The sequence below is a fragment of the Epargyreus clarus genome, unplaced genomic scaffold (assembly GCF_041222505.1).
Source record: "Epargyreus clarus isolate Ecla_fem2 unplaced genomic scaffold, WU_Ecla_fem_2.2 ptg000017l, whole genome shotgun sequence".
NCBI lineage: Eukaryota > Metazoa > Arthropoda > Insecta > Lepidoptera > Hesperiidae > Epargyreus > Epargyreus clarus.
The window spans coordinates 8610029-8682117 of record NW_027332225.1 but is presented as its reverse complement, the minus strand read 5'-3'; the positions used below and the strand labels follow the sequence as shown (position 1 = coordinate 8682117).

At 34.0% G+C, this 72089-nt stretch overlaps 4 protein-coding genes across 5 annotated transcripts; 1 reads left to right on the top strand and 3 right to left on the bottom strand.

Annotated features, from left to right (window-relative positions):
- Positions 1 to 18032: 18032 nt before the first annotated feature.
- Dsor1 (mitogen-activated protein kinase kinase 1) lies at positions 18033 to 24929 on the bottom strand. Its single transcript, XM_073082363.1, has 8 exons — positions 24626 to 24929; positions 23574 to 23743; positions 21910 to 22185; positions 21322 to 21515; positions 20583 to 20747; positions 19859 to 20026; positions 19031 to 19186; positions 18033 to 18592 (listed from the first exon to the last, which is right to left on the bottom strand). Exons 1-7 carry the CDS (start codon positions 24742 to 24744, stop codon positions 19067 to 19069), a joined length of 1212 nt encoding a protein of 403 aa, XP_072938464.1. The 5' UTR covers positions 24745 to 24929; the 3' UTR covers positions 18033 to 18592; positions 19031 to 19066.
- Positions 24930 to 25612: 683 nt separating this feature from the next.
- Positions 25613 to 32306, bottom strand: LOC140748923 (uncharacterized). The gene is made up of 6 exons (XM_073081883.1): positions 31229 to 32306; positions 28940 to 29180; positions 28003 to 28470; positions 27340 to 27518; positions 26831 to 26992; positions 25613 to 26565 (listed from the first exon to the last, which is right to left on the bottom strand). Exons 1-6 carry the CDS (start codon positions 32132 to 32134, stop codon positions 26104 to 26106), a joined length of 2418 nt encoding a protein of 805 aa, XP_072937984.1. The 5' UTR covers positions 32135 to 32306; the 3' UTR covers positions 25613 to 26103.
- Positions 32307 to 32770: 464 nt separating this feature from the next.
- On the top strand, positions 32771 to 57918 carry LOC140749023 (uncharacterized). 2 transcript variants are annotated; one of them, XM_073082023.1, is made up of 3 exons: positions 32771 to 33158; positions 41808 to 41829; positions 55145 to 57918. In XM_073082023.1, exons 1-3 carry the CDS (start codon positions 32856 to 32858, stop codon positions 55276 to 55278), a joined length of 459 nt encoding a protein of 152 aa, XP_072938124.1. In that variant the 5' UTR covers positions 32771 to 32855; the 3' UTR covers positions 55279 to 57918. The 2 variants fall into 2 exon arrangements, with proteins under 2 accessions (XP_072938124.1, XP_072938125.1); XM_073082024.1 differs by lacking the exon at positions 32771 to 33158 and adding an exon at positions 37358 to 37804.
- Positions 57919 to 60643: 2725 nt separating this feature from the next.
- Positions 60644 to 65468, bottom strand: LOC140748983 (G-patch domain and KOW motifs-containing protein). The gene is made up of 7 exons (XM_073081979.1): positions 65377 to 65468; positions 65027 to 65239; positions 64054 to 64336; positions 62714 to 62802; positions 62138 to 62312; positions 61420 to 61552; positions 60644 to 61265 (listed from the first exon to the last, which is right to left on the bottom strand). The coding sequence occupies exons 2-7, from the start codon at positions 65143 to 65145 to the stop codon at positions 60736 to 60738; spliced, it is 1329 nt and encodes a 442-aa protein (XP_072938080.1). The 5' UTR covers positions 65146 to 65239; positions 65377 to 65468; the 3' UTR covers positions 60644 to 60735.
- Between the last annotated feature and the right edge of the window lie 6621 nt (positions 65469 to 72089).

Genomic DNA, 72089 nt, shown 5'->3' with positions numbered 1-72089 from the left:
ATTAACATAATAGATATGCTGATATTTCATAGAATTTATTTTTAAGTAACAAAATATTGCCTGAAAAATGATGCCGGGAAATCACCGGCGCACCTATTTCTACCGTGAGGCAGTTCCTGGGCTTCGGTCGAGGGATGTATATATGTATATCGACTGACTTACATATAAGGTGAATCTCGGCATGCACAATGCATCTGATTTAAAAAGTAGTAAAACGAGTAGGTATACTTTGAACGGAGAGATATCACCGATACATCTCTTACTAACGTAGACAGTTCTAGTCCTTTTGGCCGAAGGGTGTGGATGCCGTGTAACTTACATAGTTATTATCTAGGTCCTTAACAGTGCAAGGTATCTGTTACTTTAGAAATAACCCTTATTCTTTATAAAGTTTATTATAGATATCCATGGGCGGCAGTGACCACTTACCGTCAGATGGACTGCATGTTCCACTGCCACTTCAACTAAAAAAAATATCCCACTATATTCCCGAATGAGGAAGGAAATTATAAATTAGTGGCGAATTATTATAACTAATAGTTAACGGGTTGACAATACACTAATATTATTTGATCCACAAAAAGGGCTCAAATAGTTATCTCTTGCGAGGCGAAAAATACAGTAAATAAATTTCACGCTTGAGTTTTCTTACATAAAACACAGCCCTTACTAGGCTCGTCCCACAGAATAACCTTTTATACCGGCCACGGTGTTAAATGACGACTATTTATTTTATTTACACCATTTATGCCCATTTGGGGCCGTTCCTCGTATTTTATTTCGTAGGACACGCCATGTCTACATTTCTGAGTGAGTGACTGTTTATTTACAGTCAGTCACTGCAACAGAATATTCGTTATAGAAGTGAAAGGTAAATACGTTTGTAAAATTACAAACGAAACTAGCACGACCTTACGACGAGATATCTAAATAAGTATTTACTTTTACTTACTTTATATCTTTTGGCATACATTTCTTGACGACATTCGTTTTCAATCATAATGTATACTTAAGTGTAGTCGGTAACTTGTCTAGTAACGTTGCAAGCTTCATCGGGAAATGTTACTTTTATTTTATGTAGGATTAGAGTAGTAAACTACATGCATTCCACTTGATGGTTAGTCTGCACGTAGTCACTGCCGTCCTGCAAATCTACCCTACTTTTTACAGACCAGGCGTTCCACCTGAATTCAATCTCAGATGCGTTGTCAATCCTGGGTTCTATTGTGGTTGCGTCATGAAAGTCGGCATCTACAACCTTCTACCGAAACGCAAGAATTGCTTTACCCCTGTGGCGGTAGTAGCAGATACCACCCTGATCGAACTATACTTGTTCTACCTTTCAGAACCGCTGTAACAACAAAATGACACATACTTTTTGCACACACATATTCTTCTCCTACGGTCTGTTAGACCTTCGGTCCAGTTACAATTATGGAATTTTCCATAATTTCTCCAAGATTATAAATATGGAACAACGTGGAACTTCAGGCCTCTTCCAGTTGTAGTAAAATACCTGTGCCGTGCAAGGACTTAAAAAGGATCAGCTACGGCACTGTAAATAACGGAATAAACTTTTTATAGAGCAAACATATATAAACACGATACGACTGAGTCGTTTCACGGTAAATGAGAGTTGAAAACATGTTAATGTGTCCGACACCAAGGGACATTAACTTTATTCACGCCTCTTCATTTCCATTAAGGATTGATGTTAGCTGTCGCCGAAAAACCTCAAGCCCTCTTTCAGAAGATTATCGTTTCAAATCCAACTGAGAAGGTATCTAATCTTTACTTCATTATGCAGTCAATGTCTATGTTAATGAAACTTTAAGGTGAAAGTTTTAGGTACTTGCCATTTTTGTTAGAAAGCTGTATTTTATATTTATGTTTGTTACATTATCCAATCGTTTGTCTGTGAAGTTTATAATAAAATCTTAAATTAAACCAGTTTTCGTACACGAAGTTGCGCTTTTGTCCGAAGCAATCAGAAAGTAGGAACACTAAAATAAAACAAAATGCAAAGAATAGTACTTAATATTAAATAATTCATAATATAATCATTGTGTAAGAAAGCAAATTAAAAGTTATATTTACATACGATTTTACTTCCAACGATCACGTGGAAAACTGTTCTAACGTATTTGATTCATTATTGTACCCGACTACAGCGAAGTTAAAAATATAATATCAATCAATTATTTTAGAATTAATTTTATAATACATGTTCTTAAAATTCTTTTACCACCTTTTCTATAGGAAAAGCACATAGCGAGGTATAGGTAGGTTGTTAAAGTTTAAAACGGTTTTTCTAACTAAAGGATCCACTTTAAATAAAATATGTTGTGGTAAGATGAAGTTCCACCCCACTAGGGTTGCCACCCGTACTTTATAATAAAGTATTGTGCGTTATTTCAGGTAATTGTACTCTATACTTTATGAGAACAATAAAGTACACGAAAATACTTTTATTTCGCATGATTTGATTTAAAAGTTTAGGCGTTAGTATTTTTTCTTTAAACGAAATTTATCGATTGGTGCTGAGTCGATGTCGTCACTCGCCAGCGCGACATCCCTTAACTTAAAATATATTAATAGAGAAAAATAAAGTGTACTTTATTTTGATACGGTGTACTTTTTTTCTTACCTATTATAATCAATATACTTTTATCTGTAGAAAAAAAGGTGGCAACCCTAGACCCCACCTACCTTAAAGGTACAAATTCCCTTGGCAGTGTGAAAGGTTATATAATATGTATGACGTCTTGTTAAGCACAAGCCATTTCCTGAATTCCAGTGCGACTCGCTTTGATCCGTGTTTCCTCAATTATAATTATCTAACACTATTATGTAATTAGTTATATTATAGGAAATTCTGTTGCGACATCCTGTAGGATTTTGGTGGTTATTAATCATAATAATCAATACGATAGTACTAATTCTGACCTTATAGTGGAGTTATTACGTATTGACTTCAACCCCGAGTATTAAAATATTCTTTAATTTTTCAAAATTATGTGTAGAACATATTATTAATTTCTTATATATAAAATTCTCGTGTCACAATGTTAGTTACAGTACTCCTCCGAAACGGCTTTACCGACTTTCACCAAATTTTATATGCATATTCAGTAGGTCTGAGAATCGGCTACTATCTATTTTTCATACCCCTAAGCGATAAGGGTTGTTCAGCCTTAACATTTTTTTATTTAACAACGTTTACCGGATCAGCTAGTGTCTGAAAGTTTCCAAGTTCTCAAGTATATCAAATATAATATGTCAAATATAATCTATGAATCTGTATGTACTTCACAAGCGTAGTGGACTAGCCTAAGCCCTTCGCAGTCTCAGAGACCCTTGCCTAGGAGGACAGTAAATTATTCATGGATGGTCTCTTATTGAATTTGTAGTTATGAGTAACTGAATAACGTTGCAACATGAGGAAAAATAAACTTGTAGTATAAATTTGGCACACAATTTATCCATAAACCGAAACCATACAACCTCGAAATATCCAGTGCACACGCGAGTTATTCCGTTATAATAATTAACGAACAAAGCATTGATACCTTATATTGGCAATATTGTAGAGTTCAATTGAATCTAGAGCATATTAACTCCGATATTCTATTACCTACATTTTAGATTTACTCAGTGAAATTCTATCTATTCTACGCTCTATTAGTAACAGTATTAGAGTAACAAAGCAAAGCGGGAAACTGTTGCAACTTTGTGAAACTATGGAATACTGCAAAGTATCTTACGCTTTAAAATAACATGATATATGCTGTTCATCATCCTCAACCCATTATTGTCCCATTGCTGGGCACGGGTCACTCAAAGTGAGAAGAATTAGGCCATAGTCCACCGCGCTGGCCACTTGGCCATTGGTATTGGTAGACTTCACATTCCTTTGAGTTTTTTTTTTAATTAATCTCTCAGATGTGCAGGTTTCCTCACGATGTTTTTCCTTCCCCGTTTAAGCAAGTGATAATTTCTAATGTGCTGACATGTGCTGTTATACACCCGTTATTAATAATCAATCCATGTTTGTCCAATGTTTTTCCCATCAAAGATCAAAATTAGACCGTTATTGTTAAATTTGTAATTGTTAAATCTTTAGCAGGCAAGAGATTGTATGTATATCTTCATAATTAATAAGCAATAATCAAATTTCGATCTTGCGTTTACGAAAGTTGGATAGATCGTTTATTAATAAAAATCTTTATTAATCATTCCTTTTTGTGCGTGTTGTAGGAGAATAACTAACTGAAAAATTAAAAAAAAAAAAGTAGGCGACAGAACCCTTTACAGTTCGACTCTAAAGGTACCATTGCTGCACCTATTTCTGCCAAATAACAAGAGTATTAGGTAGGTACATCCATTTCTATCTAATAACGTATATATCATCAAAGCTCAAGCTCTAAAGCCGAGCTTCAGATGCCAAGGGTTACTGTATCATCGATAATAACAGCTTATTGCTCACTACATCACAGTCTGCTAATTGACAGTTATGGAGCTCATAATTTGTTCTCGTGCATAATTCTAGTTCATACGATAAAATAAAGTGCCTACATAATATCATGGAGTATTTCATCCCAACAGAATATGTATTTTAATTAGGGAAAATTATTAACAGTAAATAAATAGCGGATTTTACGTTTGCTTATTTTTATACTATTGGGGAGCAAAGGATCTTGCAGTGGACTGCAAACAGATCCACCTGATGTTAAGTTTGGACATCCCCATGGACATTTGCAACCAACGTTGTAGGTGGCAGAACCCATTGTGGTTCGACTCCGGCGGCACCACTGCCACACCTATTTCTGCCTAATAACAGCAGTGTTAGGCGCTGCTGTGTTCCGTTTTGAAGGGTGTGGTAAGGAAGACATACTTTTCCGAGGCGTTGGAAAAGCATGTCTCCCTTAATACGCTCTTCGAACGTGAATACAGCAGCGCTTAACACTGTTCTTAATAGGTGTGGCGGTGGTGAGGCCGAAGTTTATTTTGATAACAATCTAATTTTTTTTATTATGCCTAAATTATTAAATGCCTACATTATTACGCCTGGTATAGCCACATTTAGCTACCTATGTACCCACTACAAACATTATCCAATTAATGAATTGTACGATACGCTCACTAATTGATGGCGACGGAGCGTGGCTACAGCGACCGCAAGCATTATTGTGTCGGACTGGCAATTAGCCGGATATATGAGCTAATTTATACAATTATATTGAGTGGACTGCTAGAAACAGATTTTGCGGGGGAATTCAAGTATAGAAGTGGCGACCGAGTTGCAATATCTTGGTGGTATTGCAACTCGGTCGCCAACTTGGAGATTTATCTGACGCCTGAACCTTACATGAACCACAGGGGTGTTGGTACCCCTTTTTTTTGTTGACGAGGGAGAAACCTTCAAAAGGTACCCCACGCCGTGGGGGCGACGCCGGGTTATGTGGGACTTTTACCGCACTAAAAGCCCCCGGTGGCCGTCCTCGGCGTTTGGTGGAGAACTCCGGGATCTCCAACGGAACACAACCGGAGTCCTCCTAACGCGATGCCCTTCTATCGGGCTCTGCCCTGCGAGGGGTATCAGTACCCCTGAGTACTAAAATTACACTCCTGGAATACGTATTCCTCTCCTAAAACCAGAACGTAGTTAATGTTTAACACTGCTACATTTAAAAATATGTAGTTAGCAGAGTACGCGTTTATACCACGTTTCACACTTTTTCATACAACATTTTTTTTTTCTTTTAACTTTTTCATAATTAAAAATACGGAGCACTGTGCACAAGCCAATAGATATTACCTGCACAGTGCACATACCTGCATAATCTTATATAGGTATAAAATTCTCGTGTCACAATGTTAGTTTCCGTACTCCTCCGAAACGGCTTTACCGATTTTCACCAAATTTTATATGCATATTCAGTAGGTCTGAGAATCGGCTACTATCTATTTTTCATACCCCTAAGTGATAAGGGTTGTTCACAATTAACATTTTTTTATTTATATGGCAACACAACGTTTGCCGGGTCAGCTAGTATTTTATGAAACATAAATACAATAGCCTGTAGACATTTTATTTTGTAAATGTTCCGGGTACAGTATTAATACAAAATTAAAACAATATAATATGTTTGCGTGTGAAATACTAAAAACACATTATTATATTTGACCAGAAATTTGTCATACGATTTTTTTAAAGAGGCGATTTTTTTTTATTACAACAAATTTAATATTGTTTATCATTCTCGCTGATATATCAATATTCTCGCTGATCGATCTTATAGTTTATCGATATCGATATATTAATGATATAGTGGCGCCCTCTATTTAAATATATTAGATTGATCTTTGTTGCAGTACATATAGCTGCTGCTATGCACATAGTACTGTCTAGTTACATTGATACAAGCTTCTCTGGAGATTCAAATTGGTATTGAATTAGACAATTAGAAGCTAACCCGCTTTGACTAGAAACCAAATTGGGAATGGGATCTCGACTTAGCTTATTGAGTTGAATTGCTCTTTGTCTCGTAATTAAGACTGTCAGGAAATTACGTCTGTTGCAAATTGAATACCAAATATAAGGGTTTCCTACGTATAATATGTGTTACAATTGTAACAGGAAGTAAAACTAATAACGCTTTCCACACTACAGTTCAAATTCCAAAAAAAATACCATGTAGGTAAATATACCAAGACTAGAACAAAAAAGACCCTGAAACAGACCAGAAATCAGACCTAAGATTCTTAATATCTCTACACTAATACACTCACTCACACCAATAAGTCCTTTGTTCTATACTCTTCGCATCTAGAAGTTAATCTTGAAAATTATATAAATTACAAGGAAATAATATAAAAACTTGAATGTTCTTGAGAGTCACTAACAAAGTGGATAAATACAAAGATAAATCGAAATTGCCGATAAGTATCTTGTATCGTAATTTAGTTTTGTTTCCTCTTTATATTGTGGCACAAAGGGATACGCGTCAATACAAACTTTTTTGCTTTATAGGAAGCAAATACTTTGATTTTGTGCCAATGGCAAAAGTTCCAACCGATGTTTCCTCTCACGAGATTAGACCAATTTTCATCCTAATGCCGCTTAACATAAAGGCTCTGGGATTCGTGCATCGGAGCTGAGAATGGCCGGAGGCATTAAGTAGCTCACCCTTATAGCAAGGGCAGGATTTCATTAATTCTCTTTACGTCACACCCAAGTCATTAGGTTTCTTAGTAAAATATTGCTATCGAGGTCAAATGTCGCTAGGAATTTTCTGTATGTACCTACCTAACATTAGTTAATTCAATCTAGGGGTACCACCCATACCAATTAAGAGTCAATAAGTGATAGAAGGACATTTCAATATACAATATATACATATAAATTCATTTACAATTATTATGCGTAAATATTTGCATTTTTTCAATCATTCATGATGTAGATTTTTACCTTTAAATTATTTACCTTGAAGTCCTTACCAATGACATACATTTTTTTACACCAAAGAGATTAACAACTTAAGATATACTTATATATGTTGATTATCTTTGATGTACACGCTATAGAAATTTAACAACACAAGAGTACGATATTATTAATTAACTATTCTACATTCTTAGCTAATTAAAGTAGAACAACAAAATAAAAAAGTTTCTCATTTCCATTTTTTCGTTTTAATAAAAAGTATGCTTTCTTTACTGTTATTGGATCGTTTAAGTCGAAAATTGCGTAAACATTATTATTTTTTTAATATTTCGCTTCCGTAATATCTTCCCACCCAGTTGTAATCAAATTAAAATTTCATCCGAGTGCCCAAAAATTTGTTCCGCCGATAATACAGTTTCGGTGGCGAAGCTTTTCCACGAGGAAATATAAATGTCGCCAGAAAAATACAACGGACCCAGTGAAAATTAAATAAACACAGTCTTTCCAACTTTTACTTTGAATCATTAAATGTGTAAGGTACTTATTTCTTGGTTGGCAATGAGGATTTTGTCGACTTGCTTTTCCAATTTTTATCTTTTTCCATGAATGTTTAAAACGTGAGGTACCTATTTAGTTTTTAATTTTTATTCTATTTAATAATACGAGTATGGCCTATATAATACGTACAAACACGAAATCCAATATGTAAGTGTGTGAGAGACCTATTTTTTAATAGATGCAATAGACAAGAACTTTTTGTACCATAACCAACCATACCATAGACAAAAAAGAATTGCCAATATTCCAAAAAATAAACAATTGTTCTCTTTGCACGTTCAGAATTTATATTAATTCTTTAGTAACCTTCTACCCAACCACAACTTTGGTATTCGTGGATACGGATTTGAAATTTTAAATACTACTTAAGAAGACCCTTACCTAAGCAATCCCGCCTAATTGTTCGTTCATTAATATTTTCTAAATAGGAGCAAAGCTCGACCTAGCGTTCTGGCGATTTGCCAAAATGCAATTTGGTGCTCAACAAATTTAATGATCGTGTAGTAAAGGGAATTGTAAGAAACATCTTAAATTAGTTTTATAAATAGGCCTAAGTTTGCAGATTCTTCTGTTTAAGTAGGTTTTTTGAAATTTCGTTAAATAGCTAAATGCGTTGCATGAAAATGATTAACGAATTAACTTAACAGTCTATGATCGATGTAAACATTAAACAGAAAATTAAGTTATTTATGGATATTTCATAGGTATTCATTTAATTTACTTGTACGATTCAAGTGTCACAAAATAAACTTTTTAAGTTAATTAAGTATTTGATTCTGTTACCTTTAGGACAATACAAAAAATCTTAGAAAATAAAAAAATAGGAAAGCTTAAATACCCATCTGGTAATTTTAATAGAAAACAATAGTAGGTATACATTAGGTATATGAGACTTTCATATTTTTATTTTAAATTTTTAAAGACATGAAAGAATGTTCACAAACCAACCTATTTTTTGAAAAAATTAAAAGAATTTACTTTCAAATAAAAATAAATTGAGATTGGATCTGATAAATATCTTCCTACAAGCGTCTTTGACGTTTCATCCGAGAATATAAAAATAAAGTTTCTTGATTACACAGTGTCGTCGAAAATCTTCAAATCCTCAATTTTGTACCACCTGCTCGAATCCCCAAAGATTAGATCTGTAATCCGGCATAATTCACTTTTAAGACGTCTCCTGATGCCGTTGATTATTCTGGATTTCGTTGAGGAAGGAAAGAAAAAGGGATACCATGAGTAATTGATGTTTTATCCTGTCGTGGCATCTTTACTTATGGACTGGGTGACCATTTCTGACATGATTAAAAATATTATGCTCGTGACAACTACATAGTTACTTGATTAAAACACAATATTATACCTTCCTTTTATTTACGCTACTAAAAACCATATAATATTTAGATATCCTAATCCTCCTATATCCTAAGAAACTAACCTAATTTTATTATATTTGAATACCTAATGTTGAAACTCTACATGATTTTACTCCTTCTACTCTACATGATTTTAGTGACTTAAGATCCATGAAGTTGATTACCTAATTCTGATGAACTAATTCATGCCTATATTATAAGATACAAGAATGTAACAAAAATACAAACAAATGTTTACTTATTAAACTTATTTTATGATATTTTAAATGCAAAAAGTAGTGACAACACGCAAGATTTTTATAAAAATGCAGATGCAAAAATAAATAGGTATAGAAATCTATTAAATGGAGAAACAGCATCAGTGTACCGAATTCCTGTTATTTCTACTCCCTACTACGGTATGTTTTAACTAGCTTCCGGTTATTGTTATTTTAATCAGTCTCAGTGGGATATGGCATATCGATTGACCTACTTATAAGTTAGGCCGACACGTTTTATTCCGTCTCCATTAATTTCTGTGATCGCTGCGGGCTGTTTCCTTGAGGCTTTTTGTTATTTGGTTATTAAAACAAATAAACTTTTAATTATTTTCATAAACAATTTCCTATTTTTAGAAGACTTCAATATACTTACTTGTCTAGTTATCTTTGACCTACTTACGTAACAGTAGGGATGCTCAAAGCAGTGATAGTCTAAGACTCGGCCTCTCAGTCGGGGACTGAGAATCAAATCCCAGGCACTTCTGATTTTTTCAAATTAAAATACGTGCTTATTAGAAATTAATTATCACCTGCTATAACAACATTCACGCCTGAGAGTTCTCAAAAAAGTTCTCAAATTATGCGAAGTACCTATATTAATCCGCACTTAGCGTGGTGGACTATAGCCTAAACCCAGTGAGACAGTAGGTAATAGGTTAACGAGAAAGATATTAAGGTACATACTGATCATACTGAGATAACTGTACATACTCATAGGTATTTTTCCCCTCGTATAGTTGGATGACTGCCAAATATAGGTAGTACCCGATGATAACCAGATAGTACCCACCTATATTTAATTTTCTACAAAATTTACTTAATTAATAATTAGCATACGAGTGTCCTTGGTCACTTCTCTTAAACCAAATTAGTAGGGAAAAATCACCAATCCCTTCCGGAGTTTTCAAGTTTGCTTTGTCCGTCCTAATCGGACCCAAATTTTAATCCTTTGTACATGCTTGACAAATTGTGAACAGCGGACATTCTTGCAAAATTCAAAGCGATAAAACAACAAAGGGTTTAGGAGTAACGGCTAATGAACCCCCAAGTTAGTTCAATAGGGTGCCTAATGTCGAAGTTTGATGCCGTGCCAACCGTTGAATCGCCAAGTTACACTCGCTACACTTTGACTTATCGAGAAAACTTTACACCCGTCATTTAAATTCTTGTTCGAAATCCTAAAAGTATTTTGACATGTAATAAGAGAAATGAGTCCGTGCCCGAGAATTTCGAAACTCGTCTCTCTATTATCAAACTTACAATTAAAGATTCAAACTTTGCAGCTTTGATGTTTTGAGCCTTTAGAAACAAATTTGCTACGAAGTCTTCATCCCTAAAAATTAAGACATTTACATAATTTCCTTTAAGGTTGGACCGCCCATTTAGGGTTCCGTGGTCCGACAAATGACAAATTCTTATAAGAACATTCATTGATATTTCTAGAGGAACTAAATGATTAAAGCGAATAGAAATAATGTTTATAGTTACGTTAATTGTGAGCAATTTATCACCTTAGAGCAGTAGGTACTTACGTAAATATTTCACAAGATTGTTTCTTCGTCATAATTCATAAAGATATATTTAATACATCCGAATTAATTTATGTGAATTAAGTACACTAACACTGACTTATATATCTATAAATATTGTTTACCTTAGTATTTATTGTTTTATCATCATAATTACATTTAGTAAAAATGAACGAAAGATGAAAACTTGAATTGAGAAAGAAAAAATTGCAATACTAAAATAACGGAACCCTATATTTGGTGTCATACCTGACACCCTTGACCAGTATTTTTTGCTCGTTCACCGAGAGTTGTGGGATTAAACTTCAACTGGTAATGGCTTCTTAATGATCCTTGAAAGGGCTTTACGCAGGAACAATATTTTTGCACATTTATAATGAGGAAGCTCCCTTAGGTGGCTATTAGACATATTTCGTCTTAATGTTAGTCTGTAAGTCTCTTCATACGGTCGACATTTTTAAAGTGAAATCTCATGGGGCGATTTTTAACTGCCTCTGCACACGGTCGCGGAATAGCTGTTTTATTTCAAAACTCATGAGACCGCAGTTTTGAGCGATTACGTAGTCGCTTTAGTTACGGAAACGCCCGTAGACTTGGCGGACCATAATCGCAAGTCGGATAGAAATGGTATATCGATATTTTGTCGCCGTTATCGCAGAAACAGCAGACAATCGCGCTAAGAATATTGTAAAACTGTTTTTCACTTACATTTGTGTTACAGTACCCTTACCTTATGAGTTTTTACGTTTTGACAAATATGACTGTTTAGGTATTTGTTTACGTATTTCCCCAAACAATGTTCAATCAGCGCCCCTAGCGGATTGTATCAGAACTATAGTGTCAGTAATGTAACATTAAATGTGTTAATTGACAAAATGGCGCTTTATTTTTTCTCTTTTTTGCGATCATGTGAGGGAGACAAAAAGTTCATTGTCACTTGAGCACTTACTTATTGTTACGTTTACTCAGCGGTGCGCTTTCGACAACTCATTCTACTGAAGCAAACGAAACAGAATAATGGATTGAGTAAACGTAATGTAACATTGTGGTATGTTTTGAAGACTCGTACTAAGGGTACTGTTCTACACTGCGCTCAAAAACGGCTGAAAAACGCTCCGTTAGGTCTCAGCCTTACCATTCGCCTTTCCATCCGCTTGGCGTTTCAAACGACTGCCATTAAATTTTTCACTGACTTAATTACGAACATTATAGCGCCCACAAATTGCGGGAATAAATTACACTTGATCTTGTTAAAATTCCGGGTATGATAAATGATAACAACGACTACGTTTTCCATTAACATTTATTTGTACATAATTAATCTAATAAAGAAGCTAGCTAAAAATAATACCGATCGCGGGTAGATACGAGTATAGACCAATATTAAAAATGTTACAATTTCACTTAGCACGATATTTATACGAAGTCTGAAAATACTAAGCAAATTATTAATCTTTATACTAGGAGGTGAGGTTTAGAAATTTTATATCAGAATCAAATATGAACTATGATTACGGAATGATCTTATGGCTGCGTCCCACGGTTCATAAATTTACGGACGTCCACGGGCCGCACCAAGGGTTCTTTCAATGTTGTCGGTGTGTCTGTCCAGATATTCGAAGTCATTTTGACATTCCAAAATGTAAAGTGAGAAGTCGAAAGGGATAGTAGGTGACTTTAAGTTATTCAATGTCGGTGGACACACGCACCGCTACGGATTCGTACGCACTACCACGGTGCTCTTCCGGTGCGTCGGTGCGGTCTAGTCGCGTCCGTCCGTGTTATCACGGACCGTGGGAAGCCTGATAAGACATTTCATATCCTTACAACCTCGACTCTCACCCCCCATTAAGCCAATATATATATAAAACACGTATTTAAGGTGCATCAAAATAACAATAATAATATACATATTTATACAATAAAATGTCTTATATAATAGAATACAAAGATGAAATATTCAGCGAATAAATAACTACAATTAACGACGTAGCAACGTAAAAATGATTAACATTCTCACAATTGCAAGTTAAAATTATATTTAATAATTATTATTTAATTATTAATTGGTGTTATAATTGCACTGAGATCAGCTTTGATTATGTTTACTATTGACTGAAAGTATTATAAGTTCATTTAAAAAAACTTCTGATTATTAAATATTAATAACATCAGCTGCTGTTATAAATAGACAGTGGCTACTTAACAGACTGACTCATGTCTCATTTCTAGTTTATTTTAGAAAAAACCAGGCTACCTTCGACTTCAGAACAATGGAACCCTCAATGAGGCCTCAACTTCAAAAACTAACTTTACATTAACATTTCTTGACAGGACGCATTCAAGTTTAATAATACAATAGAAATAGCAGATGGCCTGCAAGCCAATTGCTCATGCGTTGTAACTGCTACGGGGAGACATAAATCCCGCTATTTCTATGAATTCCATCCTTTACCACGCATCTGTGTCAATTTTTCTAGTAAAGTACAACTGCAATTCAATAAGTCATTTAATATAGACAAACCGCTTTCCATGTCCAGTATTTTATAACACTTGGCAATGTCGTTGTCATTAGAATGAAGGTTTAACAGCCTGTTTACTATCGTAATTAATTTTTATGCATGCTACCTATCCTGCAAACCCGTTGTATTAGTACTTACATATTGGTTTGCTACAAGGATCATACGAATAAAAGCAAAAACGCGTCATTTTTATACTAGTTTATATAATATTTTAATTCTTTCACACTATGTCAGTCATAATTTACCATACTTCCATATTATATGTTTGCGTTTTTTTTGTCCTATTCAAAGTATCCTACGAATAATAAGGATCTTACAATGACGAACATTGAACAAAATTAAACAAAAATATACATGTATTTTCTAGTTCATACTAGTTAATAAAATACAGCAATTTTTATCCACTTACATGAATAGTCTTCGTAATAAGGATATATTTAGTGGATACAGTTGTTTATAATAAATGTATTAACAATAATCATCACTAATACAATTGATTATTCGACTTTTTTTTATGAAAATAAGGACTAAATTGGAAGAACCTATTGCACACGACAGACTATCAATCGGAAGCCATGACTATGAATCGACGACTATTGTTATTTAATAAATAAATTAATTTAATAAATATTGAGCATACAAAATTAACAATTCCCAAAGGAATGATATAAATTACGTAAGGGAAGATTAGGAAAGGGAGATATAAGTATTTTTCGGGCAAATTATCTCGATGTTTGCCCATTACTAAGCACAGATCTATTTTCATAACAATTTTCTATTCTACAAGTGTAGTCGAGATCATACTGAACTGAAAAAACTATAAATTAATGAAAGAGTCAATATTTACGACATTTTAGGCTAGTCCACATGAACTTGTGTTCAAACTTCTTACTCTTGTATAATCCGTGGCAAAGTGCTAGTCCGATCTGAAGTTGTTGCGTGCAGGTGTAGTCATACAACTTGCTATGGCGACGCGACTCATTTCTATATTCAGAGCGGACTAGCAATTTGGCGCAGAATATAATCAACTACGCAACATTTATGAAAACATTAAGATTATTTCAATGATTTTTCGAACACTATTTTGTGAAGATGTCGCCACTGCTTCCTCATCATGTGGTAGTCTAGTCTAAACTACCCTCCTGTAATCGAGCCAGTCTGTCGTCTGCTTTCAATAACGTTACTTTAACCCTGTAAATAACGCGTTTTACTAACATAACTACTAAAATACATGTTAGGATACTATCACTTAACATCTAAACTATAAATGCATATGTTAAACGAGCGTCGGGTATTTTAAAATGATTTTCTATTTATTAACAATTCTATTTATATATTCTAAACCATATTTGAAAAACAGTTTACCATCAAAGTAATTTATTCATAAAGATCATTGTTTCGTTCCTTGCTTATCTATTATTTATAGATATAAATAATAGTTTCTTTTTGTGGCTTCAATGAACAATTTAATTTACATCAATTATTATAACCTTTTACAATGTTGTTGTAATACCATTAAAGGATGAACATCGAGTCTGTACCTAAAACGTCGAAGCTACAAGTGTTACAAAACGAAAATAATTAAGTTTTTTTAATCATTGTTAAATTAAAATAATTTCGCGAATTTAGCATATGGTTGTAGGTATATTAAATTTAAGGCTGCCAAAGATCGAAATCTGGCAAGTTCTAGCATGCAGAAAATGTCAAACTCCGACCTAATGCAGACAGAACTTATTATTATTAATAACGGACGTATTTCTAGTAACCGACAACTTTATGTATTGACTTCGGTAAAAATATGATTTCTTCAGACGTTTTATTCATAAATTTAGTATTACTCGACGTTCATAGCCTTGAATTTAAACAACATTTATACTCAATGTCAGGGATTAAAGTAATATAGCTAACAATAGAACTTAAGGGATGTATGGTATATTTCACTTCTACAGTAATATGATTGACTTATTTCCATCTCACACTTGACTCATTCTTGATATAAATTAAGTAATCCTTATTTACATTTCAAATATTATTTTGAAATTTAAAAAGTACAAAAATATATAACATCAAATCAATTACAATTAATGTAATACAGTAAACGTTGTAATAAAAATATTTTCTTAAATAATACATAATTATATTCGTTAATTGCCTTAGAATATTATGTATTCAATGAGAAGTAAACTACAAAAATCATTGACTTATTTGCATAATAGTTTTTGTACAATATTTTGAGATATGCAACATCCACATTGTTTTTTATTATATAGGAGTAGCAGACGAGCATGCAGTCCACCTGATCCTAAGTGGCTTCTGCCGCCCATGGACATCTGTGATCAACCCCAGATAGGATTAGATATTCCTACCTGAGGTCGGCCACAGGTGCGCCGCTACCCCTGAGGACTAAGCTGGAACGCCTCGGAAAAGTATGTCTCCCTTACCACAGCCTTCAAACCAGAACACAGCAGCGCTTAACACTGCTGTTATGAGAAATAGGTGTGGCGGTGGTGCCGCGGAGTCAACCACGTTCAATCATATCTATCATATTTCCACATATCTCAATATATTGTCAAAAATTGTATTGGCACTGACCTATTATTCAAAGTAAATCACTTAATAAGTATAGTGATAAGTTCCTACCTAAAATAGCTTTTAATAATATCCGTCATTGATTACGATAAATGCTGAACTCCGCAAAAGCCAAAACACTTCACAAATATAACACTCACATACATTTGCACATAAAAACCGACTATCACAAGCAACCGACTGAGTAACCGAATAGACTGATAACTTTTTATATGGAATAAGTTTAGCTACGCTCTTATTAGCTTAGGCAAGTGAGTCCAAAGTCAATAAGAGACCTAAACGTCGTATTCGTTACAGATCAGATAGTACCTGATATTTTTAATAGACTGCAAAAAGGAGAAGGATCTCAATTCGATTGTTTTTTTTGCTTAGATTAGGAGTCTATAGGTTACTCGATCTGTGATCCCAAGTAAGAGGAAAACGCCTAAATACTAAACAGGAAGACCTGGCAAACTATAGCCACCAAGCAACAAAACATGCAATAACACGCGGGGATTAAACAAAAGTGCTCATAATATATGGGGACATACAATAGGGTATAATTATATTCCATCACTGCAACGTCTGGAAGCGCTTAGGATTTCATCATTGCTTCGATAATATATGTAATTAGACACAGAAAAGTCACGCACACATACACGTCGCGGCACACACACTACGTGTTAACAACCTACATAGACTAGGTGCATATAGGGCAGTAAAAAAGGCGAGCTTACTAAAACAAAGCGTATAACACAACAAACCAAACGTATAAGTGCATCACGTCAATAATAGAAAAACGTACCTACGTATTCGTATATTTTCGTTTATATTATTATTATTATATTTTTTTTATTTATTTTTTATTTTCGTGTATTTCTAAAAAATGCTCACTATTTTACAGATCACTAGATGATTATTGAGTATCGGAACGCTCCCACGCGCGGAAGCTCCGCCCGTTTGAGTATTCCGAGTCTCGATGCACCGCTACGGCGGAACACGTTAAACTATTTAAACAACAGGATCAGCTGACATGAATTACGCACTTTCAGCAAAGAAAAATATGTCAAAACACTACTAACATTTTTTTCGACTTGCGACTAGTGAAATCAACTCTACTTGACCATTAATCGATTAGTTGTTACCAAGTTTCGATCAAAAAACCCTTTCGATTAGTTCGTCCTCGAATGCACTATGTTTTAGTATCACACCCCATGTTCAAGACACCTTGATTTTTACGGGACCCACACTAGTTGTGCAACTTTCTCGTATGATCATATATCCGGTATATGATAAGGAAAGTTATTAATGTGTCTAACATATTATATCGATTTCAAATTATATCGTTAGACTTCGTCAATGAAAAATTCCTACGAAAATCACATTTATTAGCCAATTTCTTAAATTAAAAAAATTAACTCTTTCAATTTCATGTTTGATGATCAGTATTCTTCGATGAATACTTACTTATTTTAATTACAATGTGATATGTTAACATCTAATTCCCATTAAATAGAGACGTGACATTTAAGCAACACATATCGATACTATTTCAGATAAAACTATACAACATAGGTGTCGCATTTACATATAACTTCATCCGATATCATAAATATCAAATATTCTGTCCAATAAGCATATTGAGTTTCAGAACAAAATCATGTCTATTACACGTTTATATTGTACAAATACATACGATTATTCAATAATTACAAAGAGTACAAAATTAGGAAAAGACATATATAAAGTTATTTGCATATCAACATTATCAACCCATATATCACAGATAACAATAATTAATATCACGCCTCTATGAGTGAATCCAGACTTAATTACTTATGAGCCCCATAATATTTTCATATTAAATTAATATCTGAAATATCAAAAACCATTTAAAACAGTATTTAGATATTTAAAGATATTGTGATAATAGTGGGGTTCTTTTAAAAACAGTGCAATATTTTCTTTCTTAAGATTTGTTGAACGACATTTCAAGTAACTTTTCAGTCAATTCTCTTAGACAGGAGAAAACTTCTCCTTTCAGTCTATTCTCTACTTCTCTTATTCGAGATCTTTCAATACAAGAGTACAGATCTTCTCAAGACCTCAGTAGGAGAAGTAGGTGGTATTGTTAATAGTAACGGAGTCTGGATCCACCAAAACTAAGTATACAACGGAGAGTAAGTAGTACTGAGAATGCAGTTGGTTTGTTTGACAATGGTATCTAGAGTTGACATACTGTGATGTGTCACATCGCGGTCTCGGGGCTACTCCTCGGCGCCAGCGTCCTCACTGATTGTCTCGCCCGCTTTCTCTTGGGAAATGTTTTGACCTGCAATTACATTGTAAATATTATTATGTAGTTGATTTTCATTTAGAATATTTCTGGAGAATTGCTTGGTCAATGGTTCATATTCACTTGATTGCACAGATATCTCATTTTGAGTCAAACAGGTTTTGATATTTTTGAGGTCTGATAACTCTCATTCGATTAGTACTGACCATATGTCGTAGAACCTTAGAGGAATTTAAAATAAAATTCTTACAAAATTATTTTCTGTCCCAATATCCTAAATAATTTACATTGACCAAACTTTGTTACACAAATTTATGTAAAATTTAAACCATTTGATTTCAACTAAGTTTTTAAAATAACCAAACATCTAAAACCAAAACCTGAAATCTATTCTGTGTACAGAGATTTACGCACTTTCGAGTATTCTTTAAGACAAGCGATTAGTATCAGTATAAGTTATAACTTAAAACTCACCCTTTTTCGCTGATGAAAGTATGCACTTCTTGCAGCTTATGAAGAAAAAGGAGACACGTTAGAATTAGGCGTTGAAGGCATAAGGTCCATGGTCTTGCACACCCAGCCAGCGATGTCCACCTTCTCCGCGTCAGCCTTGCGGATCCAATCGTGATTCTGTAACATTCACAAAATAAATAATAAATATTTTATAAGAAATAATTTGAAGTTGTTATAACTATTAGTGCTTGCACTCAAAGGCACCAATCAGGCAACATCTATTTCCATTCTAGTTTGAAGGTTGTTGTAATGGATGACATATTTTTCGTTAGCATTTCAACTTAGCTTTCAGAGGTAGCAACACATCAGTACCCAACCTCAGATAGGACTGTAATCTTATCCGAGATTGATTACAAGTGTAGGGCGACGGTAGCCATTTAACATCACGTGAAAAACATGCTTTTTTATTATTTCTGATACAAAAATAAGACTTATTCGTAATGCAGACTAAATATTCACATGAATGAATCAAATTAAATAAGTTGACAATTCTATAGTAACAATATAATGAACTGACATTCATAATAATTGTTTGTTTTATAGTTATTTAAATTCCTTTAGCGTTATGATCATATGCATAAATGACTACGTTTTCTTTTTACAGGAGACTTTCACCAGTGCCAATCAAATATGGATTTCAAAGATATCATTAATAAATAAATCGCGATATTAATTTAAAGTATCGCCGATTATTGTACCTAATTTTAAGTTTAGATAAGTTCATTATAAGTGAATGTAAATTCTTTTGAGAATAAAGATTTTTAAACCGAAAGATAAATATATCCTCACCATAAGCGTCTTGAGGTCGGCCCTCTCGTCGGGGTTCTTCTTCAGGCAGCGGTCGACGAAGTCCTTGAAGTCGTCGGAGAAGATCCCCGCGGGCAGCTTCGGCGGCGGCTCGTTCACGATGTAGTCCAGCAACTCGAATATCGCCATCGGCCGCGGCGAGTTCGGTGCCTGGGAACATCATCAGGAGATTAAAAACTATGATTATAAAATTATTTCTATATTCATATATCCACATTAAGTTTCTGATGGTATAGGTGTTTGATAGTTTCTAAATCGCTGCTATTAGAATCAAGAATCTAACAGTAAAATTAATGGCAATATTATTTTTTCTTAAATTTACTAAATAAACTATACAATGGATGTATATGTTGAAATAAATACTTTTGAGTTATATTGTCACTATGCTGGTCATTGTCATTATCACATAGCATTACTACTATAAAAACTGCAATTACTATAAAAACTAAAACCCCAACTGCTAAGAGATAACCCACTGAAAAGGGAAATAACACATTGTTAGGCCACAGCCTATGTCACTTCCACAACTTAGACTACCCCAACAACACCTCATACGTTATAATGAATAAATAGTTATATGGCGTGGCAAAGAGTGAGACACGCATACATACATACGCTCGAAAATCCTTACCCTCCACATTAAAAAAGTAACGATACGCAACTATTAAATCCCTTCAGTTAGTCATAAATTTTATTAAAAACTCACTTGTCCAGGTGAATGATCCTCATTCTGTCCACCAAAGATACCGGCCAGTGTTTTTGCGTCAGGCGGCGGGATCGGGTACATCCCGATAGCCATTTCCACTAGCGACAGCCCCAGCGACCATATGTCGGATTGCACTGAGTAGTGTGTACCTTGGAGACGTTCCGGCTGCGAAATGGACAAAAAGAGATTATTATTTGGCTATAGAAAATGATGTCTCAGTCCTCATAATGTCAGTATTTCTCGTTTATTTATTCCGCTCGTAAGGCCGCTCCTATAGTATTCCATAGAAACCAATTCAAATTAATCTCCAGCCCCTTTTTTTATATAATAGTAGTAGATGAACATGCACTCTTCCTGATGGCAAATGGTTACTGCCCATGCACATCTGTAATCAACTCATTAGATTACATTCCTGAGATCAGCTACAGATGCGCAATGGCTAGTGACCAGTGGACTAATCTGGATTGCCTTGGTAAATTATATCAGAACACAGAAGCGCCGGTAATCTTAAGATTGTTGTTCCAATAATACAAGCAATGTTGTTAGATTATTTGTGGCCCCCATTCATTCAAAGTTTATTTGCATCATCAACCACTAATTCAATGAAATATGTGACCATCTCAATGACATCTGCAGTTCACCTTACAAATTATTTGAATTATCATACTTCTTTGCTAGATCTCATTTTCGACTTACTTAATTCAAATATAAATATAACATAATCATACAAAATACTTACAGACATATAACTCCTAGTGCCTACAAATGAGTTGGCCATAGAATCGATGAGTTGGCCTGAGACTCCAAAGTCGCATATCTTAATCTCTCCATTGCTATTCACTAGGATATTCGACGGCTTCACGTCACGGTGCATGATCGCATGTTTATCCCTCAGGTAACTCAAGCCCTTCAGGACTGCAGAAGTGATAGTACCTGAATAAGGAAACAAAGGTTTTAACAATCGTTTTCATAGAATCATGTGAAGCTCTAAAATTGATCATTGTAAGGATTTGCATTTACATCTGGTGAATAGTAAAATGATAAAAAAAAAAATTAATTGAAAGTTCTGGTCATTTCAATTTCTGTTTCCTGTATTACAATCTCAACTTGATGAAGTAGTCATAATGTGTGAATGACACTAAATTTAATTTACGGGAAGGTATTGTGTCTAATTTTAAATAAACCAAGCAGTGTAGAATGCAGTTTTGTACCTGTGTAGTTGTATCGAAAATATATGTAGTATTTTGGATTTGTCAATGCTTGTGTAAAGTTTCCTAATTAACGTGTGATGAATAAATTAAATAGTCAAAGAAGGTCTAATAGCTACCTAAGATTGATTCAGGAATCCTCCCAGCCTTCTTCAAGATAAGATCGAGCGAACCGCCGTCCATATACTCCATACAGATGGATATCTCGCCATCACTGTAAAAGGCCCCATAGAACCCCACAATATGGGCAAAGTTGCATTCATGGAGGACCTTTAACTCCCTGATAATTTGTTTCTTGATCGCCGGCTTCACTTCCAAATGGATCAGCTTCCTTGCCATTATCAAGCCGGTGGACTTGTGGCGAACTTTCATTACTACACCGCCATTTCCTTGTCCTGTAATATTTATCCATAGTTAGATATGAAAGATGGTTTATATGCTCATTATCAATTTCTATCACACATTTCTAACAGAGAGTGGTACATTTTGGTGGAAGGGTGTATGTATTGGTTGACATATGACAGAATCATCTTAATCTTCAGGAATGGCATATCATTTAAATTTGTCTTCAGGTAGAAAATTTTCTATATTAAGTTAACACACATCTTTTGGTAAGAATTACCATATACTAGGTGGAAGCAAGCTTATTTGCTACTCTAATTTTATAACAACATATATCTTTATAGGATCTCAAATGTATTAAATATATTAATACCACACCAAGTTTGTATTTTATTTTTCTTTCCTTATTTGCTACACATTGAGGTTTTCATGTGTTTTAATTTAAATAAAGATTCATGCGTTTTTATATAGCAAAACAAATTGGTAATTTATAATTTTTCAAATTTCAATTTAGTCAAGTAAATGTATGGGATACAATGCAATTTAAATTTCTTATCTAGTGTTAATTCGAGTTCCAAACTAACATTTTGCACATAAACTGCAAAATGTTCAAAATGAAACGTAAATGCAGTTATCAGGTCTTAAATTACAATTTTAAATTGTACAAAACTTGCTTTACTCGAAACTGTTGAACTCTAATTGCCTTTTTACTTTAGGTAACCATGTCATAGTTCTTATCAAGTGCAATTACTTTTATCTACTTTTGAAAATAAAATGTTATTTATTATTTTTGAAAAATGCATTTTAGTAATTTATAGGAAGGAAGGAAACAAATTGTTTCTGATAGGTAATGAAATATTTTATCTACATTTATACAACTAAAATGAATTATAATACATAATATACTTTAGTCTGTATCAAAGCTACTAATAATGCAAATGTAAAACCATAGTATGTATATGGTATGTTCTTGGTATAAAATAGAATAATTTCTGTAATAGGTATAAGTTTTTAATTGTCATATTGTCTTAAAAATGTGCTAGAGAGGAGCACAGAAGATGCTTATGTTATTTAAGTAGAAAGGCATTCAATAGCTATGCGGTCCACTTAACATCCACCTGTGTAGATAGATGCCTTTTACTTAGCAACTTTAAACACAAGTGCAAGACTGCTGTGCCAATATAAGTATGGTGCAGATTTAAACTATGTTTACTGGCATTGTGTGTGCAGTCCCCATAATAGTCCCACCTAAAGTTGGTCACAGTTGTATTGCAAATGAGGATCAATATAAGATGTAATTTCCTCTCCCTTACCACTCATTTCAATACAGTACTTAACAGTGCTTAACACTGTTCTATAGGCAGAAATGGGTAGTTCAAAGACAAACCCTAAAGGGACAAAGTGATAACCTTAAAATAGTAAGAAATAATAGTAGAATTACCTAATTCACCCAGCTTTTCAAAATCATCATCACTTAATTCTCCAATCTTCTCTTTTTGACATAGGAATACTTCTATTCTACGTCTTTGTGTGTCATCCATTTCTATCTGTTCCAGCCTCTCTGTTAGGGCTTCTATGCTAGTTTTTGACTTCCCAGCTAAGCCCTGCCGGCTAATAAATAAATAATAATTAAATACTGAATACAACTAAAACCTCTTCAGTTGGTGCTGTGACTATAATTAATATTAAATCAAAGCTTTATTAAAATTATATTCCTACAAAACAATTTTTAACAGCAATAATCAAAATCCATATCACAATGTATTTAGTTTATGGACAAGAAGTGAGAAAGAAACTCCATAACACACATATTTTCCAGATTTTTTTTTATATAGATATTGTCTTAGTCTAATGAAGCGTAGCACAGTATGATATGGGTGTGGAGCTTTGTGATTCAAATAATCACATGTATAATATGCTTCTTAGTATTAGTTGATGATTTTATTTAAAGTATACTTGTCATTATATGTATAAAATGTTGCTGTTTTCTTACATACATATATAGGTTGTTATATGAAAGAGTAACCATAACAGATATCTGATTCATAGGTATAGATACAAACTAGAACTGTTTGATATTATGTGCGACATGAATAAACTATTTTAATGAATTATTTATTTTTAACACATTAATATTAAATGCTAAGCTTGAAATTATAAAGCATTGGCTTTGCTGTTCAATGTAATTTTTCATAAATTTAAAGATGCATTATACAAAGAATTATTTTAAAACTTTCAGTTTTTTTATATAATACCTATTATAAGAGATACAAAAGACACTTAGGCGAGTGTATTGAAATCAATTTAAAATATAGCGCGTATATTTCAATATATCATTCAGAATCAAATATCATGAAACCGAATATTGTAATTATTCTTATCACTGCGTTCTATGCAAAGTACGTGAAACTTTTTATGTAAAATTCTTATCAATGAACTAAAAAGACTTCTTTTACTGTCAGGAATATAAAGTAATTTTAGATTTATACTTACTCAGGAGCACTGGCAGATTTAAGCTGTGGAGTCATATTAGATGGTGTTATAGCTGGACCCGTCTCTATAGACCCTGGTGGGAGGGTCAAATTCAGCTTGTTCTTAGACATCTTACTCATCTTTGCTGCCCTTACGTCACGGCATTTAAGCAACGAAGAATGTCCCCTCACGAGCCGCAACCGCCCAACTCAGTGATTCACGTTGTAATTACTTGTAATGTAATCAAAACAATGAAATACCTAAACCATGTAGCACGAACAAAAATTCGTCGAAAGACCGTCAGCGGTCAGACAGAAAATAAATTAATGTTGCCATTATTCAATTTCTAATTGCCAGTTGCCACTTCGAAATTTTTACATAGATAAGATAGTGTAACCATTTATTCACTACGTCGTCTATGGTTGCATTTGTTAAAAAAAGCAAATATTTTTTAGGGTTCCGTATCTAGTATTTTTTGTTCTGTGTCCGTACCCAAAGGGTAATTTGTTCTAAATCTCATAGTTCTATATCGTATGCTGTCTATATTATGTGCTATATAGTGTTTCAAATTACTATGTATTTGTTTAAGTCATTATTTATTATACATTTATGTTCAGCCAAAACTGAAAGTTTTTGAATATAATTCCCTGGAAACTAGAAATTTACACACATATAAGCATTTATACCAGTTATCTTTATAAATTCAATAGGGGTACTGAAATAATAAATAAAAATCTGACTTGCTGAAAAGTTGTACACAAGTGAGCTGTTGATTCGAAAGTTCACTAACGTATGTTACGGTTGAGCCGAAAGGGTCAAAAGACCGAAACCGAAATTTAGATCGATCACTAAAATTTGCATTATTAGTACACATTCATAAAAATGTTGTTCTTGTTTTACATGGCTTTAAAATAATATTCCACTTCATCTTACAATGCAGATAAAATTTATAGGCTATCAATGAACGATTTAGATTCACATAAAGACAGTTTAGAAATAAAATTGCAGTTGTTTTATAAATGTTATAATTATAATCAGACATTAATATTAAGAAATTTATAATATTTACAAGAATTCAGTAACTATTTAAATAACTTGGATACTCATTTCAAAATAGCACAAGGAACAATACAACATACAATAAATCTTACAATCTATTCAAGTAATTATAAAGTAAAGTTCTCAAAATGTATACCTACTTCGAAAATCAACGTCAGGAGGACGAATATATTTGCCTTTTAATTTTCACCAGTTTTTTGTGGGTAATAGTTATTTTATGTATCTATTTGGGATCGATTTTTTTACAATTATTTTTGATATTACAGACAAAACAATCAACAACAATACACCTGAAACTCACACTGTGCTAAATTGGGATATTTGTCTGAAAGTGTAATAAGACCATAGTTTATAACTTCAGAGTAATTTAAATGCCTCCCTCCGAACTAAACACTTTTAAAATTTAAATAAATCAAAATATTTTACGCAACAACTATAAATTATGACTTAATCTTAGTTAAAAACGAATTAATTGCGGGCTGATTTTTCTTTACATCTGGGGTGTTCTTTTTAGCATCGGTTTTGGGTTTTTTACTTTCCTTATTATCTTGTTTTGCTTTCTTTTTGTCATTTTTGGGACTTTGTTGCTCCGATTCTGGAAGGGACTTTTTCTTTTTAACTTTTTTCTTCTCTGTTTCTTCTGGCTCACTCGAGGGTTGTAATAATGGAGTTGGGTCGTTCATAATCATAGACAATTTTCCAAAGTAGTTCCATAGTGCATCAACACACTTTTCAGGCTTCGAGCCATCACTAGTCTCCCACAGCAATCCATACAATCTTGGTTTTAATTTCTCTGTTGGTTTTTTAAGTTCCAATTCGAATTCGTCCTCCAGATGCTTCAGTCTTGCTTTTTGTGTTTCCGGCGACAAGGACAATACATCATCTTCGTCCATAGTCGCTTCCTACAAAATAAAGAAAAAGATAATATTTAAAAGTAGAAAACCTGTAATTTATCGCACTTGGACACACACATAGGTTATAATTTTTTAAAGACATTAAAAATCATGAATTATGGACAAAATCCAAGTAATATTTCTCTATTGTTATAGAGCTCATGTAGTAAAAATGAAGATACAATTTTTCAACAAAATCAATCAAAAGTTAAAAATAATTAATCTCACTAATATGTAACCATTATAATAAAGAGACATTATATGTAGTACTAACCTCATCACTAAGGTATCCATGGGGCACAAACACCTCATTATCAACCTCATACTCATCAGCTTCTTGTTCATCATCGCTGCCAGCAGCACTACCATCAATACTTTCACCTTCTTGCTCCTCTTCCCAATCATCATCACTATCAACCTCATAGTCTAGATGTTTCTGGAAAAACATATTTTATCATATATTAGAAGCAGACAAGCATGTAGCTATGTTAAGTGATAACTTCTAATCATGAACAACTATAACAGACTGCATAATAATTACATCAGAGTTAAAACAACATAAGTTTAAAGTTGACTGTCTACTTGAGCAAAGCATACCATGTGCCACAAATCAAATTCTACTTCAAATTTGTTTATTTCTTACCACAATAAAGCGAGTACAGTCACATTTTACTATATATTATAACAAATATTTAAAAATATGTGTTTAAATAAATATCTGACCAAATGAATATATATTTTAAGACTCTAGTGGAGGTGTTTATTCGCAATATTATCAAATACCTGATCTTGTTTGAAGGGTCTTCTAGGCGTAACATAAGAACTCTTCTTTCGCCAGGTACCCCAGTATGGTGGCCGTCGGTTTTCATGGAAACTAAATAGCTTCGGACGAAGTTTCTCCCGTACAGTAGACTCACATGTTAATATTTCTCCAGCACCATCCATTGGCGGCAATTCATCTTCTGAAATTATTACAATATAAAAAATTTTTACAAATATTCTTACAACTTCAAATATCGTAATAGTAATATTGTAACAAAGTTAGCATTTACACTATTTTTTTTTATTTTGTTTCTTTTTTATTTGTTTTATTTATTTGTTCTTTTTTTAACTAGAATAGTTTGAAGTGTGTTTTTAAATAGAATTGTACAAAATAAAAACCCCATGTCCGACTGATAGAATTCACACACTGAAACCAGTGGAACCAAGAAATTTTGTAGAACTGTTTGTTACTAATGCAATGCAGATGAGCATAACGAAGGAATTTATCGAAAAATTGTTTAAACAAAGAATCAAAACTTGTATCTACCCACCAACTTTACTTACCTAAATTTTGTTCGCTGGGAATCCAAAAGCAGATTGTAATAAAAGTTTAACATTAAACATGAGAATATAAATTACTTGTATATTAGAATTTTTTTTTCATAATCAAAAATATACACTTACCAACAATCATTACATCGTCATCATTTTTGTCATCTAAAGGCCAAGTTCTTCCACTAGACAGAGGCTTACTCACACCATCTCTTAAACTCTTGATATACAAAGATTTTTCAGGGACATTTTGTTCCGCCATCCCTAGATCTAAGGCCTGCCTTTTTTCCTCTGTAAAATTAGTTCTAACAGAAGGTGCTAATCTCATATCCGATTTGATAGTAAAGCTTGATAATACACTGCTTTTGCTGACCGGACCAGCTGTGGTTTGGTCTTTCTCAACCTTCTGTTTTGGTACAAAGAAGTTAACAAATGCTTCTGCAGCTTTTTTCTTTTTTTGTTCTTGTTCTAACTTCTCCATCTCCATTGCTTCCTGCTTTTTACGCTTTTCTTCCTCTCTTGCTTCTTTTTCCTTCTTTTTTTGTTCTTCCTTTTCTTCTTTTTCCTTCCGTTTCTGCTCTTCTTTCTCCTCTCTCATTTCTGAAGTGAAAAATAATCATGTTTAAAATTCAAGATAAAAAAAAACGCTTACAATTAACAATACTAGCAGTCAATAATGTAAATATTATTTATACTCATGTAATTGAGATATAGAAACCGCTTGGTACATATCACCCTTAATGAATAATTAAATATTATTTGAGCCGTTTGGACAAACACTAAGGCTTTTGATCCACAAATATGGCTGTGTCAAATCCCCCAATAGGACTGTGTGATTTTCATTGCTAACATTAGCTTAGCAGAATCGGAAATGGGTTTAACTCTATGTTTTAAATGGATGCGACTAAGGACTACAACTAATGTAGCTATAGCATCTTTCTAGTACATTCTACCCATTTACCATAAGTGGAGATGTTTTATAGTTTCTTACATAACTTAGCATTGACCTTTAAGAGATTACCAACATCTGTTTGTCGTACGCTCTTTGTAGATAAACAGACATACTAACTTTTCTCCAGCTCTTTCTGACGCTCCTTCTCCTCCCGCTCTTTTCGTCTCTGTTCTTCCTTCTCTTCTTTCTCTTTCCTTCTTGCTTCTTCTTTCTCTTCCTTCTCACGTTTCCTTTGTTCTTCTTTTTCTAGTCTCTGCTTCGCTCGTTCTTCTTTCTCCTGCTGCTTCTTCTTGTCTCTCTCTTGTTTTTCTTTGTCTCTTTCTTCCTTCTTCTTTGCAGACTCTAATTTCTTTTGGAGCTAAAATCAGGTAAAATTATGTAATCAATCTAAATAATAAGTACTACAGATATATGCTACTTATATACAACAATTACACAAAAAAATATTACATACAATAAGATCTATTCTTATTTTCCAAAAACCTATGTAATTGGTGTATCCGTAAAGATATATTTATATTAGTGATGCAACGGATATCCACTATCCGGCTGGATACTGGATAGTAGCACCTTTTCCTTACCATGGAATCGAACAAGTTTATTTTACATAAAAAAACAAAATACAGTCTGTATTATTCCACCATAGGATAGTGTTGCTTATACGGATCAAGTACTGGAAAGTGACAAACTAAAGAAAAAGGCTAACATTTCACACATTATAACAAATGTCTGTGGCGTAATGTTTCAAATCATTCAACAGGACATATTTTGTTCCCCCAGAAATTATATTTTTATGTTTGAGTTAATTTAGGTTATTTTTCATATTATTAAAATGGAATGTTAAGTTACTTGCTCTGCGTGGTATTTCGAAGAATTTGTTAAGAGTTAATATGAAAACGTGTGTAAAAATATTTTCTAAACAACGCCTTTTCCTTTGGTTTATCATCCATAAATATTTCCCCGAATTTAATCCTTACAAGCGACACTATTCAATGGTGGAATAATACAGGCTGTTTTATTCCAAGAAGAATTGGTTTGTTGCCCGGATAGGAAAATAGTTTTTTTTTTAAATCTAATGTGGCAGTTTTAATTTTTTATCTAAATCGGCCTCATACTCCTTTCAGAAATTTACGCTAATTTTTAATTTAAATGCCTACTTGTAAAATTCACGACTTTTAGACATACAGTATACAGGATATTGTAAGTGGTACTGTTAAAGTCCAAAGTCCAGTAAATCTTAGTGGTAAAAGCTCAAAATGATCTGAGATCATCGTTTATTTTGGACTTTTACACCATTCACTTGGTAAATCTTAGGATTTACGTCAGAATTTAGTGTTTCATACAGGGTTTTTTAGGTCCGGTTATTTTAAAGCTTTGTGAGATACAGCTGACTTGCTCTCTTGTCCTCTAATTTTGGCAACTCCCGCCCAATATACGGCTATCCGGTATCCGACCAAACTGCTATCCGTTGCAACACTAATTTATATTGCATAAAGTAATGCAGACCACCTTATAGTATGTGGCTACTACCATCTATAATCAACCCCATATTAGATTAGATTCCTACCTGAAGATGGAGACACATGAGCCATAATGGTTGAAATTAACAAAAGAACTTAATTGCTAAATCCTAAGTCACCATATTCTCTTTCTGCATCACTAGACCACTGCTCTGTTTTGTTTTAAAGGATAAAAAGAGGATGATGCTATATAAGTTAGCATCTGTGGCTGACTTTTGCCAGGACAAAAAGTCTTTTTAATGTCATTGCTTATATATAAGCACCAGTTACCAGAAGGCAAAATTCACTTCTTTATTGCAGTCCTATCACAGCCCATTTCATGGTAAGTGAACATTGTTCAGGGACACATCCATATAGAGCAGATTCTACCTGCAGGCAACCACAGATGCATTGTCACACCTGAGGAATAAAATGGTCACTTCATTTGTAAGTTTAGCGGCATTCACCCTTTCTAACGAAAAACAAAACTACTTCATACTAGAATTCAGAGTGGTTGTTGTACCTCCCTGGTCTAACCCTACTGGCTCGACCTTTCAAAAATAAGTTATAAAGTTCTACCGGTCCGCCCGAACTCGGCCGAAGATGCCCGAGCGCCCCTTACCAAACTTTTCACTTGACACCGAGAAGTCACTGAATAGAAATGTCATATTTTTTTTTTGTACTAGTGACGTGAAGGAATATGTTGTATCGGTAAAATAGGTTCATATACTACATATTAAAAGTATTTTTAGCCACATATAATACATAGATAATTTAAAATAAACCAAATACCAAGGCGCTAAATTCGGACATGTATGCATGTCCATGGGCCGATTAGGAAATTTTTTGGTACGGACATGTATACAAGTCACCGGGCATTCTAATATTAAATAAAGATATAAATTACCTGTTTTGGAGTCAAGTTAGTGTTCGATTCATTTAAAGACACATCCCCTTGGTTTTTAGAGACAGAAGTGCTCCTCATACTGCGTCTAGGGGTGGAAGGGTTGGAAGACATGGACTCATCACCAGTGCTTTGTGAGACATTCAGTTTACTTGCCTCTCTGTCCTTATTACGTGCACTATGCCGAGGTGTAGTTGTGATCGGTTCAGTCTTTGTATCAGGCTCTTCCTTTTCAGGTTCCGAGTCATGGTTACTTTCGACATCTGAATGTTTGTCACTTTTATTTTCTATATCCTCATTATCATTTGAGCTATTGTGTTCAGTTTTATCATTTCCAGTTTCTTCTTCTGGTTGGTTGGAATCTTCTACAACCACAATATTATCTGTGTTTGCAGTGTCTACATTCTCACTGGTTTGAACCGGTTCTGAAATATCTTTAGTTTCAACTTGAACAACTTCCTGTACCTCTTCATCAACATCCATGCCTTCAACGTCATCAGCGTCTTTACTTTCGGTCTTAGAATCATTTTTGTCAGAATCGACTGAGCCATTAGTGGCTACTGATTTTTTATTTTTCTTTTTCTTCGAGAACTTCTTTTGTTTCTTTTTCCACGCAGTATCCACTAGTTTAACGAATGGGTTAAGCAATTTTTCTTCTTGAGGTTTTGAACTGTCTTTACTGTTATCATCGTCACTTATGACTACCAATGCCTCAGCTGAGTTTTCTTTAGTGATTTTACCTATTTTTGTGACCGGTTCTGGCTCAGGCACAGACAGCTTCCGCTTCCTAGATGGAGGCGTGTCGGGTTTTGGTGAAACATCGATAATTTTGAACGGAAGACGAGCTTGCTTTAACTTTTTTTTCGATGGTGTCACTTCTTCATTCTCCGGCGACTTTACAGTTTTCATCTTTGTTCAGCGAATTTGAAACTTAATAGACAATATTTATAAGTTTCAGTTTAATCTTACTATTTGACCTCACACACTTATTTAAAAACAATCACATTTCTTTACACTTTTACTCTACAGCACTTTTGTACGGTTTATTACTTTGACAGAAATCAGAAAACGCGGGAGATCAGCTTGCGTTCTGCGATCTGAAACTCATTATACAATAACCTTATAAAAAAGTAAATACTAATACAAATTCCATATTTTAATATTATCCAATGAATATTAAGACAATAGATAAGTATTATCATTTATGCCTTAATGAGTAACTCAGCTAAATAATAATTCAATATTTTTAACTTACAATAAAAATGAAATAATTTACCAATGTTCAGGTTTCAGAACAGACCTGAACTTTATTTTTCTAAAGCAGTAACCCTGTCAGAGTAGAGGGCCTTGAATTCATTTATTTTGGCCTAACATTATTATTATAATATAAAAAGTCTAAAAAATTAAATAAGTTTATATTATATAGGTTAATAGGTTTATATTAAAATAATAGTAGAAATAATCTTACTATCATAAAACTCATAGAAGAATATAGTAATTTTGCCTTAATATTTTAATCGGCCACATAGAAATTACATAGGTAAAGCAAAAAAGTTCATTGTACCTACGAATTCAATTCAGTCAATTTGTCATACGTGTAGCAAAAGCAAATGAATAATTAGCTTTTATCATGACAAAAGTTAAATATGACTTTAGGGACGTATCAGCAGGCTTAAAAAAGCTACGGGATTTTTTATTGGGAAGGAAGCATAATCTTCACGGTCGATTTCCGCCATTGGTTGCCCCTAGATCTATTCCACCACCTGACATACCTCGTGGGCCGTGGGAATATAAGTATTCTAAACAATACTACTATGAAAGACATGCTCTGAATTCTGTAAAGCCACCTGTAGTGGCTCCCGTGGCCGAAGGACCGCCGATTATGAGAGATCCGACGAAGAAAGCTGGTACGGGAGGCATAAGTCCTGAATGTGTAAGTATGTAGTAAACGCGGGGAACCACCTATCGGAGTGAAGGTTTTAATGATGTCCCTTAAAGCCAATGGGAACTAGGAAGATACATATTACCTATGTCTTCACTGGCGAATCTATTTTTTGCCATTTGCTTCCAGGGACAAAATTGAAACAGATACCTACCTCTTATAGACAAGTGATAACTGGGTGTAAATGATAGATAAATCATAGGATTAGCTTCTAAAAGAAGTTTAATTATTTAAAGAAGTTACCAAGCAAAATGAAATTGTAAGTAGGTAGACTTACAATTTCATTTTGCTTGGTAACTTCACATAACATAATAATATTAGGTATTGTCGTCTATTAGTATTTTTTCTACAATTTAATAGGAGACGATTGCAGTAAGGCAGTTAGTTAGTACTTATCCATCAGTTCCCTTCACATGCAGGTATGTTTCCCGTGTGCTCCAACACCTGGGAAGCCCTGGTGGTGGGACGGGCACTGTTACTACGAGCACGTGCCGGACCCCTGTCCTCCGTGCCCTCCCCCCGAACCCCAGCCTTTTCCATCTTGCCCACCTGCACCTGATAAGCAATGTTGAGCATGCAATATCACCAGCAATTTTGTGAATGAATGCAATATTTTACGCCAGCTGACAATGTTTGGCTATTAAAATTACGAGTAGTTTCCTATAATTTATTTCAGTAATGTTTTTGCAGCGTTTGTAATTGCCTTGTGCTTGTTCTCTGTAGTGAGCAGTTAAACATGAAATTTAGCTAAAAGCGGCAATTTTAGGATTGCAATCTTTATGATATCAATGTCCGACGGGAGACCCATGAGAGCTGAGGGATAATGAGTTGACGACGGAATCTTTATTGAAGCCGTTATATTTGCATAATGTGTTGTTTGTGATAGGACGTTGATAGATCTAAACGGCATTAGACTGAAAATAATTAACAAAGAGACCACTTAAAATCCTTGCTTTTATTCAATGTAATTTGTAGTTGCTGGAGTAAGTTTAATTAAATTTTATGCAATTTATTCGTATTTCATTTGCGCTCTCATTTAATGTAATAATCATCAAGTTTTATGGAAGTAATAGACTTTATCCAAGGTTCCAGAATCGTTGAAGATTATCCAAAATACGATTAAAATCAAGGTTATTTAAAGAATAAAACTAAATTTTGTTCTCATTTGTAATTAGCGCGCGTATATTAAGTAAACGGTCACGTAGGTATTCCCATGGCGCCCCTTTGTGGGTACTTAATGCCGTTACGTGATAATTAATTGTTAATACTGTAAGTAACAACTATGTTTGGACAGCCGGGTCACTTTGAAAAAGACAAATAGAGATCTCCTTCAAAACTGTCCGTCATACATACGATTGGTATTAGGTACTTTTCGGTACTGATTTTGGTTAATAACAGGAGTTACGGCTATATTTACAGATACATATAAGGTGAATACGAATGAGTGTGATAGAACCCTTTGTGGTTCGAATCCGAAGGCATCAGTCATCACCGCCGCATTCTACCCAATAACGAAGACATAGTTGGAAGGCCTCAGATAAGCCTAGTCGCTACATCTTAGTCCTCCGGGGTAATGCGTTACCATCATACGTAGGTACTGTCGTACGTCGTCTCCCATAAACTTCCTCGGACACCTACGAGAAATTGATCAATTAACTTCTTTCAAAGACTTACAGATAGGACCTAATCATAAATGGTTATTAAACAATTCTACTATGAATTTCCCACTCACTTTAAAAGCCTCACACCAACTTCGACGTGTGTATCAGTATAACTAAACTATACAAATCAGAAATGCAGGTGCAAACAATAGGTATTGCCATCAAAATAGAAATGCAGACAGTGATGCCACCGCAAATCGATCAAGAGTTGTACCTCTCACTTATTCACGAGCATAAAAATAGCGGCCTATTTTAGCATCCATTAGACCGTCTATGTGTCTTGAAGCAAACCGTTTTCCTTTGACATTGAGTGTCGGAGTGCATTATCGGTCGCATTTTACTTGACAATGGTGTTCGTCGGTATCACCGTGCCAAGGTTACTGTGATGTAACGTCTAGTGTTAGTGATGGTAAATCAGAACAAATGCACAATTAAACTGAATATTATTAGAGTATGAGCAAATCAGTACAACAATGGATTCTGTTACCTCTGAAGGTGGAAAAGTTTACAATCATCTGCATAGATTAGTAAAGATTACTAGATTACAATCCCAACAAGAGAATGTAACTCCTAACAGTTTTGACAATTAAAATTGTCACTGTCATCTATTTTTGTGTTTGAAAAATATTTAAAAAATGTAGTTTTTGGATAATTTACGAATGAAACGATATTTATCAGCACTTAACTGCTCATGTTGGCATTGTTCCGTGTAAATTACACCAGGACAGCCGTTAAATGGCTGATACATTTGTCAGCCGTTTAAGCCATTTAATGGCTTCCTTCAATTACAAGGCGGTGAGATATCTATACTTATCTATGATCTTGTGTATTATTGCTAAAAATGTTGATGTCGTTATAAATACTGTTCTTAGATGTTCTTTTAAGATTGTAGTAGTAAACAAGCATGCAGAAAACCTCATGGCAAGTAGTCACAGCCACCCATGGCCGCTATATCAAATGCATAAAGAACAGAGGGTCTACGTAAACCCCTGGGAAATTTCGATAACGGATCCGTTGCAACTCCTGACGGTGAAGGTGGTGGCTTCATATGTATGTCAGCTGTTACCTATACCAGTCCTTCGAAATTAGTGGGTAACTGCTTCACTTTAGGAATAACTATAGCATTTAAAATATTCTGAACTATTAAACAAATAAATAATTTTCATCATTACCTGATTATGATATTATTGTGTTATTAATGTACCATCAGTATGTACACACATGCTGTAAAACGTGTGTATAGGTAAATATACATAGAAAGTGTAAGAAAAAATCAATAGCGTGATTCACAATAGATACCTACACGTGGGGTGGTCTTTCGTTGAGTGTTGCAAAATCATGGCGTTATTCTGTAAAGGCAAATACAGTTTCGCCTTTGTATTAATAATTCCCGAGTTGCTTGAGAGGGATGCTTCAGAGCTTCCCAATCCCGACCCTTAAAAATCTCTATGTAATCCCTCCGAAGAGGGTTGAGCATTATGTATTCCTATAACAGCCTATCCACTTAAAGGTAGGTTCTACCTTACTTATGTACTTTACGTATGTATCCGTAGCTGAATATATGTTAGTTTAAATTAATTGTAGAACTGACAGGCTTTGGCTGTGATAAACTAAAAATATTTTTACTGGACTATAAACCTGGAACTGGACCTAAAAACCTATTTAGTGAGATAATAGCGAAAGAAAATATCTAATTCCCCTGATACACGCAACTACACATACCCGACACAATTATTCAAACAGAATTTGTTTGAATATGATATTAACGTTATTATAAACAAACTTATTTAGTAACATTTTGATATCAAACTCGCAAACGAACAACACTATCATGCTCATAAATAATGTAGAATGCGTTCTCCTTCGAAATAAGTTAAACTTAGCTACCGCCTACAGCTGGAAAATTCATAATATAGTGTAACTTAATTATTTATATCTCCAGATTAAAAAAAATGTATATAATATTTATGTACGAAGCATAATTAGTAGTTTTATTCTTGTAAAATGGAGGGACCCTTCTCTCGACATTTTGAAGTTCATATATGGCATAGGTATATGAAGAGTTTTGTCTTTGTACTTTGTGTTTGTGTCAAAGTTTGATCAAATTGCTCCGATCATTTCCAAGATTAGGTAACTTCTATAGATGAACAGATAATGACGGGGTTTTTAATTATAGGGCTGAAATGTAATGTTTCGTATTCTACAGATAGCATTAGACACATTATTATTAGAAAATTAACAATAAATAATCTTAGTAGACATAATTATTCTATTATGTTGATAAACAGCTACTTATCACTTAAATTTGGGTAGAAAAGAAGACTTTATCCTTAGGTAACCCTGTCATTATTTTAAAAGATCGCGTTTTACTATACAAAATTAAGTGTGGAAATGAGAAAATAAAACTGCGAGACAACAGGTAATCCGATAAAATGGTTAAGACGTCGAGAGAGCCCGAGAGTGTTCATCTCTAGTGATTAGGGTTAATCTGTAAACGTAGGCTGAGAGCGGGCCGACCGCGGGCGGCCGCATCCGCGCATGATCGAGCTTCGGCCCGGCCTCACTCAGTACCCCCGACGTCTCTCTCACCAACACACGCTTCTCAACCGCAACCGCACCCAATTATGACTGAGCCGTTACGAACGAAACGAGCGCACGTCATAAAACACCCTTAAGATATGGCAGCTAAATGCGAATTCCATAACATTAGCTTCGAAGACTTTTAGTGTTTGTTTGAATTCAGTGACGCTTCGGGATTTTATTGCCTGACTTAAACCACCTGTGAGGTTCAGTTAACGTAAACGTACAGCAAAAATGATCCAAGACAGCGATACATCGGCTCTGGCCGCGAGAATAGCAGAATTCAAGAGCGACCCCGAGAAGCTCCGACAGGCCTCTGAGTTTGTAGACCAACTCATTCAACAAGCCAAGAAAGAGGCAGAGCTTAAACAAAAAGAGAAAGACAGAAACAAATTCGTAAGTATAAATGTATATTTTTCCCGGTAAGGAACAGTGATGTGTGGAAATGATAGGGCGGTAAGTGTTCAACAGGCGTAGTGCTGGTAGAATGCAAAAGTCGGCTTGACTAGCATAGCTATGTTATTTAATTGGAATTCGCAGCAATGACCATTTCTGATGTCATGCATGCTTACCACATTTTCCGAAAACAGATCTTTATATTCACGTTACTTTCACGCGTGCAAATCAATATTCTCATTCAATTTCAATCTACCTACTTAATTACGTTATTTATAAATCTGAAATTAATAAATCTACTAGTACTGCCCTCACCTACTTATTTGCATGTCTTCTAAGTAATTATAATCTTTCTCTTCGTGTTTGAGATGGCAGATAGTGTCAACACTTCCAACATTTCTAATCGTTATCTTGGCCAAGCTTATCAATCTATTTGTACAGCCTCTAAGCGATATGTTTTGTTGAATATATTGGTGTTCATCAGATGATAGTGAGCAATCGGCTTACGTTTATCTGATAAAAAATTGGGAGAATATTACAGCTATAAAGCCAAACAGTTGTTTGATCGATAGTTCCTCGTTTGCATTCATGGTAATGGGTTGACGTGACTTGGGAAATGCAAAACAATGGCGTTAAAGCAAATCTGAGTTTTATTGCCTTTTTTACGAACGTTAACAGTCGATAAATCTATCCGTGGTTATAATGCACCAATCACTAAATCTATGCTATTCTTGTTATGTTATGTTCACAAATTTAGATATTTCATCTATTTCTGTTGTAAAATATGTATTTAAATTAAAAAAAAAAAACTACCAAGAACAATGTATGACCTGTTGCAATTAGTGCCTCTGTGCGATAATAATTAATTTCTTCACAACTTTAATTTAAGTAATGTTTTCGTTATCTAGTTGTCTTATTTCGTTAAAAATTCTATTAATTTACTATTTAATGTTAAAATATGTTATGTTACTTATAGGATAGTCATCGGAATTTCGAAGAACGTAGAAACGCTCTTTCTTACCTTTTGAGAATCTATCCCACGCTAAATCTAGTCGAGTAAGTTAGGTCTTTTCTGAGATTCTAATCTCTCTTATATCTACGGCTATCGGCCCATCAGTGCATAACGAAGCCGACATACTTAGACATTTATTACTATCTTGGGTAGCGAATGTGTGATATCTTAATGTTGTAATATAGCTACTGAGTCTGTGATGAGACCTCTGTTACATTTATTAGTGCGTCTTAAATCTTAATTCATTTTATCGACATGTTCTCTTTTATATTTTCTCACCCCGTATCTACCTGTATTGTATTTATTGTATCTATGTGAGCCGTATCTATTTCACGCACTAATATTTGAGTAGATACACCATTATTCCTAAGTTTGTTTATGATTATTACATTTTCTATTACAAAAGCAATAAAAATATTAAGTACAGTTCAGTAGTTTACTCAGTTTAATAGTTCAAAACAATTATAGTTCTTAGATTTTGAAACCTTAGTAGGATATCATAAATATTTTAATAAACGATGTCTGCCTTTATTGGGTATATATTTTATTTATAAAAGTACTTTTATATAACTTGTATGAAATAGGTAGGTATATAGGTACATATATTACCTATATGATTGTTTGTCTTCTATAACGATGGCAATTAAATTGATTAACGATGCGTAATATTATACGGAACTATGAGTATGTTACCTACCTACTAAGTGTATACCTATATATTGACCTATAAAGCATAATTTTGCTATAAACGGACGTTAATGAAGTTATTGGAACGTGACTCGCTGCCTGGACTGATGTCGGTAATTACTCGAGTTAACCCTTAATTTGTTTTAAATTCAATAACAAAATCTTTTATTAAAAATATTTAATTTAAATGTATGTAGGTTAGTATTTTTTCAACAATTTAATATAGTGGTAGATTGAAGGTGGTAGAACCCTTTGTGGTTCGACTTCGGCGGCACCACCGCCTCACCGATTTCTAACTTAAAACAGCAGTGGTAGGCACTGCTGTGTTCCGTTTTGAAGGGTGTGGTTAGGGAGATATACTTTTCCGAGGCGTTCCAGCTTAGTCCTCAGGGGTAGCGGCGCATCTGTGGCCGACCTCAGGTAGGAATATCTAATCCTATCTGGGGTTGATTACAGATGTCCATGGGCGGCAGTAGCCACTTACCATCAGGTGGACTGCATGCCCGTCTGCTACTCTTATATTATAAAAAAAAAGTGGAACTTGTCATGAAAAAAAAACATAATTTAATTAAATAATAACTATTACTTACGTACTTTTAAAGACGTTAATAGACTTTTTGCCATTAATCATTCGCGTTAAATATAACGCGAATGATTAATGGCTATATATGGCTATATATCTAATAAGATACATGCTCAGACAAAACAGTGTATCTGTGATCGAATTCACATAGGACTTAGGGTAAGTCGTGGGTAACACAGGCCACTTACCAGTTATAAGAAGCGGCTGAAGGCTGAAAAAAATATAATGATACTAGCTGACCCAGCAAACTTTGTGTTGTCATAGAAATAAAAAAATGTTTAGGGTGAACAACCCTTACCACTTAGGGTTATGAAAAATAGATAGTAGCCGATTCTCAGACCTACTGTATATGCATATAAAATTTACGAGTACGGTAACTAACATAGTGACACGAGAATTTTATATTATTAAATAAGATTTACTAATTAAGTACGTTCTCTCGTCTTTCATGACATTAAGCGTTTGTCACCAATTTATGAACCACCCATTCAAGTCAGACGAGACAATGATCTGTCCATGGTCATTAGTCTTATGCGTTAGTATGAAATGAAAGATGTAAAAAATATATTTTCCTTTGTTAAGTCATTTCCATATAGGATATGCGCGGTCAGATATGAATGAAAAATAGCTTTCAGCTTTCATTTGTATGCTAATCGCGTCTGTGTCCGGTCATTTGCAATATATTGTTTGCTGTTTTCCATATTGATGAACAAGCATATGGAAAAATTGGCGTAAACATTCCAACATGTTTGAGCAAACAAAATGTTTTATGGAATAATCAATAAGATAATACGCACCTACTATACTATTGGAAAAAAAATATTTTACAGGTAGGAGTAGCAAATGAGCATGCAATCCACCTGATGGTAGGTAAGTGTCTACTGCCGTAAAAATGGACGTCTGTAATCATTCTAAACTATTGGAATAAAGCACAAAATAACTATCTACCATTTGCTCCACTTTTCTTTGTTTATCTTTGTTATGTTTTCAAAAAATATTTCAGAAGATTTAATTTAATCCTTAGGTTTCTTAGGAGTCTTATGCTATTTGAAGTTGATTAAATAAATCCGTTTACATCAAGTGGCCAGCATACTCGTTTACGATAATTTTATAAAACAAAAATGTGCTTCATTGCATCAAGTTATTGCTTGATTAATAGTCAGCATTTAAAACAAAGCAACGTGAATCATAATTTGACATAAATTTAATAAATAATAATAAATAGGTATATTTTTGATTAAAAATATACTTATTTATTATATCTATTATTATTATATACAATAAGCAGTAAAGTGTATAATAATGAGAAGGCAATTAAATAATCTTTGTAATGATATATCGTAATTTTATAATAATTATGAATAATAATTATATTACTACTGACATAGTAATCTTAAAATATAGGTAGTTATGTATTTCCGTTCATGCTACACACGGAACAATCTTCCATCTTAAAATGAGTTCAGCTAAATTACATTTAGTCATTTCGAAATCACCTAATTAATTATGTTTATTTTAGTTATTTCTATATTGGCTTTCTAACATAGTGAGTATGTATGTACATAGGTAAATCCCCACATGTAAATAATAATCATGTAAATACATTACATACATTTGATAATATTATATTGCGATGCTTTGCATTTGAAATAATAATGAATTCGATTAAAATAATATTAGCAATATGATTCGAATATTAAATATCATTTTCATTGTTTCAGGAATCACAAGACCCAGGAGTGGGTAAGTACGAACGGACTAGGTCCTAAAATTGCTTAAATAATACAATATGATATTTTTTTATTCATTAGTGCCTATCTAATATCTACCTACCTATGTATTATATTCGCTTTTATATATATAGATAAGAATAAATCATTCATTTAAATAGATATAACAGGGATGGTATAGCGCTGTTGTTCTGATTTGCAGGGGGTAAGAAAATAAGGATCTACTCTTGGACTTGTAAAAAGATTTGGATCAAACGATTATTATCCTTCTTTACTATTTCCATTTAAGTAGATGTCAAATATTTTTTTCGGGCCAGCTTAAAGATATAGAGTTGGCTTTGGATGTCAATTAATATTATTCTTCCTTCAAGTTTGTCCGAACGAAAAATGCAACGGAGTACATATGGCATAAAACTTTGGACTACACCTACCATAAATTTCGTCCCGCGTGGCGGAGCGTACACCATACCGGTCTGACGCGCAAAGGGTCCCGGGTTCGATCCCCGGCCAGACATATATCTAAATGATGAATTTAGATTTCTGTTTCTGGGTCTGGGTGTTTGTGTATTTGTCTCTGTGTGTCCATGGTACCCTCGAAACAGGGAATCCTAGTGTGGGGCTGTGAGTGTAGACAGCGTTTATAAATTTCGTCCATAAAGATTAGATCTCTAGCAACGTATAGGTATCTAGATTGACCTCTGGACTTAAGCTGACCTTATTATGTCCTATCACTCTTATATGTAATATGATTAATACCTAAGTATGAGTTATGTGAGCGACCATTATAGAGGTTCTTCGAATTATCTTAATGTTTTTATCATTCTGTTTAACAAGACCGTTTATTTTACTACAAACGGATTTGATATTCTGATAGTAGTTATCAAGTTGATCTCATTTTATAAAAGAGACTATCTTATATAGAGATGGGTTGTAAATAAGTAAATATTAGGTATACCTATATTAATAAGCCAATATAGGTTTACACTCACACAAAGATGATTGTTTAACACATAATACATTGTAAATCATAGTTATGTTAGCGAAACGTTTTGATCGTAACCTTATAATTGATAATGCTTTAAGTCTACATAAGTAATAATTTAAAATTCCTTTCATAGGGTTATAATTTATTTTGATAGACCCTATAAGGTTTCAAAAAAAAATTGTCCCAATGATTTGTACTCGGTAGCGTACTCTGTGGTCTCACTAGTAGGCAATTGGGTATGGGTTTTCCTGCCACTGATACACCTGAAGGACTTTTTATATGATAAGCTCAATTGTCGACATATAAAACTCCTTAGAAATCATTAATGATTTAATATTGTACGGAGTACGCACTTAAAAGTCACAACATTTTAAATCTTTACCGAGATTTTCCAATTTATCGTTCAAAACACGAAAACGCTAATGAAAATCGCTACATCGTTTAACCAAATAAACAACTGTACAATAATAGTGCGTTAACTTTTTACATGTTACAAATATTTATACCAGTATTTTTAACTAAAGGATATATATATCTAACTTTGAACACTTTGTTTGTTATCTTGGTGTTTTTCAGACTCCCATCTACAATTTGTATTTTCAGAGAAAAACATTAATCACGTGCTTAAGCGGTTAACGTGACCATAAATAATTTAGGTATTCACAGTCGTACCTACGTACTTTGTTTTTCGAGTAACAATGTAAATAAACTTATCGCTAGTTTTAATTTTAGAACTAATACTTGTTTACTATATACAGTACAGTAAACTCTAAAAAAGTGTACAGACAACAACTTGAAATAAAGACATTGCAGCAGAATATGCGCTGTTGATATTGACATTTGGTACGAGATTGGTACCATTTTTTTTGTTTATGAGAGGGAAATCTTGAAAAGATAATGTGGTATTCTTACCGCACTATTTTAGGTGTACTTATATATATATATTTTTCTATTAGGCACTTTTATATAACATTTATGAAATAGGTAGATATATTGCCCTCCGGTGACTGTCCACGACGCTGCCTTGAGGGCTTCGGGATCTTCAAAGGAACGCAACCAGAGTCCTCTGGGCGTGTTGGCCCGTCGGGCTCCCCCCCGTTGAGCATAAAGCTCACCACACCATCTGGTGTGTACGACGGTATGCGGCCACATACACCGCCGCCTTTCCCGGGTTCGCTTATCGGGCGTTTTGAGCTCCCACTCTTGCCACCCGCGTCCCCAGAAGCCCCTTTTTGTCGCCTCTTACGACAGGCAGCGGATACCGTAGCCCTATTCTGGTCCCGGAACTAGATACAGAGACAACAAGATTGGTACCTGGCAAAAGACTAGGCTTAGTCGTATGTATTAGTATTTCAAAGTGATGGTAAGATGAGGTTTACTATAGACGGGCTTGCTTGCCACTTCTATAAAAAATGATCTATTATTGGAAAACACTCTTCCGTTTTTTGCATTCTCTTGAGTCAGTCAGGTCGAAGATTGATCGGAGCGTGGTTAATCTAATGTCGATAATCTGTCCGCTATAAACGTTCACAATAGGATGCGGATGGCGTGGCGGTTCTTCCCTGTTTGACGAGAGAACGTATACATAATCGCTAATCGCTCGTTCAATAAGGTAACAGCCTGTAGAACTTTCCTGTATTACACTTTCTTGTACTTTTATAAATATAGTTACTTATGTTTAAATCACTACAAGGCTAATAAAGTGATAACAACGTTTGGACCCACAGACTGGGGGCCACAGCGGGTAGGTAGATCATGTGTGTACCAATTCAGCAGTATGCAGCATTTTTGATTGGGCTGTGTCGTCGTAGGACTAAAGAAAGTGCAGATTAATACTCGTTGATTCTAGTGTCATTGAATTGAATTGTTTTAGTATTTTTGCAAAACACATTTCATAATCACAGATACACATACTTCAATTTTATAAACATGTAGGTAGGTATATGTTTTCTATTTAATTATAGACATCGAGGTTATTTCTGAATAAAAACATCGTGATTCTATTTGACGTTGGACGTTCTGTAGCATAGTGAATAATAATTTCAACTCTCACGGTGATTTGTAGATTGTGAAGGCATTTTCCTCCCTACCCTATTGTCTCCCTTTGATTGAGTTTTCTGAAAGGTTTATTGCATCAAATTCCGTATCGAAGCTGCCTACCACAAGCGTTCCACAAAATTTAATACAATGATAAAGAATGTTTTACTCTCTGCGGTTCTTAATTAAAAGAGAATGGCAAGCTTCGATCACTAATAAGAACTTATTAGTGATCGAAGATGGCAAGCCTTAAATATAGGAGAACCCTTTGTAAACGACTTCAGGTGGCACCCCTAACACACCTGTTTCTGCTTTATACAGCACTGTCAAGTACGGATGTGTTATGGTTTCATGAATAATGTAAGGGTGATACACTTTTATATGGGCCTTTTTCTTACATGGTCTTCAAGGTGAGCAACGCATCTGTGATCTGCTTCAGTTAGGACCTAGGAGTTAGGTTCGGTTAGGTTAGGTTAGTACCCCAATCTTGTCAATGAAGACAGTTGATAAAAGGCAAAAGTATATTTTTTCTATACTAAAATTAAACTTTATAAGAAAATAAACAATGATAAACGCTATATGGTTCAACTCTACATATTGCATACAAAACGCGTATAGTATTGTAGTGTGACTTATGAATTTTGTTATTATGTAGAGGTACGCTAAATAACATATTAATTATTAACTTATATTTACTTTTACCGTTATTAGGAAAGCACATACGATAGAAAGGGTCAAGTTAGTAATGTAGGATCTATACTTACTCTCTTCGTCGTCGGTTTAGTCCTCAACAAATATTGCCATGTTTGGCAAAGTTAAATATTGGACGTGATTATATTTGTATATGTGAAGATAGCTTAGTGGTATAATCTCCGTGGATCCCAGCGGCCATTCGAATCCCCGGTAGACCACGAAAGGGAATTTAATACCCACTTGATTTTTTGGTGAAAACATTGAATTAAACGTAGGTACCTGTCTGAAAAACAATTATAAAATTTTGATGTCAAAATTTTAAAGTTAACCAATCCACCCTCGGCCAATGTTATGATTAAGTTATGATTAAGTCGTAATTTTCACTCTAAGGGGAAACTCGCTCCGCACTAATTGGTATCCAATTAATTGATATTATTGATGATATTCCATACATACATCTGTAGTTGGCTTCATTTCAATTAACACTAGCGATAGGTATAAAGTATAAATACAAACGACCTCAATTTGAAATTTCGCTGCGATTGGAATTAAATTGAATACTGCAATGCATGTAGCAAATAACCATTGCATTGAACGGCAATTATTTTCATTTATTGGCGTCAGCTCTAATTATAAGTTGATTTCATGAGATAGACACGCAAATAGCTGACTAACATCTTTAATACACATAATAAGGTCTGACTGAATATTGTTTCAGATAGTCGCTAACACAAAGTGATTACGGGTGTCTACCCGTACCTACTAACAGTAAATTAGTTATGTGAACTCTTTTCTCATTATAAAGGTAGGAGTAAAGAAGCATGTGGGCAGATGGTAAATGGTTATCGCCGTCTACGCATATTTGTACCCCGAATAGGACAGACGTTCTACTTGCCAGGTCAATCATATATGCAATGTTATTCCTGAGGACTAAATCTTTAAATTAGATTAGATTTCAACTGTGCCTTATTTGTTACGTAATTTCAAAATTTGTAATGACAAATGTAATTGTAACTACTCGTATCTAATATGAATCGTATCTCATGTTTGAAAAAAGTAAAGAATGACTGTATGGAAAAGCTTATGATCAATAAGAAGGAGGTAGGCTAGCATTATTTGCAATCCAGTTCTGCGAAAGCCTGAAAGGTATATTAAATATAAAATGGATTTCTGAGAGCTGAAGGCATACTTCAGAGCTTAACGGCTTTTGCCTACACTGAAAGCTATAGATAATCTCCCATCTTATCGATCTTTCTGATATTGCTTAAAACGGGCTTCGAATAATGGCTTCTGAACGCAAGAAAATAAGTAAGTACAAGAGTGACTTTGAATCAAAATAAATTTGAAAGAATATTTCTTACGTTTGTTGTGCCGAAAATAAGTTGTTCAAAAGTAGTCCAAAAATAACGCTCCTATACAGCCTACGATCCAATTTTCAAGTCTTCTATTATTATAGATATCCATAGGTAAGGACTATTTTTAGGTGTCGGTAGAACCCTTTGTGGTTCGACTCCCTATTCTGCCTATTCACCGCCACACCTATTTCTGCCTAATAACAGCAGTGTTAGGCGCTGCTGTGTTCCGTTTTAAAGGGTGTGGTAAGGGAGACATACTTTTCCGAGGCATTTTAGCTTAGTCCTCAGGCGCATATGTGGCCGACTTCAGGTAGGAATATCTCTATCTGGGGTTGATTATAGATGTCCATGGGCGGCAGTAGACACTAACCATCAGGTGGACAGCTCGTCTGCTACTCGTATATTATAAAAAAATGTAAAAATAAAAATACTGTACCTTTATAAATGTCATATTTATATAATAGATCGTTAAATTTATAGTTCAACAAGTAAGCACAATTTTGTTTGTTTTTAGTTGTTTAACAGATACCTATTAAGTAAAGATTGAGACAAAATAATAGTCCTCAGGCCTTTAGCCTACTTTAACCAAGCATGTCGAGTACTCGGAAGGTTGAATGTAACATTATCTTCATTATTAAGGGTATATCAACGAATACATAGGTCGGTAGGTATTTGGATAGCTTTGGGGCAACCCGACCCGACCCGACACTACTCACGACGATTGGGTATTATTATGATCAATAGTATAACTTTATCATCTTGCTTTACAGTAAGATATACCTATATAATAGTTTTTATCTAAGCAACGAAGGTTTTTACCATTGGAGAATTGGATTGGAGCAGCGTTATGTAAGTGCAGGCCTCCCTTGAGGAGAGTGTCCGTGCCCAGCAGTGGCAGATAATAATAATGAGAGTTTGGATCGTATATATGTTAAATTAAAATTATGTAGATACAATATAATTCAGTCTGTGGGTTGTCGGTGGGGTGTCATAGTACCTATATACAGAAGGTATACAGGGTGAATTTTTCAAATAGGCATTCAGGGCTATATCCTAAACTATAAGGATTAGCGAAAAATTCTGAAAGGAGTTACGAGGCCGATTTTGATAAAAACTAAAACTGCATCATTCGTTTTTTAAAATATCTTTTCTTAGCCGGGAATCGAACGAGTTCGAACGAAGCTAAGCTTATAATAACAAACTAATTTAAAAAAATATAAGTTGAATTGAATGAAATAATTAAATTGTAATAAATGATTATTCTTCTAATTAGCCAGTAAAATCTTTGAAGCTAACCATCATTATGGAACTCGTTCGCATAGTGACAAAAAATGCTATTAGTTTTTCCTATTGCCAATTAACCTTGGCGTTGTAGTTTCAGCTCTATAAAAACACCAATGTCCCGGAAAACGTTATTAACGTCTCAATATTCATTTAGTCTAAATTTTAGTAGATTTGGCTATATACCTATTTGTCAGAAGCTTAGAGTCTGCAGATATTATAGCTACTTCGATACCTACTCATTAAAATCCATTTAATATGGTATTACTCTTCTTCTTTGTGTCGTTCCGGGACTAGAATAGGGCTACGATATCCTCTGTCTGTCGTAAGAGGCGACTAAAAGGGGGCTTCCGGGGAGTCGGGCGGCAAGAGAGGGAGCGCGTCATCCGTCCAGCAGGCAACCCCGGGAAGGAAGGCGGTATATGTGGTCGCATACCGTCGTAAACACCAGGTGTGAGAAAGGAGCGTAAACTGCTCCCACCAGGGCAGAGTCCGATAAGTGCATTGAGCTCGGAGGACTCCGGTTGTGTTCCATCAGAGATCCCGAAGTTCTCCACCAAGCGCTGAGGAAGGCCACCGGGGGGTTTTAGTGCGGTAAAAACACCACATAACTCTGCGTCGCTCCCACGTCGTCGGATACCTTTTAAAGGATTTCCCCTCGTAAATAAAATAAAAAAAGAGTTTACTCTTCTGGAGTGCCATGATTTGAATGTTTGCAATGAAAGTAACCTATTCCCTCAAAATGTGGTTAATATTACAACAGAGTTCATTCTAAAACGGATTGTTAGTTTTCAAACACGTTCAAGAGCTTTATAGAAAACCTGTCATATATTTCTCACGATGTTTTCCTTCACTTTATATTAAAATCCTAATAATTGCCTGCTATATTGATTCCAAAACTACATACCATATCATACCACTATTATATCGTAGTTCTGGATAAGATTACAATGTTTTTTTCTGAATCTTGTACCCAATCGATCTCTCCCTTTTTAGTAGATTACAACTTTCACATATTATAGTAACATGAATTCCTTAAAATATGTATGAAGTAGTTAGTATAAAGTAACTATGCTAGTCAGACGTTTTATCTATGTAAAGCAGCTGCATGCCCGGCTGCACTTTCCTTTGAAGTATAAGCAGAAAGCATAATGAACGAGCATAATTACACGGGTAAAAGTTTCTTACATGTATACATTACGTATGTAGGTTTTGCATACATTAGGCGTTTCTGTAAAGAATCTAGATATAGAAAGTAAGAATACATACCTACGTATCTTAAAATAAAGGTGATAGAAAATTTTACGTATATGGTACCTACACGCAAATCTATATTTATTTATAGGTATAAAGAGAAGGTAATTATTACGAATTAAAAAATATATGAAAATAACTTTTGTTGACCTTTGTGTTACAGCGTAACAACTAAATAAAATAATTCGTAAGTCCGTATTCGTATTAAAGAAAGTTTGAATACATGCATACAATAATACAATAATTGAACAACTTTACAAAGCGATTAAGAAAGTTTTGTGAGTTTCATACTAGTATCTAAATATCCTTTAATCTATCGTAGCTGCCTGGGAATGGTTCGCTTGTGTAAATAAATCCCTCAGAATATTTATCTTGTGAAAAGCTTATACCTACACTTTATAAAAGTTCTTTGTTCATTCTTGTTTTTATGAGTTTCTTCGGACTAAGTTTTCTTGGGGTTATATTTTCTTGGGGGATTATGCAAAATATGTTACGTTGTTCTTATATTTTTCTATTGTACATATTTTTTGCAGTTTAAATATCTAGTTAAGGGTATGTTTCGCAATTCTGGCAAGCGTTAGCGAGATATAACACGAGATATAATATATGAAAATTTATTAGATACCTTTGTATCTAATAAATTTTCATCACTATCGTATTTTAAGTATGCTAGAGGATACCATTAAACAAAATAGAGGAAATATTTAATTTATGTAGTAAATACGGTTAGATGTCACTGCATATCTACTACTAAAGTAAGAGCATTGTCTTATATAGGGTTTCTTTCACAAAGTTCTCGGAGCGTTAACATTATAACGTCCTTGGGGAGTCATAACTTTTAATTGACGTGCTGCCTTCCCTAACGTTCGCTTTATATTATGTTATACATATTGTATAAGTCTTTAACATAACACCTTACTAAGTAACACGTCAAACTGAAAATGTTGTTACATTTTCGTGATATTATACTAATATTATATATTATGAGAGATTGAACAAATAGGTACCTATATAGCCCACCTGGATAAAAGGGCAGACTCATCTACCTAATCAGGGATATGTCTCTGCACATGAGAACTAAGTTGAAAGGCCTCATACGAAGTTATAAAGGCAGAAAAGGCAAAAAGGAGGTGCTTAAAAATCAATTAATTACTTGAATTATATTATTATGGACTACCATAATATACTAATATTTTAGAACTTCCGAATAGAATAGATTGGAATATATGCCAAAGTTGCTTACTTATAAACCAAAAGTTCATCTGACGCTTATTATAAATTACATACCTAATTTTATAACGGTTTTACTTCACTGTTTGGGTAATCCAACTAGAATTATTTAATTAATTAATTATCTTCTAGGCAATAAAACTAGAATAGGTCGGCGTAGACTATCTCTTAGTCCCACATTTTATCATGATGAGTCTAGGTATCGGCACTGGTGATAAAAATAAATCGACATTAACGACAGGTCATTCCGTGACGCCATTGCGCTCATTATGTTGCTACGTTAACAACCGTATTTACTCGTAATTGCCACTTGCAATAGTCTCTGTATAAACGTCTATTCTTACTGTTTGTTTTGATTTAAAAGTCATTATAAGTTATTATTAAATACTAGCTGACCCGGCAAACGTTGTGTTGCCATATAAATAAAAAAAATGTTAGTAGTGAATAAACCTTATCACTTATCACGTATGAAAAATAGATAGTAGCCGATTCTCAGACCTACTGAATATGCATATAAAATTTGGTGAAAATCGGTAAAGCCGTTTCGGAGGAGTACGGTAACTAACATTGTGACACAAGAATTTTATATTTAAGGTGATCTGAAAATAATAAGTAATTTATATACTTTTTTATTAAGATTTTTAAGGCGTAATTTAACTAAAACGAATCAGATTAGTGTTAAGTACCAATCATAGTTATCTCTTTGTGACTAAGAACTTACTTGGAATGTGTCGTGTCCTTTGGTCATTTAGTGTAGACGAGACGATACAGCAGGGACTTCTCGGGCAAGCCCAAGCTGGAATAACTCGGAAAAGTATGTCTCATGTTCCATACCCTTCAAAACACACACAGCAGCGCTTAATACTCCTGTTATTAGGCAGAAATAGGTGTGGCGGTGGTGCGGTTGGAGTCAAACTATAGAAGGTTCTACCACCTTCCAATACGTAACGCATGTTAAAAACACATACCTTCAATATTAACGAAATTGAAAATTTAAACTTCACATGTTATCAAAATTGTGTCCTCGAATTGTAATAACATGCATAGATACTCATCTCATTTGTAAGTCAATTCCTCTGTGACGTGATTTACAATTCATTGCTAGCCTCTCCACTTGGAGGCCTCATATTTGTTTGAGAGTTGCTGTATGTGATAATAAAGAACATAACATTAACATAGATACACGAACAAATAAAACAAAATAATAAAATATTAATGAAATGACAATAACATGTGATATCTGTACAATAATGGGTTGATGGGATGGATAATGGGTTGATATGTATAATGAATACCTATATTAGATAAAAATACCATGTAACATATTCTCAATAAGATAACATTTTATATACTTACGTATTCTTATGCTTGTAGTTTTGTATTCATCTAAATGTACGCTTCCAGACGCAAAAAGGGACGATAACATTTATTTTATTATACTTATTCTCAGTTTGTACAATTATGCGTTGCGCTTGCCTGAAACATGACAAAGGATTTAAAATACAGACTCGAATACTGCAGTATCCACAGACATTTTGTTCTGTACCCGAGTATCAGTACCAAAAGCAACATTCGAAAATCAACATGACGTAAGTAGGCATAGTTATGTTTTATTAAGAAAGACTATGTGACTGCCTTTATGACCATTTTCTTAGTAATAAAAGGTACTACATTGTAGGGACTGGGTATGTCCCTACTATGTAGTACATATAATAGGTTAGGTATTTAATATTTTCGGTTGTTACAAGTCGTTAAAGTAATGGATAGATATGGGATGTCGTTAGGGAGCTCAAGAGGCTGGAAAAATTGAAGTACCTATGCCTATAAGACCTATGAAGAAATTTTTTTTTTGTAATGATAAATGTTTTAGGCCAGTTAGGCGTATCATAAATAATAATTACACTTTTAAAATTCCCAACTTATCAGTTTCCTTTTAAATAAAGGACGGTCGTTGGAGGTAATATGCATTGTTTTTGATTTCAGTGTACCTACTTATCAGTAATTAGTGCGTGCCAGATCACATATGCAAGGAAAAGTGTACGAATTACCTGATTGAGTTGATATTTAAATTAGGAATAACTTACCGTAAGATAGATCACATAATGACCGATGTACCGTTGACTTTCTTAACAAGAAACAGTTAAACAATGATTGGAGGTGGTTCTTATGCTTTTTTCCACTTAAAGATTTGCAAAGGTGGAGTGTACACACACTTTATAAAACAACCCTTAGGTCAGTAAACAAAACATCAAAGAACGCACGTATTTTTACTTTATTTCTTTTTGCTTTGTTGTATAAAATGCTTTCTGTTTTCCACAGCCACGTAGCCTAGAAAGAATTTCAAAGCGATAACATGCTTTGTATAATATTTCTCACGGAATAACCGCCAGTTATAAATGTACCTACCTTCTAGTTTGAATTGAAAAATAGTCAAAACATACTTATTTATCTACTGCGATAATAAATATTTTTTTTTTACAAACGTTGTCTTCATAAATAAAGTAACTAATAAAAACAATACTCCCAGTTTGTTGGCATCTTCAAATCAATTACTGGCCGTAATAACACTAAGAATTCTAAGAAATAAAATGAGCAAAAAGAATTTCTTTTGAACGACATTTTAAGTATAGGCGACTTGATAATATCTAATGAGCAAGCTAAAGTTTTCGTCTGATGTTCTAATCAATACTTCACCCTCGTGCAACGTTCGCTCCCCTCGCGAGGGAGTAAAAATAAAACAGGAATGATAACAATGGAGATTCAACGCTATGGCGAATACTATGACATAGCTAACAGTAATGGAAACGCACGTGAACACGAAAACCGCACATTACTACCTTTCAACCGTCACTACCAGATAACCACACGTCCACAGCAGTTATACTGTATTGGACCTGGTGAGACTAGTGATGTTACAAATACTGGCATAAATCCACTTCATGCTAGAAGAATACTCACTCAGCATTTTAACATGTCTTAAGCAGGATTATGATATCAAATAGATTGTAGTGAACACATTAAAACCTAAGTATAAATAACAATATTTAAAAAAAAAGAAAAACAAAAAACCGAGTGCTTAAAAATATAGCACAATTTAGTCGAACCTTTTTTTTTTTGTTTATGAGGGGGAAACTTTCAAAAGATACCCGACGACGTGGGAGCGAAGCCGGGCTATGTGGGATTTTTGCCGCACTAAAACCCACCCGGTGGCCGTCCTCGCTTTGTGGTGAACTCCGGGATCTCCGATGGAACGCAACCGGAGTCCTCCGAGTGCGATGCCTCTATCGGGCTCTGCCCTGCGGGGAGCAGTTTACGTTCCTCCCACACACTCTTGCAGCCCGCAACCCCGCAATCCCCCTCTTAAGACAGGCAAGGAATATCGTACCCCTATTCTAGTTCCGGGACTACAGGGACAAATTTAGTCGAACGTAACATTATATTTTAAAATCGATCAAGCCATTTACACATATAACAGGTAAAAATATTAATATGTTTTTCATTTTCATTTATAATGTATTCTGCAGAGCATACAAAAAATTATAAATCACTTCTATTTCGGTATTTATACAAAAATTGAGCGAATACAATATATGAATATCCCCCTACCAAAGATTCTTCATAGCATTATTTGACGCTAAAAACATTTTTACAATTGCGTGTCTCTCAACACGCACTATGGTAGCACGGTGGACTAATGAATTAAACCTTCCCAGGAGAGGAGCCCCGTGCCTAGCCAAGAGTAATGGCTTAATGAGAATGATACCTATATTTTTTATGCATGGCTTATGTTATTCAAACCTTTATGTTTGTTATAATATTTTATTAAGTAGGTACTGTAAATACCTTATTACTTTTATTTTCTCGCACCTTCAATTCAAGACGTTCTTCAATGAAAGTAGTAGGTACTTCCCTACTAGAAATCATTGAACATGCTATTTTATGGAATGGTATAAAATCTTAAACGATGTTATGATTGTACTAGCAGCCATTGTATAGCAAACTTAATCAGGAGGGCGATCGTTTCCCACAATAGCTGTACGGCAACAGCCACAATTATAGCGTCATAATAATGAAGTTTAACCGTTTTAGTTTAACAACTCTAAGTATAGTTCTTTATATATGTATTTTGTACATGTATTCAGCGTTTTACAGAAATTCCATAGGTACAAATTGGAGTACAAAAACATCCATATACGAAAATATATAACTTTCCGTTTCTAGACACTATCGATCAAAGTACATTTCTCAACGCAACATCTGGATACTTCAGTAAGACATGGTTTTGAAAGGTCAAAAGTCATGACCTGCAGCGTTTTTGATAATAGGTATAATAAGTTTTAATTCGAGAAAAATGCCATTTGCTATATTTTTAAACAGTCGGATTTTTGTTTTGATTATAACTGATTTACATACATTGTCATAAGTTCCTCGTCAATAACTCATCCAGCAGCGGGTGTTGTAAGTTAAAAGTTAACAAGTCTTTCTTATTCCAGGTAACCTGAAACGACGACTGGGACGTGCTAGAGGCTTCGTTCTTCGCATGTTCGACGCGCTGTGCAACTGCACTCAGACAGCTGCAACAGCTGCCCGTACTACCGCGCGCAACAATCCCTTCAGCAAACGCTAAACCTCATATCAATCTTGCACTACAACATAATATCACTGTAACAACGTATCAGGAACTCGGAATTGTGTAATCGAGTAGGTATTGTATGGTTAAACATGTTTATAATGTGCAAATATACTGTTGAGCACATATCAGGGAGAGTTGAATAAGATCTTGTTTGGTTTTAAAAAGTAGATAGGGGTGAAAGATATGTCAGGATTAAAATTAGTTTTCATGTTTGATATTTTACAATAGTTTCATAAATATTCTGTTTTTTAACTTGTATTTCTATTTTTTCGTGTTGGGAACTCGTAAATATTCAATGAACACAAAATTTACAGCGACAAAAATCTTCATCCTCATATTCTCGCTAAGAGCTAAGGTAATAGGTACACTTGACCTACATTTAGAGAAGTCAAGAGATATAGGTATCTCTACTATCTCGTCACGGATGAGTGATTTTTTAAAGGAGTCAGTTCAATTTTATTATTTTCAACGTAACTTACCTATTTCCGCGGAAACTTGATGAAGATGAATTACACAAGATGAAATCTTTATGGCAAAAGTATCTACTACCCTGACTTTTTTAATTGTAACTTTTTTACTTGTAACTTCAAATGTTACAGCTTCAAACTTTCATTAATCTTAATCCTGACATTGACATTGAAAACAAAGACCTGGGAGTCATTTTTGGGTTGGTTTGTTTAATTTAATAACTAAGATATTGAAAATATATATATACGGTAGTAGTGTTATTTTAAACTAAATCCTTACTTGAACGTATCTTAATTATTTTGAAGCAGAATGATAGTTTAAAATACACACTTACCGAAAACAAATAGTGTTAATTATTATTACGTAGTTGAGTTAAAGGTTTATTAATGATCGTTTTTTTACATTATATTTATCAGCTAATAATGGGAAATGAGAGCGATCTGGGTGAAATGAATGAATTCCGATGTTTAAATAAATGAAAAGATGATAAGAAGGTTCATGTAAGCGTTTAAAAATGTAAGTATTCGTATAATATTCAGTTACATGGAGACCGTAGTTACTGTTAATTATTAATCTCTTTAAAATTTAATATGTGTGTCTTCCCCCGTGTAACCCTTCGTCAAAATGGATTAGGTAGGGATGTTCCTAAGGACCACACAAATGTTGTTTAATCACAAATTGGGAAAGTTATATAATTTAAACGATTTAATCTATTTTAGTTTTCTTTAAGAAAATAAATATATTTATCGGATAACCCAGAAAATTAAACTCATGCTAAGAATTATTGTAAAGCTACAAAAATCGTTTCTTAAGTACTTACCGTAAAAAAACATAATACAAAAAAATCATAAATATGATCATGTGTTTGTATTGTTGTATTCGTATCCTTCAGGATGATATATGGAACATCCCTATTGTAGTATTGAGTGTACCCACCTATGGTGTCATTGTGATTGGTGTGACGACGCTTATAGAACATAAGCTATGTATATGAATATTTATATATATACATATATATATTTGGATATGAATAATATGTATTTGGCAATATGTAGTGATTGTAGTAATGAAGAAAATTCGATAAACGTATACAATATTATAATAACAGTTCTTAAATTCGTTCTTTATAAGTGTCTAATATATTTATAGGATTAAAATAAAATAGGTGTTTTCTATTATATTCTACAATCTTTTTATTGCCTATATTCTTGTGATGCATTTTAAAATCGACTGCAATATGTTTATTTTCATTTGCTAGCATTTTACCAATTTATTAAGAGAAATTCATATATTTTTCTATCCTGTAAAGTAAGCATCTTTCGTTATCATACGTTTTATAATTTTTATGATGATTATATCAGTAGATAACTGTCACATTTTGGGCTAGAATTTATAGTGTAATTGTGCACAACCATAGTTTTGGATTAAGTATATTTTGAACAGAAACATTCATATGTGTTTGCATAAGATAATGCTTGTTATTTTAAATATTAGTGTACTGAATCCGTGTCGCAATTTTTTGGATTTGTAATTGGTATAATATACGATGTATTTTATTTTAATCTAAAAACTATCTGAAACATATTTATTTTAAGAGAGTAAAAATTTGTTACGTGTTGTACCAAAGACAAAGTAATGAGGGTGTTTATTTAAAAAACACGATTGTTGCAACCAATGAAAATCGATAATCTAAAAATGATTTGTAATGTTTGGGAAATTCGTTAATTTATCAATATTTCTATTAATATCATTTATGTATCTAAATAGATTATTTGAAATGTAAATTTGTGTAGGCTCTTGTCATTTTACTTTTGAATACCTGTCTAAATTTTATTGTATTCAATTAAAACATTGGTTGTGACGTTGCGTTACCTACTTCTTTATAACTAGGTAGATGGCTATTCTATTAGCTCACCCTTCGTATATTAAATAATATGTGTAGTAAAATCGATGGAATTATTTGGAATTGTAAATAATGTTAACAGAAACGTAGATACCTATGTATGTCCTCTTCCTAAAAATATGTATTTAAAAAACTGAGCTTGTCTTCGAAATACTATTGTCTTATATTGACAAAAAGTATGAAGTATCTATCTATATACCTTTGAAAAATGAATATTTTCCAGTGTTTATGAATTATTTATTATTTTAAGATTGTAGAGAATTCTCTATTTGAATCTGAGTGTATTTAGTTAGGAGGGAGGCTCTAATTTATGTGGGCGATATAGGCAATCAGTATTCCTTACTACTTATTTCGGCATAAAGTTAAACAAACTACTTACTCAATAAATAATATATTGTCCGATTTAAAATTTTCGGCACTATTCAATTTTAGCCCGGCAAAACCAAACACACTGTAATAGAAAATAAATAACTCGAACCAACAATATTCGGCATCTTGCGCGGCACAGTAGTAGGAACTGCTGAAGAGATCATTTTAAAGCCCACATCAGTAATTTTGAGCCTTTCTCCTTATCAGTAGGCTATTCTATTCTATAAATGTTTCAATGTGATATCCTGCCTGTAACCTATTTCCATTGTGATCCTACTTGCAATTCTTTTAAAATAATAAAGATGATTTTGTGGGAAAAAAACTTGCCTTTTCCTCTTCTTATAATTAAGCCACTGGAATCTTATGACCGCTTCAGAAATATCAAACAAACCGTTACGTAAGAAGCTTAGTAACTTAGCGTGATGAAGAATAATATTACCTTCAAAATGAGCTTTCCAGGTCATGTCGATAAGTCAGTGAATGAAGAAATAGGTCAACTAAACTAACCTTTGCTTTGACTCAAACACTCTTAATTACGCACCCTTGTAATTTTATGATAAAACGTTACGAAAGGGTGGAAGGAATGTTTCTGGTTAAATAGCTTGGTAAGCACTTAAATAATGGATTTCAAATCCAAGTATTACTATATCTTTAAATCTATATGAATGCAATCACATTTTTATTATTACTTTAAATGTTTATTGTTTCTCTGTGAGGATGATGTTGATTTCAACATCTGATTGATATCATTCCGCGGGCTTCCCAGCAAAATTCTCTCCAATTTTGTTTCTAAGTCTATGTAATTTCGCTTATGATCTTGCACATCACGGGACAGAATACAAAAGAGAGAAAGAGTAGAGGCGAAATTCTGATATTTCTGCTCGGTCGACACAGTAGGTAGGTAGCTGCTAGGTAGGAACGTAAGCCTGAGTAACATGTTACAGGGATACATTTAGTACTTATATTTAGTAATGGGAAATATTTTTACTTTAAATTTACCTCCATACATACCTCGGCGACATGTTGGCGATTCCTTATTGGTCGTTATTTCAAGCACTGGCCAAACCGTATGCAGAAGTGTCTTCGTGTCGGCAATCATCAGTATAAACCCATTAGTGGCACAAATGATTTATATTTTTTAATAATAATTACTCGTTAATAATATTTATTTAATATTATATGAGTATTATGAGTACACTTTACTTCTTATTTTATCATTGTAGACTGAAGACTAACCCGTTTGGTTAAAATTTTCCCGCTTTTATGCTTGCCTCACTTTTTTAAATATTTATGGTCAAGACGTGAATCGAAGAATAGACTATAGAAGAATCGGGACACACATTTGACAAAACTTTAGTTTCTTATTATATTTGCCATGACATAAACTTTCTGTCTTATTTCTTTTAATGTAGTTTTAGTTGTGAGCTTGTAAAATTATTTATAATAAAAATAGCAATTACTATATGCCTATTATTATGAAATTTATAGTCAGCCGCACATTGTAGACTAGACCGTTTAAAACTTTTTAGTCTTATTATTATTATACAGGGTTACTGATAATTCGATACATTCCCTTGGAGGGGTAAAAGTAGAGCTCATTTGCAATAGGTTTTGTCATTAAGTACCCTAGCCGATAGTGGTTTGTTTTTGAGATATTCAAGTTTTTGTGTTTTTATTTCTAAGTACCGATTTCAGGCAAAAAATAAAATGCTCCTAAGTGAATGTCCTATTTTGATCCTATTTTTGTGCATAATCTTATACCTAACATCGCAACACTTCCTTAAAATAACAATACGCTGTAGTAGTACCCTTAAATTTTACCTTATGGAGGTCAATTTGCTAGAGTTCAATAAAAACACCCTTATTATTTCCACTTCAGAGTGAATTTGGATAAAAAAAGATGTATGGAATGTATTGTACAAATGATTAAAGTAATAGCCCTATTCGCAAATCACTATCGGCTAGAGTACTTAATGACAAAACCTGTTGCAAATGAGCTCTACTTTTACCCCTCCAAGGGAATGTATCGAATTATCAGTAACCCTGTATGTAGTCTCGTTTTTGTCCTAATAAACATGCATTATCATTTTCACACTAAAAAGGGAAAATGTCACCATGCCCCAGCGTTTAAGTATTTGTTAGTAGATTATTAACTGTGAGACTTCATTGATCAATGTAAAAATCAGAACAGAACAGATAATGAAAAACTAACAAGGCTAGATAAATTAATTTGTTCCTGAAAAACGAGGAAATTTCTCAACTGGCAATAATAAATGAAATTCGATTTATGTAGCGCTCTCTTACCGCCACATTCGGATGGATTTTAACTAAAGTAAACGATTTTATCCCAAGCTAGTTTTTGTAATTATATTTATATGATATTGTTTTATAATTAATAATTTACATAGTATAGTGCAATTGTAACATGTTATAGTCCGCGCCAAACTGCTAGTCCGCTCAGTTGTTACGAGCAGGTGTAGTCATACAATTTGCTATGGCGACGCGATTCATTTCTATATTCAGAGCGGACTAGCAGTTTTACGCGGACTATAACACTATAAATTATTCATTTTTTACATTATATTCACCTTTTATTTGTTAAAACTGACAAATTATAAGTACATCATTTTCATATTCATATAATTAATATAATTATCAAAAAGTTTCAAAACAAAAAAAAAAATCATATAAAAATGATTTATTATAAAGTATTACTTCTTATGTTTCCGATAATTCGGAGATCGGTCCCTATCTCTTTTCTTTTTCTTTCCCTTTCTTTTCTTATCTATGTCCCGCTTTTCTTTTGAACTTTTGCTTGATTTACTTTTGTGCTTCCTTCTATAATCTGCTTCACTTGAATCACTACTGCTGCTACTATGACGTTTTTTTCTGCGATCTTTTTTATCTGAGTCCGAATCTAGTGAATCATTGCTGCTGTATTTTTTATCTCTATACCTACTCCTATGTGAGACATCTTCATCACTTGTAGAGTTATTTCGGCTTCGTTGGCTTCTGGCCCTTGATTCTTTATCTTTATTATTACCATTAGAGTATTTTTTATCCTCTTTTGTCTCGTTATACCTGTCTTCTTTCCTCCTTCCCCTTTCTCTGCTATCTTTGTTATTCACGTCATTATATTTATGACTTGATGAACTTTCTCTACTTGCTGGTGAATTCTGCTGTTTTGAAAACTTTTGATTATCATTTTCACTTTTCTTATACTCTGCATATGAGTCTGCATCTGTAACCAAAATACATATTTTGTAATTTCATTTGGTTTTAAATAGAATTATAACATTAAAGCACATTATTTAACTAACTGTCATCCATTGTCATTAATTAAAGAGCTAAATTAATTCCCAGTAATGCCTATAAAAGGAAAATGTTTCACTTACTGATAACTTTTGATTGCTTATCAAACTCTGATCTTGTGACAGCTTGCACCATGAATTCACTTAAACTGACAGTTTCTTTTTTCACTGCTATATCAATCATGATACGACCATTATCTTCATCCAAACTAACGACCTGTAATAATAAGAATAATGTTTTTTATATCATATTTTGTTATTTATATTTAAAAAAAATACGTACTTTCATATACTAGACATGTATAATGTCCACCCAATATAAAATGGTTCATGGAGACCACTTTGAAATAGATTTGACAATTTGAAGTTGACCAGATGTGTTGTTACATGATTGTTACTCTCGATACTTGATAGCTACATAAAATCAATTCATATGAGTCTGCCTTACATACCTTTCAAGCAAGAATATAGCAGTATGATATTATTGTTCATAAAACAAGAATAGGTAAGGTGGTGTCATAATCACATTTTATTTGTAAAGTTCCATTTGAATGTGGTAGAACACTCTGTGGTTCAACTCTGACTGTATCTACCTAATAACAGCAGTGATCCGGTTTGAAGTGTGTGGAAGACATATTTTTCTGGGGCATTCCGTATCTGTGGCCAATCTCAGGTATAAATCTAATCTTATCTGAGGTTAATTAAAGGTTTCCAAAGGCAGCAGTAGCTATTTACCATTAGATGAACTAATTCACTGTTTCGCTTTTATTATGGAAAAAAAAAATGAAATTAAGTTAGCTACCTTTCCATAACATCCATTATATTTTCCTGTGGTAACTTTAACAAAGGACCCCTTGACAATGGCGAGTTCTTCTTCTTTTTCTTTAGATGATTTCTTTTTTTTATTTTCAGCCAACACTTTGTCAGCTCCCAAACCTAATCCTTTTGGGCGCAATTGTGGTTGCTTATATTTTGACCTGAAAAAAGATTTATTCATGGTTTGATATCACTCCATAACATATTTCTATGAAAATATTGTAAATACGAAACATGCAATAGTAATATGGAAGGCAATACATATAACATTTAAATCTTTGTTGTTTTATTTGTTAGAAATATTGCTTCAAAATTGTCAATTCTTTTCTACCTAAAGATTGAATATTACTAACAGGTGTTAGTTACTAGTCTTCAATTTAAGCATATGTGTCTTCCTTGTCAAGATCTTGATAGGGAAGACATATACATTGGATACATGAGAAACGATGGACGATGACCTGTATATGAATCTTTATATTTTATATTTCTACAGAAAAATCAGTTGTTTTGAAAAAAAAAAAATGAGTACAAACATAAAATTGTGTACTAAGTGCATACTTACTGCTCTTGTCCTGGTGTCCACCCCATTCCTCTGAGCATAGCCAAACCAAATTCTTGAATCGGCACCGATTCATAATCATCCAAGGTCGACTGAAAAAATAAGATAATGTGTTAAGTTTACATACACTTTTACAACAATTAATCTGAACCACTTTAAAAGATCTATAATATGTATTTAATGAACTCCATGGTGATACTTTATCCAAATAAAATTGCATTTGAAATTCCGACAAAATTTAGGTGAGTTCAACAATCAGTTGTTATTGTAAGGCAACTGACGCACACACTGTATAATGTGAAGTATTCTCCAAAATATATATCAAGTAGATGTTGCTCGAAAAACTAAGGCGCTGCGCAAACGGGGACACTTTCTGTTACTGACACAGCACACGATGGTGATGACAAGCAACCGTGCTCACTGTGTCCCATGTCGGCAATCGGACACAGTTGCCGATGTCCTGTCACCGACACGGGACACCACTAGAAACCGTAGCTGTAAGAAACCGTAATTGTAAGGAAATTTGTTAATGTTGCTTGTGTCTTCAACTGACGACTTTTAGTTTCCAGTTACCGACACCGAACACTTCTTGATCGTTATGAATATAGTGTTAAGTGGAAGCAACTGGACACACGTATGCGCAGGGAGTTGAATGATTTCATACTGATTCTATAGAAATCAAATATTCATCGGTAGCTTGTGTCTGACACAAGACACAAAAGTGTCCCCGTTTGCGCAGCGCCTAAGGGCACATTTACATAAGGTTGATTACTGAATGCAAAATATAAGGTACTTTATATTAATTACAATCTAGCCTACTATAAGACTAATGAGTAATTTTACACTAACTTAAACTGCTAAATAATCTTATAATGAAGGCGGCGTCCTCTGACACTGCACTTCTTTGTCTCATCACATAAAGGAGTAGACACATTGTTCTTGTGTTCTATAATGTAATAATGATTACTGAATGCATGGTCCACATTTGGTGTAACCCGTATAATAGATTTTGTTATTGAACTGTTTCGAACTGAATTGGCTTAGTGAGCAAATAGAAATTATAGTGTATATTGATTACTGACGGGAGTCAGTTGCACTCAAATAAAGCCAAATAACGTAATGTAAATTAAGCATTCTATCCATTAGCAGAATTCTAAATTATATTTAGAATAAGACACAACACAGATACAAAAATCTGTGCTGTGTGTAGCCTGAAATAAGAATCAGTACAAATACAGAATGAAAAATATGTACCTACAAAAATATTAGAGAGCCACTTTCAAAGTGTAATTCAAAAGAATCCAACTATGTTTGTATTGTTTATGTTAGTATGTGTAACTTACTTCTTTTTGCCCGTCCATAATAGGTTTAGCTGGTAAGGGTACAAGCAGCGTTGGTTGTTCCACCACCTTCTGTTGCTTTGCTTCTTGCAGCAACTCTCTTGTGGCCATCTGTTCTAAAGTCTCATTCTCTGGCGGTAGATCTATGGTTGGTTCCTTTGATTGTTCCTCTGGTTCTAGCGCACTTTCAACTTTCTCGGCAATCTCTTTAAGGCGCTCGGCTGTTACTAATGTGTTTGGTTTCATCGGAATAACCAGTGGTGAATCTTCCTTGATTGTTTCTCCTCTGAAATTTTTGATACAGAAGTTATTTTAGTTTTTGGGTTTCAAGAGATAGACATTATTACCTCACCAAACAATCACATAACATTATCACATATAACAACATAAATTTGCTTCAGTTTTGTATGATTTTAGACTAAGATTATCATGGAATTGAGACATTGTATAGTCCGCATAAAACTGCTAGTCGAAATGAATTGTCACTGTAGCAAATTGTATGACTACACCTGCTCGCAACAACTTCAGAATGGACTAGTAATTTGGCGCGGATTATATCTGTAATGATTTTATGTTTTAATATAAATAAATTACATATTGTAAATATCACATTTTTTAGACACAGGTTGTGTATAATATAAAATGTTATTTGTTGCCACAACATAAATTATTGCGGTGAAATGTTTTCAAGACTTTTTGAGCATATTAGTAAAAGCAAGTACTGAATTGTGAATCTTTATAGACTTCTTAATCTTTTTATTTGTCTTACTTTTGCAAAATAATAGTAAAAACAAGCAAAACTTATAACTAACAATATTTCATTTACTACTATATAAACTATATTTAAAATATCCGAGAAATTAAGCCGAAGACTAGAAATGAAGGCGAAATTGTTAAAAATGGCGCCAATCATCATTTGCATGAGTGATTTACAAATTAGTTATGTATTAAACACAAAATAGTAAAGTATACATACCCAATGACTTTGATAGCTTTCTCTTCAACACACTCAATGTAATCTCTTTTCTCCACAACCTCAGGTTTCTCCTGTTTTTTGGTTTTCATAAAACCAAACGATATTTTCTTTGTCTCCATTTTATATTATATTAACACGATATGTTCACAATAATATCAGAACAAATGTTCTCTTGTGAGGTCTTAAAATAAATATGCAATGTTTTTACCTCATCTGACAAATTAGAATCATAAAAAAATATAAAACCACATGTTTATATTAAAATATCGTTGTTTGTTCGTAAGTATGATTTTTCCTTGTAAAATTTTTCAGCCATAGCTTTCTTTTCTGTCTGCGTTAGTCGATTAGACCTTCGCGTCGTCGCCGCCGTTGCCGGTAACACATTTATTTTCAATCCAGTCGAAATCCAAATGAAAAATAATCAGTCCAACTTAATAACGTCAACGTCATTTTGAGTTTTTGACACCAGTAACATTAACAGATAACTATAACTTGCTCTATGGATTGCATAAGCATTAGATAGTAAATATAAATAGTTTTTTGATTTAATAATTTTTTACAGCTAACAGTGAATAATTCACGTGCACACGCAATCCGACGCATTAATATAGTACATGATATTAAGTAAAACTCATATTGTTTCAACTTCTTCGTTTTCAACGATGTCTTGGTCGATCGTGTGCTAACGTTATAATACTTTGTTTTTTTTTTGGAACACGCAAAAATATTTAATAGTATACATCCAGAAAATATTTTATTAAAATAAATAATCATTTTGAGCCTTGAAAGAAATTCTTATAAACGGAAATAATTCACATCATGCCAAATTATATAAAATATAATATAATACAACTTGAAGGTTTTTATGTTTGTTGCACTGACACAAATTCACAGTAAAACTTACAGTTTGTTACAGTTTTTCGAAATTAGTAAGGTAAAGGCTTTTTAAAAACAATGTTATATTATTTCTTATAGTTATAACATTAAAGTAGCAAACGATCATCCAGATCGTCTGATGATAAATGATTATTGCAGTTTGTAACCAATTCTTAATACCTACTCGTAGAATAGCGGTTCCATCAGAAGCCGATCGCAGTAGCGTTGCCACTTCTGAAGATGGTCGTCGTGTATAATGTTAGTAAGCCATCTATATTTTTCACGCTAGAAATGGATTTAGCGGTGGTATATTTCGGTAGAACCATAGCCATACTGTTACTACAACCTTTGAAATTTCTTAGATTTTCTTTTAATGAAATAAATATATATATGTTTCTTCATTTACCACTGTAAAATTAAAATTAGTATAGTAGTATTAGTTGTAAAATTATTAGGTACACACTTACACCCCACATAACCCCGTGTCGCTCCCACGGCACCGACTACTTTTTGAAGGTTTCCCTCTCGAAAAAAAAGAGGTACACAGTTACATGTTTATTAACTAGTAGTGCTACCACTTTCTAGTAGTAGAATCTCGTATGTTTTAATTATTTTGAATGATACCAAACTATGAGTGGAAATTTCATAAATAAAATAATTTATAGGTATCGTGTCCCAATTTATAATTATTTTGCGAATATTGTATAATTCTGTTTTCCTACTTAACCAACAACCCGCGGAATAATTAAGCATCAAGTCCAATATAATTTCATGATAACAACCAGCAAGTAGGTCAATCTACCGAGCAATATAAGAAAATCTCTGAGTCTGTGTAGAGACAAATCGAAACTGTCGACAATGTTCCTTAGGGCAAACAAAATGAAATATTTGTGCGACAATATCGACGCAACATTTTTCGCTGGGTTTATTTGCTTTACATTGGGATAACATATTTTGTAAGTAGCAATGAAACGTGGTATTGAATACCTATACCTTATATTCTTTATTAGCTGTATGTTGGTATTTATTGTTTCATTTATATTCATTACAAAATAAAAAAACAAGAGTCATTACATTATTTTTCACATTGTCTAAAAATAGAACTCTTTGATTTAAAGTCGGGGTCGAGAAATATAGATTTTACCAAATAAATTTTTGACTGTTTCTCTTACCTTTTAGAATTCCATCTTGTTTCTTTTCTTAAATACCTACAACAGTGTCATTAAAGCTAATTTGTCATATAACGTTCTTTTTTTATTTTCGAAGGTTTTGTTAGCAGTTTCTTGAATAAAGGCTGTCCAATAATTTTAGTCAGTTATATTTCTCATTCAAATTATTTAATATGTAAAACGAAAATTAACATTATGTCATAGGTATATTTATAATATAAGGATACTAGATAGATATGGATAGAAAACTATTGATATTACCGTATCCAGGGATTCTTAAAGAGATGCATACAAAAAGTCTAATAAAAACGCCTTTCTCTTTTTAAAAATAAACACATTAAAGTCGGATATTTCATTTGTGTACGTCGTAATATCTACGCAGGGCTCGTAATAAAAAGTTTTTTTATAGAGGTGGGCCTACGGGGGTAAGCCTCTGTTATCACGGAAATTTGATTTTACGAATGAGCGAATTTAATATGGCCACCCCATCGTCTGGTTTGCAGTCGACCGAGTACCTAATATTTGTGACAGCGGATATTATATTCGTTTTTTGTTGCGTCGCTAATGCAATCGTAATGGGGAGATACGTCCAGTGCCCTTACCATAAGTTTTTACGATTTGACAAATATGACTGTTTTGGTATTTGTTTACGTATTTGCCCATACAATTGTCAATCAGCACCCCTAGCGGATTGTATGAGAACTATAGTTTCAGTAACGTAACATTAAATGTGTATCTTGACAAAATGGCGTTTTATGTTTTGTTTATCTTTTTTGCGAACATGTGAGGGAGACAAAAAGTTTATCGTCAGTTGAGCACTTACTTATTGTTACGTTTACTCAGTCTACTGAAGCAAACGGAACAGAATAATGGATTGAGTAAACGTAACTTAAAATTGTGGGATGTTTTGAAAACTCATGGTAAGGTACTGGTCTATAATTTTGGTTTTAATGTGTAGAAACGTTTGTCTTTCGAGGCATGACCATCGCCATTACGCTTATTTCCATCTGACATCACCAGAATTGAACGCTGTTCTGTTCCTGTTCAAGGGTGTGGCAAGGAAGACATACTTATTTAAGGAATTGTAACTTATTCGTCAGGAGTTGCAACACACTTTGGCCGACCTCAGGTGGGAGTCAAGTTTTATCTGCTGTTATTTATACACATCCATGGGCGGATAGTAGCCACTAAATATATCTTTTCTGAAATTAATAGTTTGTAAAACCAGAGTAAAATCGTCCTTACTATCATACCAACCAAAAACCAACGTTTACTGTGACTCATAAATATGAGCGATAAAATATATTTATTCGTTTTCAATCGTTTTGAGTGATGATAAAAATCCATTTTAATAATAAAATGCTTTGTTTATTTATTCGAAATGGGAGCGGAATTTAATTAAGTAGTGCGTAACGACCGCCTCCTGACAATATTGGGACGTTTAATTTAATGAGATAATCGAAATACCGCAGCGACAACGCTGTTGAAACGCATCGAAATTCAATTTGAAAACTTGTTTTTATAAATGTATTTATTTTGTTTGATATATATCGGGATAATTATTTTACAGACAAATGATTTCGAAACTGGCCGGCTATTCATAGTTGTGTTAATTGAATATATGGTTATTGTATGGAAGTTGCAAATAGTAGAACAATACATCTGTTGTTACGTAGACAGGCGTAAATAACATTACTACATATTATTCATGGTGGCCAGCCAAATTCGAGCTAGAGGTAGCTATCTGTATAACTATCATTGATCTTTAACACCGAGAAAGTACCTACTGACGTGAATATTAAAGGTACTAATAATTCAGAGCATAAAAACCGGGAATAATGATTACGATATCTACTATTATAATTATTACATATTCTTAGCTTACACTCCTTTGGGTAGGAATCTTCAAGTCCGATATCAAAATACATAGGCGGTTATGTAGCAACCTCTTACGTGAGATTAAGGATGCCAGCTATAACGAAGATTTCTAAAGAGGAAAAAATACGGAATCAATTACCAACTTTATTTTTTTTTGTTTGAGTTGGTGTCTTGGACGATGGTGTGGCCGTGTCCGTCGGAGCGCGGCAATCTCATTAAAGTGAGGCCGCATAAACAAGATTATTTCGAGGGTTCCACCACCGAATAGGGAAATAACAGAAAGCTTTACATTCTTAATGAAACTTAATAAACGGTCACCTTCGGGACTATCGCGTCATTGTTATACTTTTCTTAATGAAACATCATGATTAAATAACATACATCGTATTAGTAAGTGCAAGTTCAACTCCATCTTCACAAGTATTTCTGTCTTACACAAACAGTCGTATTCCTAACTTGGTCTTCAGAGGTAGAATCGAAATTATAATTGACTTGGGTAGAACTCCTGTCCGGTGGATTTTAGGTGTAATCCACCTTTGTCTCTGTAGTTCCGGGACTAGAATAGGGCTACGGTATCCCCTGCCTGTCGTAAGAGGCGACTAAAATGGGGCTTCCGTGGTTGCGGGCAGCAAGAGTGGGAGCTCGAACCGTCCAGAATGCTACCCCAGGAAGGACGGCGGTATGTGTGGCCGCATACCTTCGTAATCACCAGATGTTGTGGGACGAGCGAACGCTTCCCCAGGGCAGAGCTCGATCCGGGCATCGCTTTTGGAGAACTCCGGTTGTGTTCCGTCGGAGATCCCGGAGTTCTCCAATAACCGTGAGGACGGGCACTTTGGGGTTTAGTGCGGTAAAAATCCCACATAACCCGGCGTCGCTCCCACGTCATCGGGTACCTTTTGAAGGTTTACCCCTCGAAAGGAAAAAAAAATAGGTGTAATCCACTTTAATTTAATCACATATTACATACCATAATTTGCTATGCTCTCTATAATACTGCTCGCATAATTGTGCCTTATGTTATATAACGAACCTTCTGTATTTACTTTATTTTACTGGCCCTTGTCTCGGCTCAGATGTATTAGACCCGGCAGATCCCAATTAAATAAATTTTAATTGACCTTATTCGAAATAACGGCTATACCTAACTCAGTGAAGAAGTGTCCATTGTTAAAGTATCTTTAGATTAGATAGATTTAATTATCATTCAGATACAATAAAATTTAGATCATCACCTCTTTCACAATGAGAAGGGTTTCAACTTTTGTAGAGTAGGTACGCTGGCCAAAGGTGGATAGAAAGACACTTTTGAGAATAGTATGGAGGTTTTGGACATGTTGGATTTGACGACCTGCGTGACGGAGTGGTCACCAGTGGATGGTGGTGACTATGGTGAAGGTGATCCCCATTAATACATATATTTAAACAATGAATATAAATTTCTGTGCTAGATACGAGTGTTTTATTCGTCTTTGTGTATGTCCATGGCGCTCACAACACATGAAAAATCCTAGTGTCGGATTATGTAGAAAGCGTTATTTATTTTTTTTATTTTAGAGAGCCATCTCCAAATTTTAGGGAGATATCTGCACTCGACAGTGGCACATAAAAAGAGGTGAAGCCTCAAACACATAGGTCTCCTTATTCCTTCACTTCACTCTTTCCTTAACTATCACGACCCGTAAATTTACTCGTATATTATGAATAACTCCTACATATCCGAAAAGCCTAGGTTTTAAACCTGGATACCCACATTGTAAATAATCTACAATACTTATAAATTCTGCTTGATTGAAAAAAAAGTCTATAACAAATTTGAGTCACGGAATTCCCAAACTTTTCTAATCGGCACAAATTACTTAATGAAATTAATGAATACGAATGAAAATTTGAAAGTTTTAACTGAATTTGCGTTGAAATCGCTGGTGAAGCTCGGGAAACGAAAATTGATTTCAATCTCCTAATGAGAAAGTTGGTCACACAAATGCAGAGAAGTTATTAGGATTGTTATATTTTTTGTAGATAAAAATAATGAATATACTAGTTCCTTTTTTAATTTTTACGTATGATATACCAGTGTGACATATCTTTTCGAGGCGTCCCAGCTTAGTCCTCAGGGATAGCGGCGCATCTGTGGCCGACCTCAGGTAAGAATATCTAATTCTATTTGGGGTTGATTACAGATGTCCATGGGCGGCGGTAGCTACGTACCATCAGATGGACTGTAAGCTCGGATGTATGCTCGGAATTCCAAAGTCTATAGAGCCTGCAGTAATTTTTCATTACTATTAGCGTTAAGAATATATCGTCACATGCTTTAGCTATAGTACCATACCAGTAGGTACCATACGAGTTAAAAGGACAAAGTAGGGAAGGACCTGCGTGACCTCCGAGCGGACTGCTAGCGTGAGATGGTGCAGAATAGACCGAAATGGAGGCTCTTATTGTCGTAAGGCCAAGACTTATAATATAATTTTACCTTTCGGATGTAATAACAATTGAAAACAGCAGGACTGCAGGACATGCATGCATAGAAAAATCTACAACAATCAATTTTACAAAAAAAAAATGAGATCTAGTTTTTTAAGCTAGAGTTAACTGTAATTCGATATCGAATATATTATAGCCAATATAATGAATTGAAACAATTAGGTTTGTCCGTCATAAATTTGTTACACCGTCTCCGAGGATAAACTGAACTACTCGAAGGTCCCTGTAGTCTCGGTATCGGAATAGAGCTTCGGTATTCCCTGGCTGGCTAAGCAGCGAATAAAAGGGGACTTCCGAGGTTACGGGCGGCAATAATGTCAGCTCGAACCGTCCAGCCAGAGACCCCGGGAAGGACGGCGGTATGTGCGCTCGCATACCGTCGTACACACAAGATGGTGTGGCAAGGAGCTCGACGGGGCAACGCGCTAAGAGGACTCCGGTTGCATTCCTTTGGAGATCCTGGAGTCCTCTACGAAGTGCCAAGTACGGTAAAAATCTAACATAACTTTTTCATTCCCACAATACCGGGAACCTTTTGATATTTCGTCCTCGTTAAAAAAAATGGTTTGCTAAAAAATGAGAAACACATACATAACGCTCAAAAACATTACCCTCGGCAATCAGGCAAAAAATGAATGTCTATCGACGAA

Coding starts and splice junctions, on each gene's coding strand:
- Dsor1 (XM_073082363.1), bottom strand. CDS start 24,744: ATGAGTAAGATGTCTAAGAACAAGCTGAATTTGACCCTCCCACCAGGG. Junction 23,744..24,625: donor AAATCTGCCAGTGCTCCTGA/GTAAGTATAAAT, acceptor TTTATTTATTAG/CCGGCAGGGCTTAGCTGGGA. Junction 22,186..23,573: donor TGAAAAGCTGGGTGAATTAG/GTAATTCTACTA, acceptor TAAATATTACAG/GACAAGGAAATGGCGGTGTA.
- LOC140748923 (XM_073081883.1), bottom strand. CDS start 32,134: ATGAAAACTGTAAAGTCGCCGGAGAATGAAGAAGTGACACCATCGAAA. Junction 29,181..31,228: donor CTAACTTGACTCCAAAACAG/GTAATTTATATC, acceptor ACCTGATTTTAG/CTCCAAAAGAAATTAGAGTC. Junction 26,993..27,339: donor GACCCTTCAAACAAGATCAG/GTATTTGATAAT, acceptor ATGTTTTTCCAG/AAACATCTAGACTATGAGGT.
- LOC140749023 (XM_073082023.1), top strand. CDS start 32,856: ATGACAAAAGTTAAATATGACTTTAGGGACGTATCAGCAGGCTTAAAA. Junction 33,159..41,807: donor GAGGCATAAGTCCTGAATGT/GTAAGTATGTAG, acceptor TCATTGTTTCAG/GAATCACAAGACCCAGGAGT. Junction 41,830..55,144: donor ATCACAAGACCCAGGAGTGG/GTAAGTACGAAC, acceptor TTCTTATTCCAG/GTAACCTGAAACGACGACTG.
- LOC140748983 (XM_073081979.1), bottom strand. CDS start 65,145: ATGGAGACAAAGAAAATATCGTTTGGTTTTATGAAAACCAAAAAACAG. Junction 62,313..62,713: donor TGGACACCAGGACAAGAGCA/GTAAGTATGCAC, acceptor ATCTTTTTTCAG/GTCAAAATATAAGCAACCAC. Junction 61,266..61,419: donor TAAGCAATCAAAAGTTATCA/GTAAGTGAAACA, acceptor TTTTGGTTACAG/ATGCAGACTCATATGCAGAG.